Below are 72,089 nucleotides of genomic sequence, written 5' to 3'. Positions count from 1 at the left end.
TACACAGATCAAACAGGATTAGAACTGTGTCTGTGAGGCAATGGTGAGTAGCTGAAATTTTTTTTAACCATCCAACTTTCTTTAAGAGCAAAACTGGCATAGTAAAGTAAGCACATGGGAAAATCCCTGGTACAGCCCTCAGTCACACCCTGAGGGCGCTAGCAGGCTTTAAAGCCCCGGATCACACATCCTACCATTTATCATGTATTGCTGCATTACTTACTGACTCTTTTCCAAAGGTCTTTTTTTCTGGTTCAGGGCACGGAGGAAGGACCTTTTCTTTAAAACTCAGTTCAGAAATTAATGTAGAGAATGAAAGGGAAAACCCATTGATCTCGATTCAAATAAATTATTTCTTTAATTATTTGAATTAATTTACTGTGGTATTCATGCCTTTCTAAATAAAGCATTACTGAATACTAAGCTATGTGAATAGATGCTTATGTGATTTTAATCTCCAGGATATGGAGCAGCATATGCTGATAAAGAGACTACAGCAAACTGATCTTTCTCAGTTATTATCTCATTTAAGTGTGAAGAGGCTTTCCATGCACTATGGCTGCAGTACATACTGGTGTATGAGCTTTCAACCAGCTTGATCAGAGATAGCTATGTAGTCATGTAATGCCAGTTTGTTGTAGGCAACAACAATCAAGGCAAACTGGCTTTCTGGAGGAGAGCCTTGTGCTGCCACTGCTTGGTCCTCATCAGCTCTTCAGCCTTTTCTTTACATCCTGCTGCACCTGAAGTTCCATTGTGCACCTTGTGTTCATCTGGACCACAGCATCCTCCTTCTGGAGAACAGTGTTTTAGCAAAATATCCCTTGCCTCAGTACAGCTGTGATGCAGAACAACTGAAAGTGACTGCTTTCCTCTGGTCACAAAATCAGTTTGATGAGGTTATCACTTGAGAAAGATCAGCATCTTTCAGCTACTCTTCTCACTGTGCCTTTGTTCCCTTCTTTCACATATACTACTACCACTAAAAAAAAAAAAAAAGGCTTCTCTTTTTTTTTATTCTTTTCAGGGAGAAATTCTGATCTTGAAGATATGGATATAAATACATCCTTAGTGGTCCTACTTATTATGCTTTTTTGAGAAATATTTTTGGGTTTGGGCCAAAATGTCCCCTTGCCTATGAATTTTTCAGCTGTGTACCATTTCAATACTACACACTGAAATTGGCTTGTCTCATCAACCTGCTGTTTATATCAAGTGAATAAATCTATAGATAGAATTTGTGTGAATATGAATATTAGATTTCAATACCTTACTACTGCATTGTGGTTTTTTTATCTACTTTATAACTGTCTATCCTTTTTGACACTGTGAATATATACTCACTCCACTGAACAACTTTCACCATCCCTACCTTTTTAGAATATTTTTAAATTTTTACTCCATATGTAGAATTGTTCAGAGATGGGACAGATACAAAGACTCTGACACAATATCACACTGCTGTGACTATGCAGTTTAGAATAGACTGTTTCAGTTGGAAAGGATCTACAACAACCATTTAATTCTAACAGCTTCTAACAGCAGGGACTCGTGTGAATTTGGAATAGGGTAGGAATAACTTAAGCTTCTCTATGCCTCTTCAGGAAGACAGTCTTTATTACTAGTATTATTATTCATTCCTAAATTATCTAACTAAAACTAGGTAAAGAACACTTTCATTCTGAATTCATGCAATGCAGATGTGAATTTATGTAGTTTAAATTATCCTCTTAATATGTTGCTCTGCTTTTGTTTCTCTTGAGTTACTTGTTAGAATAAATAGTTACAAAAACAATTCCTTATTAGGACAAAAATATTCCTAATTGTAGATTGACAATGCATGATAGACCCCTTCCTGAAGGCACAGGTTCAGGCTGAACAGATATTAATTTTCTGCCAAGTACAGACTAGATCTTCTGTAATATTATGTATATGATACAAGCCACAAGGCTTGCAGAGATCTAAATTCATGTTGCAAGCATTGTGTTCAAAAGCATTGCTCACTATGGATAAAATGAAACATATAACTCACCTATAAAAAAGTAGAATAGTGAAATATTGAGCACTGGTTATGGGTGGGAGCAGGAAGAAAATAATAAAAACCTTGGGGAAAAATAGGAGGTGAAAGCAGGTAATGTAAATGGGGAAAACAAGCAAAAAAAAGCAAAAGTGAGAAGTATGTGACCAGCTTTCAAGGATTTGATCCCCAGTGATTCCAGTCTTTTTAGGAAAGATTTTTAAAGTACAGTTTTCTAAAGCTGATACAAAATAATTTCAAATGCCTAATTTCTTTCTTTTTCACCAAATGTGCCAGTATTATCAAACGGAAAAATACAGGAAAAAGTCTTAAAATTCCAGGTAAAATTTCTTGTTTTCTGAGTAAATAACGAATTCCAAAAGATGAACTCTGAGCACTCCATCTGTGACCTGTTCCCAAATATAAAGATAATTCAGACTACTCTTCTTTTTATTTCTGGAGAGTTACCTGACTGTTTTCAGAAATGTGACCCTGTTGCTCAGCTGTTTCTGTCATCCGAATCCTATTTTAATTGGTAAAATTAATTAAAATAAGTAATTCAAAATAGCAACTTCAGAAAAAAAATGTGAACTGTGTATAAGTAGGTATTTGGCTTTTGAATTGATTCTGAAATCTGAATGCAATTTATCAATGGAATTTAACTTTCAGATCCTTCAAAATGAAAAACCATATGGAATTTAGAGGTACTAAGTGGAAATATGATACATGTTCAGTCTCATCTTAGTCTTCTTTTTGTACCTTTTTATGGTTACTTTAAAAGAATTGATATATAGGTGTATTCTCATATTTACCTCTTTAGTTGCCTTTGATCTAACTTAAGACATGAACATGAGTATATATATATATAAGAAAAAAACCCTAAAAATGGAAAATTGACCTGCTTTAACAGACTGACTGTTCTTACACCATCCCAACTACAACAATGAAAACATAAATATTACATAGTCATCTCTTTCTATTTCAATGTATTAAAATGTACCTTTATATTGCATAAAGTCTTGTTTACTTGCTAGGAATTATTGATTTGAGGAAAATGAGGAAAAGGTCTGAATTAAAAGGTATGAATTAAAGTAATGAATTTAAAGTTGTGAACACTTTAAAACATGGGGGTTTTTTACTTCAAAGGCTTAGAGTAAAAATCTGAATACTTCATGTGAAGCATTTCCTCCTCTCAGACTTCAAAACACAAATTACCCAGCCAAGAAAGCACAGTAGAACCTGTGGAAGATGCAAGCTCTGACACAAAGCTAATTAACGTACATCTGTACAATTACCCAGCTAGGCAGGAGGGAATGATGGATCCTTTAATCCTATTAAGGGTACATGAGATAATACTTTGCATTTCAATTAAAAAGAAAAGGAAAAGATTTCTAAATGCCCCACTCATGAAGCATCAAATTAATGGAGTGAAAAGGTGAAAGCACAGTTGAGATCAGCTTCTTTAGTTATCCCATGCAGCAAAGTCTAAGTATTTTCTCTTAGATTTGTGAAAAGCAAAGAAAGAGATGGATTTTTTTTGGTAGGGTGCTGGTTTTTCCCTTAAAAAAGGTTTAGAAAAATATTTTCATGTCACCTGCTTATTAAATAGTAGTTTTGCACTTATTTGATGAATAAAATCTTTATAACAAATAAGAATTTTCTGTTTATTTTGTCTTCATAGAATGTCACTGTGACTTAGTGCATTAGGAATTACAAAACTATTTACTTGTATTGTGTCAGTTGTGACTGCCCCTAACATACCTAAATCAGAGTCAATTACTGTGGCAAAAATCAAATAAACCTTCATATCATTTGATATCACAGAATCACAGAATAAGCTGAGTTGGAAGGGACCCACAGGGATCATTGAGTCCAACTTCTGGCCCTGCACAGGACAGCCCAATAACCCAAATACTTCTTGAACTCTGTGAGGTTTGGTGCTGGGACTACAGTCCTGGGGAACCTATTCCAGTGCCCAACCACCCTCTGAGTGAAGAAGCTTTTCCCAATATCCAGCCCAAACCTCCCCTGACTCAGCTTTGTGCCATTCCCTTGAATCCAGTCACAGGTCACAAGAGTGAAGTCAAGAAGTTTCAAAACCTAATTAAAAGAAAATTTCTTACAGAAATCCACAACATTATTTCAGGGACAACCAGAAACTGTTTATTCACACCTTAAGCAAAGTAAGTGTTAAGTCCACTTCTGTGTCTGATCATCTGTCATCTTTCTATGAGGAACAATACTTAGTCCAATTTGTAAGAGAAGCCAGACCTACATTCCTTCAGCAAGCTAGAATTTTTAAACAATTGTTCTGAAGGACAATGTTGTATCTGTACATATTCAAAATTTTCAAAGAAAGATTTTAATATGGTCCAAAACAGTCTATTTTCTGTTTGGCAGCTATTAATCACAGGGAGAGAAAGAGATTTTTCCTTCTCAGAATTGCTATTGAGACTACTGATGTGTGGCTGGCTCTGATTTCCCAGGTGACTAGGATAAAAAATATTTATTGTAAACAGAATAAATAATTTGTGCTGACACAAAAGCAAGCCTCGTAGCTTTCATTCCTGTTTTGATAAATATTCTTTTACTGTTTGTCAGCCCACATCACATAATTGCTTCAGTGCTAAATAAATATAAATACTATTCACTTCTCATAAAAAATTGCATAAATATGTCAGAAATAAAAATGGTCCATCTTGCAAGCAGATAAATGCAATTTTAAAACCTAAACAGCTTCAGAAGCAAGAATTCTTCTGAATTTTAATAACCAATTCATGAAATGAGGTAAATCTCAGCTATTCTTGTCTCTTCTGAGGAAAGACATTTTATTTTTTAAGAATTATGGGTTCTAATACTGCCTTGTCTTTTTCCACTCCTTGTTGTTTCTCATCCTCTCTCTCTCCTCTTGCCTTTTAGATGTTCCTGCCTTCAACTTAGTCTTAATGAAGTTGAAATTGTAATGTTTCCTCAAAGCAAACAAGCAAACAAAAAAGCCCAACCTATAAAGCCAATTCTCATCCTCTCTCTGTTTATTAGTTTGAGGAAGAGGGAATGCTGTCAGGAGTTATCTTCTGCTGTTTCAAATCTTGCAGACCAGCTGAATTTCTCAAAATATTGGTATAAATTTCATGTGCAAATGAGACTTTGCTATGTTTCCCTTAATATTTCTCTGTAAATCTCCTCACATGGGACTTCTATTTTCCACGTTTTTCTGTGATGTCCTGTGATCATCAAATCAAAACTATCCTGAATAAAAGTATATTAGTAGTAATAAGAATTTTAAAAAAGGTCATCTGTGGGGATATTCAGTTCCAGTGTAATGATGGGAAGTTTTCTGGAAAGTTGAATACAAACAAAAAGTAATCTCTTCTAGCACATTTCTCTGTTTATTGAAACAATACTAAAAGCCCCAAAAGCACCACCCCACAACTCCACCCTCATCTATATATTTGCTATTCAGTTATTCTCTTTATTGCTCTGTATCTTTTCAGCCCTGTTTGATAAACTCAGTATGTGCTATATATTCTTTATACCACCTTCCTCATATTTCTATACAATATATATTTTTCTTAGTTGAATAATACAGCACTGTTTTTTTTTTTATATATTATTTTTTGTATCTTCAGAACAGCCTACTTCCATTGTTTAACTAATTGATACAATAAACTGAAACTGAAAACAAATATTGTCCAGTTCCAGAGACATTACCAAGTGAGTTTTTAAAAACAGAAAGCAAGAGGTATGTAAGGAAAAGCTACACACTTGCCTTTCAAGGTTGAGCATTCTAACTTCTTGCTAAAAAGTGAGAACAAAACTTGTTCTTTTCAGTGTGACTACTCTTCAAGTCATCTTATTGATCACTGTATGTAACTGATGCTAAGCATCATGACTATACTGCAATAGTATTTTAACCCTTCAAGTTTTTAATAGAAAGTTCTTATTTAAGTTCTTCACCACAAATGTCAACAAAATTCTTAATCCTTAACTGCTTAAATATGGATATATTTACAAATTAAGAAAATTGATGGGATTTTTCCAAATGACTTGCATAAAATGGCTTACTCAAATTTATATGGATGGGAAAAAAAGGAAAGCAAAAGCTGTTTTGATCTGATGTCCTCGTGGCAGAATCTAGATTAACAATATGAAAGAGATTATAAGTACATCAGATTAATTTGAAACTTTAATTCCTTAAGTTTTCAAACACCTTTTTTGGGGGGAGGGAGGAGGGGGATGAGTAAAATATCTGTAAATATTTATGGGGGAATCCTGCAAATTTAATTTTGCAAATCTTCCTTGAACACTTCTAGACCTAAGAGAGATTTTGGTCATCTCATCCACTTGAGACACTGGTACTTCTTGCTTTGTCTCAAAACATGCATTTTAGACCTCTCCCATAGTACAAGCCCCATCAGGGTATTGAGGGGAGTTCACTCATCCCTTACTCACTAAAAGCATTTCTCTTATTTCAATTGCTTACATTTTCCCTTTAATTTATTGATGTGTTATCAATTACTTCTGGGTAATATTGTTTTCTGGTTTTAAGGACAATTAAAACATCACTTAACTACATACCCTATAGTTTGAAAATATGTTGTTACATTTTTACTGCTAATATTAATCCAAACAAAAAAGTCAAGGAAAAATATGTTCTGAGATTACTGATATTTCTGGCTAATTATAAAGTAGATACTGCTCAATGATAAATTTATCATCTTGTTTTAGTTACCAAAATTTATCAGTGTCTCAAATGGCTTATTTCCATTCAGGCTTCTAAGAAGTTGATCAATTCAAATTTTCTTTACTTTTGATAAAATTACTGTTTTTTTCCACAATCATATCCTCTATTCCCTGGAGTTTTATCTCTCAAACTTTCTTTAGTTCTCTTTTTTATCTTTATATCAATTCCTTACTGTCCCATTTAATTCTAGACACCTATTGCTTATGTGAATTTCAACTCCACTTCTAAATATACTAGTATTAAATTTATCTATCTTTCCTATTCCTCATGTCCAATCTCATATTTTATTGGTTTTCAGTATCTTTCTCTAAGTCCCAGAAAGCCAACAGAAGGAAAACATACCCAATTTTCTTCTGAAAACTTATTGAATTCCTTTGTTTTCTCCTGTGATGTTTAATTGTTCTTGTCTTTGGAACAAAAAACATCAATATATTGTCATCTTTTCCTTTCCTCACTGAATTAAGCAAAGCCTGGAGAATCCTAAAATTTCCTTCCTTTTCCCCCCTGCTAACAAATTGTAGATCTATGCTCTTTAGTTTTGATCCTTTGGATTCTTATCCCACTAATATTAATGGACTTATTGAATCCAATGTCAGTGATGCTAATGGCACTCTTGTCCACAATTTTAAATGTAGGGGTTTTGGTTTTGGTTTTTTTTTTTCCAGTGGTTTTTCCTGTTTTTTTTTATTACTCCCTTTTAATATTTGTGCATGCTCTTGAATGCAAGCACAGAGTATGATGACTTTCTAGACCACATTTTATTTTCCTCTTATATTTCTTCTCTTTGCTTCAAATATCACTACATTAGTCATACTTGCTTCTGTATGCTGCCAAAGAAAGTAATTTCTCATGTATTACTAAATATTTATATTGGTCTGTGAAGCTCAAAAGCCATTCCATGTGCTCCTGGACCTGCCTTTCAGATGTCCATATCTTCAGAAGCTTTCCTTTAATATTTAAAGTTTTCTGAATAACATGGACTCGCTTATGACTCAGTTATGAGGTAAAAATGAATATTAGTACAAGCAGACATGCATCACCAAGACTTGTCAGAAAAATTAGATGAGCTCATCTTTAAAACATGGTCTTTTTTAATGCATGACTGATTATATTGTTGCTACTTTCTGCTGCAGTTCTTGTGACATTCCAATGTATTGAAATTACATTACATTAGAATGTTCTCTGTGAATAGGCTGTGTTTTTGCTTAATTTATGAGCATCTTGTGGAAATCAAAGATGAAGCACTGTAATGTTTAACATCAACTGGAAATTAAACTGCAAAGAAGCCACTCCCCTTCCTCCCACTCTCTCCAGTCAGAGAGGGCCAAAGGCAAAGATTATGGTTTGGGATAATTTACTGAAAGCAAACAGCAATGGAATAAGAAATATGTAGTAATATTAGCAATGTTAATAACAAAAGTATACAGAAAGAAAAGGTACTTTGCACATGAAAAGTGTTCACCACCTTGACTTAATTCTGCGTGGCTGCCAAGGCTGGTTCAATTCTGTACCATGACACTGCATCAGACTTCTCTACTCTGCTGGGTCAAATTCCATGTGGCACCACCGTATGGACTGCTCCCCTCATTCTACTTCTTAGAAATGAACAAACTGTTAGACACAGTTAAATGGGGACAAAGTCCTCGGAGCAAAAGAAAACCATTTATTTGTAAGGATTCAGCTGAGCTGGGTGTGTCAAATTCCCCCCAGTGCCAAACACACACACCCCCTCTAACAAAATGGCTGCATTTTATACCCTTTCCCAGCCAGGGCTGGTCCCTGGCCCCTTTCCCATTGGATGGGTACTCAAGAACCTACATTCTCTTCCCACTGCCTACTTTTCTGTCGCGTCCCCTCTCATTTCCTTTTTGGTCCCCACGCTCCTCTACCAGTTCACAACACCACTCAACAGATAAACTAGAACAAATCCAGACCATGGATAGCTATCGCTGGCCGGGGGCTATGTACGAACCACAAACGGGATGGGACTGATGTGGAACGTGCCTTGAGCTGTTTTATTTGTCAGCATCAGTCTCATTACATGGTTATGACAATGGGAAGATGCCATCAGCTCACATCCCAGGCAGCAGACCAAGAACTTAATGTTACAACTCACTTTATAACTTTTTTGACCAATCACACAAAGCAAAAGCATACTGACAGTTCCGTCCAACCGCTACAAGCACACGTACCTTGGGTTAAAACAATGCTTGCTTATTTCGAATACAATACCTGCTTGTAAGCCTTAAAACACAATGCACAGAGCTCCATTATTAAGCTTCAAGCTTCCTAATATCTTGCTAGATATACTTTTCTGCAGCTTAGGAAGTTATCCCAGACAAGCATTAATACACGGACCATTGCTCTAACTCGTCCTTGCTTTTCTACTTCTTACATAATTTTTCATGGCTACTAATCACAGTTCTGCTGTCTCTGAGACCTGCCTTTTGCAGCTTTCCCAAAACCCTCTGATTTTGTGGATTCCCACAGATAACAATACATAGAGAACAAAACCAACAACTTTTATTCTCTGCTTAATAACCTTTTGGCTGCAGCAAAATATTATTTCATCTCTCACATGCTGGACTGGATTCCATGTGGCTGCTTCCAGCACCAGCACTGCATTCCTCCACTCAACATGGGCTCGGCTTCCTCACTGCTGCTTCATTCCCAGCAGCTGCTCAGCTCTGTTTGTCATTTCCAGTTATTTTCTTCCTGAGGGGACAGGAAGGGATAAGAGGCAGTGGGGGAAGGACAGAGCCAGCACTGTTCCCCACAGTGATTAAAAAGATGACTTGCTGGTACTGGCAACTTCCCCTAAAGAAGACACAGACCAAAATTAAACACTTCCAGGGCTATGTTCCTTGTTTCTTTCTCCAAACCACACCCTAGAGAAATGATTTGAGTCATATAGAATAGCAATTTAGCCTTGCTTCCACAGCTCTAAGCTCCTTTTGAGCAAACTCAGGACAGCGATTATTTTATTTGCCTTTCATAATCTCTTTTACATCCATTATTCAAATAATTACTCCAGGGAAGCCCAGTTTTTTTCTGAATACAGCAGACACATTTTTTGGATATCTGGTGTGTTTATCAGGAATGCACTGAGAAACATTGGCAGTGAAAAAGGACATGGTGGAAAAGAATTAATCCAGGGTAGTTCAGAGTAGCTGTGAGATGGAGCATAGGGGAAACCTCATCCTCCTAATCCTTATGCATGAAAACACTGCATGGATGGATCCTCCGGGCTAAGAAATGAAATCTTCAACTTCTTCAACCTGTAGTTGTAAATACACAAACATTGGCTATCAATTTGCATTATAACCATCTGCTTAGATGGCATTATTCCTAGTCACAAGGTGATGTGACAGCTAACTAGGCAACAAATGCCACTTCAGTTACTTGGCAGCCTTCAACTCCACAGGAGGTTTTTTCCTATTGGAAAGAATATCCTTTTAACCTCCAAACTTCTTCACATCAGTCCCACCTGTTCATACCAGCATGCCAAAAATTCAGCATGAAAAACTTGCTAGTTAACACTTTTGCAACCCAAAGGGGGGTGCATGCAGGATGTCAAAATGTGTAATAGATCACATTAAGTAAATACTTGCACAAACAAAAACCTAGTCAAAAAGGGATGCCAGAAGGGTATGTTAAACAAAATGGAGACAGACTCATAAACTGTAAAATGGGATTTGATTTATGCTTACCTTCTCACGGAGGGGCAATAGTGGAAAGTTAGGAGTAGTGAGTGTTTATCCTTGTCTTTGGGAATAAAATAATCACAGTCATAAAATCACATTTGTCCTGAATAGACTTTGTTCTGAAGTGCTTTCTTATCTTCTGATATTATTGTAACATTGTCTTCAAAATATTTTAGATTTTTTTCTTAAGTATAATATGGAAAACCATTTTTAATCCTAACAATCACAGTAGAGTAGAAAGAACCACCTAGATTTAGATTAACATTTTACTGCAGCAGCTAAGTATCCAAATTTTAGAGAGAGTTTATGTTCTGATTTAGAGGAGCCAGATTATCTGAAGAAACAAACCCTCAACTGAATACTGAAGCAAGTAAGTATGATGTTATGTTGGAAAACTCAGTATTTTTAACATGAATTCTATGCAAAGCAAAGCATTGTCTTTGGAAACAGAATTCATTCATCACGATCGAAAGTGTAGTCAAAAATTAAACAGGGGTGAACTAATTTAAGAAGTGTTGGAGAATTTTTTAAAAGAAGATGAAGACTATGCAGGAGAGCAAGTAATTTAAAATTACTTAAAACAACTGATTATTTAGTAAATGATAATTAATACTCGTGTAAAACATAACTTTTTTTCGTTCTTGTCATTTGCCAGAAGGATTAGTCTCCAAATTTGATCAAACTGATTTTCCTGTAGAAAATTTTCTGTCATTTTTATATATTGCAGGAACTTGGGTACTGCAGATGATATAAAATGGTCACCTAACTTGAAAGAGATTTTCCGGTACAACAATTTGATGTTGTGGAGAAAACTACTAGTATAAGATCCTTCAGAAGATCCTTAGTATTTCTTCATCTGCTAGCATTATTCCTTGCTATAAATCTCTAAATTAAAAGACTGGCATATTGGAAATTCAAAAAATGTGTATTAATAGAAAACATATATTGTTTTAGAGTGCATGTTTACACCATGTTATGAACACTCAGATACCTAGCATCTGCTAAGCTCCTCTCTTTGGATTTCAGCATTAATATTTTTAATTTACAGATTTTGTTGAAAATAGATGATTGACTGTGCTTTGAAACACATTGCACTGCTTGCACAGGTTAATCTCTTCATTTTTTTTCTTCTCACAGGTGCTTTTGCACATTTGACATGAAAGTAGTTCTTCTCATGCTAGAGGAAAACCCTGCACTGTTGTGATAGGAGCTCTGAAATTCTGGAAGCAGACTGCATTTGATTGCAGCCTTGTGGCTTGTTAAAACCTGTGGGTGACCACCTGTGTTGAAGCAAGCACAGTGACCTGCTCCTACAAGGTATTGGCACTCACTTTTGTACTGAACTCCAATGACAATCGATTTCTCTGGCACAGAACATTGTGACCTTCACGGGTCCCACACTGGTGCTTGGCCTTGGTCATTCTTGTCTTAGTGGGATGATAATGGTGCTCAGGGAGCACTTACCCATATTTTTCCTTTAAAATAATGTATGGAGGAAAAAATTATCTTAGCAGTGGTCAGAAATTATCAACGAAAATTTGCAAATAAAAAAAGATTTAATTTTTAGACTGTTATACCAATGTCACATGTAGCTGTTTTTAGCAAGTAGTCTCACCAATCTTTCCTATTCATTATACACAATAAATTAAATGTTCAATTTCTCACCCTCTTTGAACTTGGTCTCCAGTTTATTGAGTTAGAAGTAAAATGCTGATGTTTTCCTGCCTATGAAAGCTCTCTGTCCCTTGCTTAGAAAATCAATACTAATTTAACCTAGACCTTTGGATTTTACCAAGCTCCACCTAGCAAAGGCGATACAAGTATCGGGGAAAATCAGCACACATTTTCCTTTTTCCTGCTTTTTGCCAGTTGCCTAAAACATCAGAAAGTTTGGAGTTAGATCAGTCTAACACTCTCATTTTCTTTAATTTTTTGCAGTTGAACTCAAGGAAGATGAAGTTAATGATTTTGCTCTGGTGAATATGGGAATGTGAAAATATTTCCTCACGTTTTTTGTTGCCAGAATCTGCTATGCATGTTACAGACAAACAGTTCACTTTCTAATGTTTAGTAGTTATTATATAGCTTTATCTTCCTGATTTGTTTTTAGGGGTTGGTTTTTTTTAAAATATATTTTTAATAAAATAAGTGTGATTATCTAATTATGGTAGTGCAGTTCTAGCCTTTATCTTGGAAATAAAAGAGCTACTAAGCACCACTGATATACTTTTCACTGGGTTTATAATAAGAAAAAGAAATGCACAAAACCCTAAATGCAGCAGCCCTGCATCAAGCTTATTGGATCTCAATGTACAACATCCATTTGAGCCAGAACTGTGTCTTTTTGTTGTAATTTTTAATCCCTTTTACAATATTGGAATTGCCAATATCAAGAGCCTTATGAGCCTAATGAGCCTTACGAGGAATCTATGTCAGAAGTAAAACCCTCTCACTCTTGTAAAAAATTTAATGGTTTTACAAAAGAAAGCAGAAGTATGTTTTAGGTGATGGTGATGTTCATTAAGTTTTAATAATACTTTAATAGGCTCAACAGCTCTCAGAAATCTATGAATTGTTTTCTTGCTCTTACTTCCTTTACCCCTCCCTTCTCCACATCTCTGAGGATTCTGAAGCAGGAATTTCAACCATTCGTGTCACAGGTGAGCACAAGCAAACAAACTGTGCTGCTGATTCTGGCAGCTGCCCATAAATTACCTACAGATGGTTGAAAATTAAGGTGTAAAATTGGGTTCACCAGGACCTAAATGTAGGAATGCCTCAATTACACTCAGAAGCTATGAAAACAACTCAATGTCCTTTGAAAAGAAAGCCAAAGATTTTGCCTGGAGTGTTTGCAGTTAATACTTTTTTTTTATTTAAAATGTTTACATTGTTTTATACTTGTAAAACATTGGTTCATGTGAAGGAGAAAGACTGCAAACTGAAACAAACACCACAGCAGTTTCTTTTAAACTTCTAAAATCAAATAGAGTTCTAGAGAATAATTTCTTGAGAAAAAATGATCTACATCTATTAAAGAGACCTGACTTTAGGGACCTATCTTTGCCATAGGATTATTTTTCAGTCTTGAATGGAACCTTCATTATGGAACATATTGGGTTTTAAGTAAGGAAATCCTCTGTCATAAGAAGAAAAATGAATTATAAAACAGCTATGAATGGATAAGCTCTTCTTTAAAAAATGTCTCAAATTATCCTAGGTACCTCAGTGTCTCAGAAATTATGCAGATCTATTTTGTTATAGAGTGCCACAGAATATTTATAAACTGCCCCTTGTGGCAAGACAGTTGAGGTCAAAGCAAAATGAACATTAGATATGACACAATGTATTAAATCAGAATCATTAGTCAGTGTCCAAAAATGAAACTTAGTAATGCACTGTTAAAATCCTAAATAAAATATCTATTGCTGAATTCAATAAATATATGCCAAAATATTCTCCTTGGTGAGACTGCTGCAGAAACTCCTTAGTGGATTTTTCCTTGACTCAAGCTGCAAAAACAAGATTCATGTAGTAGAGGCTTCCTGCTCATACACTATCTTTAAAATTCATTTCAGGAGTTTATGCATATATTCTCTGCTGACCTCACTGTGATGCTGGGGGAAATCTGTTTTGCAGAAATTAGGCTGAGACCCTCCACAAGCCCAAGCTCCCAGATATATGCTGCTCACAATTGCAGCTGAAGCAAACATCAGAATATCAAGCTGTACAGGGAATCACTCATCAGCCTGTGGTTGCCAAAAAATGATCCCTGGAAACTTCCTAGGAAGCACCTTTTGTAAGGTGCCAAAATAACATTCAGTAGGTCTAAATATCCAGACCTGTTAATGTAATCTCTTGTATAAATTTGCCCACCATACAGCGAACAAGTCTATGGACGTGTTCTTTTTTTCAACTACAAATGAAACAAAAAATTGTTGTATGTATGAAAGCAATAATTTTAAACTGTAATCTATCAGTCATTACCTATTTCCCAAAATTTTGTATTCCTATTTATAACTTCCAAAGAATATAATTTGATAATTAATTACTATTGCACACATATATTTAAGTAATGAAATTATTTTTTGTTGAATTTTTTTTTAAATAGGCCAATTCTTATACATTTAGTTATTTTCCCCTAATTGAATTAATTGAAATTAGGGGAAGATTGAAAAGATTGAAATCTATCTTTTTATTGTTGTTCTTGTTGGCAAGTAAAAAAAATCTCAGTGAAAGGAAGTCATAGAGAAGGAAAGGACTTTATAACACATGATAATTTCTAGAAATAGTATGATAATATCTGATATTATAGTGGAGTGATGAAAGGAATCAAAGAAGCTGAGACTAGAAAATTCCAGTCCTCTGCTAAGGTGAAAATAATCATATAATGAATGACTGGATAAACCCCTTGACCCAGGGCAAAGTTGGCAGGTGACTGGGAGAGTTGTTAGAATAGTGATGGCAAATCATGCAGTATATTCTTGGGCTGATCTGCCCTTGCACTGCCCTCTTGTAATCCATTCACCCTCTTTTCTAATCTATTCAACCTCTTTTGTAGCCAGCCATTCCTGATAAATCTTCTATATCCTTCACAAATACACAATACATTAAATACAAATACATTAAGTACTTGCCTAGGAACTGTTTCAATATAGAAATCTCCTTGAGTTTGGGTAACTAAAAATTATTCTCTGCACTAAGATATTCCCATGTACTTTTTGCTTATTTTGCCAAGAACATCTCTATGAAAATGTATTTAAACACACCAATATTTCAAAAGGGTTTAGTTGAATAGGATCCCTAGAAAAAAATACAAGCAGTAATACTTAAGTATTATTAAAGCTTATACAATTGCTTTAACTCAGTGCCAGAATTACTTATAGTTACCCTCAGAAAAAGAATTAAGTAGAAATTATACATTTCATGTGGAATTTCAATCAGGAAACTTAGAAAGAGGGTTAGAAGTAAATTACCTCTATATATGAATTCTCAAATAGACACTTTTATCACCAAGCATTCTCATAGTTCCTTATGACACCCAAATAAAACTTTACATTTATATTAATTTTTTACTTTTCTTCTCTGATTTTTATTATTCACCAGACTTTTTAAAACCTTTCCTGGTATAGGGTAAATCTGGGAGAAAACCTCTAGAAAGCAGATTCAAGCAGGCCCTCTCTCAACTGTTTTGAAAAAAACATTTCCTTAGAGAAAAGTGGAAAAACTGTTTATTGAACAGGCAAAGCATTCACCAGCACCAAAAAAGAACAATATTAAACAATAAAACCTCTTGCCACTCCAAAAGAGATGACAGACTCAGGAAGTCCCTCTGTGGGCTGTAGCTCAGCTCACTCAGTCTCTTATCAGTCCCTCTGGTGCTGGAAATGCCACAGCCCAGGCCTGGCCTGGTGGCCACAGGTGTGAGCTGCTGGTGCTCTGCTGGGTGTTCAGTGCAGAGCAGGTTTGAACAGGTCAAAGAAAAAGAAAAACCATAGTCCAGGGAACTTCTCTGCCTCAGCTACCAAAAAAACTAACTAAGAGCAAAGGAAGCTCTGTCCTGCCGTCTGTCCATCCGCAGACAGCACAGGAGCAGGAACGTGTAGGAGTGGAGTGAGTGCAATTTCTGAAAACAAGCTGTGTGCTCTTCTTCCCCCTTCCCCCTTCACTCTTAGAACCAATCTTAAAGGTGCAAAACTTATTTCTGGGCCAAAGAGGCGAATGGGGATACGAGCATCATAAGGGTCCCATCAAAACTCCAGGACAAAAGCTGAGATTAGGCTTTCACTAAAAGTCCAGTGGTAATGGCAAGAGAAATAACATAAGTTAAATACCAAAAGTTTTGAGACAGCTTGGAGCAACTTCCAAGTTTTGTCTGAAATAAAAACAAGCACAAATAAGCATAAGAAAAAAAAATTGCCTGGTTGATTTATAAATAATTTACTTATTTTATTACCTTAAAAAAAGCAATCTGTTTCCTTTTGTATTTTTCTTTAAAAATTAAGAAATTCCTTTTTATTTTTTAAAATTGCAATGCCTACTCAAATAAATTGTTCAGGCTTCAGTTCACTGTATTCTGACCCCACAAAACACACTCCTGTGTTCAGTAGCTCCCTGATGCAGCTCCTCTAACAGCACTGAGAGTGGTACAGATGAGAAATAAACTGCCATGGAGAAAGTTGAAACATGCATTTCATGTCTCCAGTGCTGGATCAATCCTTTGGATTGTCATCAAGTTTATTCATGTGATTTAGGATAATAACTTCAGTGTGATTAAAAAAACTATGTGTAAAATACATTATTTGTGAAATTATTCTGTGTTACCTCTGTTATCCCAGGTATGTTGGTTGCTCCCAGAGAAAACTACTAATGGAATGAACAGAAACACTCACCTAAGTGATTCAATTTTCCAGATTTTTATAGTCTCTTTTCACAGGCCGAGAAGCTCAGGACGGCTGCAGCAGATGCAACAATTGAGCCAAAAATTCAATTAGAAAAAGTGTTGACTGAAGCTGCCCAAGGTTTTTTTTTGTATATTTATTTAATTACTAGAGTCACAGTGGAGAGGACAAGCTGTTATTGTTAGAAGAATAAACAAAACCTTTTCTTGCTTTTTTCCATGGTATTATTTTCCATGTATGAGGAAACTGAAAAGGAAAAAAAAAAACCCAACACATCACCACCGCCAAAACCCAAGTCTCCCTTACCCCTCTTTCTTTCCCAGAAGAAAGATACTTCTATGAAAATATGTTCAGCAGGAACTAAAAACCCTTTGAGCAAAATAAAAGCAAAGAGGCAAATAAAATGTTCCAGAATAATTTGGGAAAAAAATCTCAAGAGAAAATTCTCCTTGTGGCAAGGATATCTGGTCTTTGGAGCTACCTCTAATATGAAACATTATTCAAGTTTTATGTGTCAAGAATGATCTGGTAGAAATAAATGGGCTGGAAGATCTCGTGCATAATTTCAACTTTACATAGAAAAATATAGATACTGCAATTTTAAGTACATGTATCAATAATGCTTAAAAAATGTAAAATGAGAAATACTCTCTAAAATAATTTATAATTTATTAGAAAATTATATCAGATTGAGGGAAATGCAGAAAATCATCAAGATTTTTATATATTAGTTATATTTTTAAACAAAAGGTCCTGGTTTAACACTTGTGTCATAACAAGTCTTCCAAACATCCTTCTTTGCAATAGCTGAACAAAATGTTAAAGTTAAATGGAAAGTCATAGGTAGGCTTAATAAGCAGAATTTATTTTTTTATTATTGTATTTAGGCATTTCCCAGTTCCCAGCAGTGCCACATCCAGCCCTGAAGTTCTGAACACAGGAAGGACATCAACCTGTCAGAGTCCAGAACTGGGTCATACAGGTGATGGGAGGCCTGGAGCACCACTCCTAAAAGGAGAGGCTGAGACTGTTGGGATTGTTCAGCCTGGAGAAGAGAAGGCTTCAGGGACATCTTTTTGTTGCCTTCTGGTGCCTTAAGTGAGCCTATAAGAAAGATGGGGACAAATTTTTATCAGGGCCTGTTTTTGATAACACAAGAGGTGGTGGCTTTAAACTGAAGGATGGTTAATATGGACTGGCTGTAAGGAAAACATTTTCTACAAAGAGGGTGGTGAAACACTTGGGGCCAGTTGCCCAGAGAGGTGGTAGTTGCCCCATTCCTGGGAACACTGAAGGCCAGGTTGGAGAGGGACCCTGGGGAACCTGCTTGAGTTGAAGGTGTCCTCACACATTGCAGAGGAATTGGCTTAGGTGACCTTTCAAAGGTCCATTTCAATTCAAACTATGCTGTGTCTATGTGACATGTGCTTAAAACCAATATGCAAATAAATTGATAAGAGATGACTAAATTTTACTTATTTGTTTGCTTGTTTATCTTTTTTAGATTTTCTTTTTAAGGGGTAAGTGATGTGGTGGGTGAACATGCTGTTTGCCTCAGAATGTCTGTGTTTGTTTGGATTCTTTTGTCTATTGTAAAAAAAGTTTTATTTTATAATTGCCTAATGTTTTAAGAGGTCCTTTTTCTTTTATTCTTAGATCTGAGTTGTATTTCCTTGGCATTTCAATCCTTTCAATAAAGGATTATATCTTAAAATTAGGGCAAGGTAAAAGCTTCTACAGTGCAGTGTAACATCAGATATCACATCAGGATTTCATAAACAAGTACATTTCTGTATGTATATGAATAATCCAGACTTCTGGCTGAGTCGTAAGAAGGTAGTCAGTACATGAATTCAAGGTCATCCTGCATTATTTCCTTCACAATGGAGGACAAATGGTTTTATTTTATATTAATGGATGCAAAAGTTTTAATGTTCACTGATAAGACTAAGAGGTTAATGCAATGGCAAAGCAAAGAAAGGCATAATGTCAAGTGTGAAAAATATTTCTGCAATGTGAACTGAATCCCTTCATAAAGCCATATATCAGAAAGTTGATGTTTGTTTAGCAGGGATCCATATTCCACATAAACTAATTGATAAATTACAGTTTAATTGGCATGCAGACAGCTGAGATAAAGAGTCTCTTTCTGGAAATGGTTGGTAGTCTCCTATCAAATGACCTTCAGTCTCAGACAGAGGTTCTGCAAATACGATGTGAATTTATTATTGTCTTCAGCATTTATTCAAAGACACAGTGAACAGCAAAGTCAAAAGAAATAAGGCTATCCATCATCCCCACACAGGTAAACAATAAAACCCCAAGCTACTTCTGTAACTTGTACTTCATTACTTCTTTGATTTGAAAATTCATTAATATTAAACCTATTTTAAATAATGACAATATTTTGAAATAATTATCAGAATCCATCGAAGTTATATCCCACTGTCAGTTTTTAAAGTCTTATTAGAATTAGAAAAATGCCATAAAAATCAGTAAAAAAAGACCTTCCCTTCAAAAACAATCCCTTTCCAAAAACCCCATATTAACTCCTTACTAATGAAACTAATTTCCATATTTGGGAAACTAATTCCACGTTTGTGGGTTTTTTCCCCAGTAATTTTGCAAATTATTTTTGTCCCTCAATCCTGCAAATATTTGTACTCAGCTTCACACAAGTTGGACCACGAAGTTGAAATTCCTGAGTGGCTGTGTGCCATCCAAGAAACCAGCATGAAAGCTACAGGAATAAATAAAGTTTGTTTCTTCCTAACCATGAAAATTGATTCATGTTTAACGTTTGCTTTTCTCATTATAAGCCTTGTCATGGAAACAAGTAATGGAATTGGAATGTAGTTTTTACTGATGTAGCTTTCGGTGTGGAACCTTCTTATATTTTCTTTAGAGCTCATTCTCAGTTTTTTTCTCAGCTGCTTACCTCTAAGCTTTTGAATTTGTCTGACTGTTACCCACATTTTTTTATTAGCTAAGTGTCTACTTGCTCACTTGCTGATTGTTGCTTCATTACCAACCATGGAAACAGAAGGAGAGGAAAAAAAAAAGAAAAAAGAAAAAAGAAAAAAGAAAAAAGAAAAAAGAAAAAAGAAAAAAGAAAAAAGAAAAAGAAAAAAGAAAAAAGAAAAAAGAAAAAAGAAAAAAGAAAAAAGAAAAAAGAAAAGAAAAAAGAAAAAAGAAAAAAGAAAAAAGGAAAAGGAAAAAGGGAAGGGGGAAGGGGAAAAGGGAAGGGGAAATGGGGAAGGGGAGGGAAAGGGGAAGGGGGAAGGGGGAAGGGGAAAAGGAAGGGGAAAAGGAAGGGGAAGGGGAAGGGGAGGGGAGGGGAGGGGAGGGGAGGGGAGGGGAGGGGAGGGGAGGGGAGGGGAGGGAAGGGAAGGGAAGGGAAGGGAAGGGAAGGGAAGGGAAGGGAAGGGAAGGGAAGGGAAGGGAAGGGAAGGGAAGGGAAGGGAAGGGAAGGGAAGGGAAGGGAAGGGAAGGGAAGGGAAGGGAAGGGAAGGGAAGGGAAGGGAAGGGAAGGGAAGGGAAGGGAAGGGAAGGGAAGGGAAGGGAAGGGAAGGGAAGGGAAGGGAAGGGAAGGGAAGGGAAGGGAAGGGAAGGGAAAGGACTAATTGCCTCTCTATGTGTTCCCAATATGGTGGACTATTGAAGGAAGCCTAAGAAAAAGTCCACCACAGCATCATTTCTTGTCTGAAATAAAACTGTGAAATATGGTCAGACTGGAATCTAGGACTTGACATCTCATGCATCATCAGCAGAGAGCAAACTGATATTTTTGTAGCATGCACTTTTGCATAAAACAGATCTTGAAAGTGCCAATAATTTTTCTTATGCTCTTTAGAGCCCAGTACAGTAGACAAAGCTAGCACTAGTGGGAAAATTACGGCTGTTGCAAAGTTTCTGAACAACCACCCAACTTTATGTTCTCAAGGCACTCACAAAGATACTGCATCAAATTACATCCTCAAAGAAGAAGAAACATTTATACACATGAAGGCCTCAAGGATTTCAGTATCCATTTTTTTATTCTGAAAGCCATTTAATTTTAAAGAAATGATGCTATTTTTTTTATCTTGCGTGTGTGTTTAAATAAATTGTAATGTATGTGAGATAAAAAAATCTCAATTTTGGCATGTTGTGTATTAGTGTTTTGGGTGATGTAATGCATCCTGGATGCAAAACATAGCCTGGTGTCTCTAACAAAAACAAATATCTTTGGGTCTGAAATGCTTGATTGCAGGTTTACCCAGCACCAAGAGACATGGAATAGTTTGGGTTTGAAGGAACCATGAAACCATTGTGTTTCAACATCCTGCCTTGGTCAGGAACACCTTCCCCTAGACCAGGTTGCTCCAAGCCCCATCCAATCTGGCCTTGAACATCTCCAGGGAGGGACACCCACAATTTCTCTGGGCAACCTGTGCCAGGGCGTCACTATTCCTACAGTAAAGAATTTCTTCCTAATATCTAATCTAAACCTATTCTCTGACAGTTTGAAGCCATTCCCTCTTGTTCTGTCACTCCAGGCCCTTGTAAAAAGTTTTTTCACCTGAGAAAGAATATTAAAAAGTGAGGGGTTTTAATATAATTCTGTGACAGGTTTTGTCTTTGTTCCATTCTCATAGAATATAAAAGCAGCGAGTTCATATTTAGAATTTTTATAGCTGCAAGTCATACTTTTTAAATGGTTTCTTGGTGAGATTTTTATGAACGTGGCATACTGGAGTCTAATGTTTCAAAATAAATTCTTTGTAGGTTTAAGATAATGAAATTACATCATAACTCAGTAAGAAAGAAACATTTTCAAAGGCAAAGGCAGTAGTCTGGAAAGCTTTAGTATCTTCTCCTAAATAAATCATTACTGAATCATATTTAAGCTGACATGTTTGTTTTACCTGTCTTTATCCCATTCCATGAGTTTTATAATTTCTGCCCTCATGATCCTCTCCCCAGTCTTATTGGTAGGGAAGTGAGTGAGTGGCTGGATGGGGAGGGGTGTCTGTCTTCCCCCTGCTTTCCTGTTCTGAAAATGGGCTGTTCTTCACAAGGGTGCCCCTTCACAGCCCATTTCTGCTGCCTTTAACCTTCCTACCTGAAAGTCACCACTGTACCTTTTCATTGGGTCCCTGTTGTGTTGTTGTGAGGGTCCCCAGGACGAGGTGAGAGATGAGAATCTGACTCCAAATTCTCAGAAGGCTGATTTATTATTATATTATTATATTATATTATATTATATTATATTATATTATATTATATTATATTATATATCATATATTAAAAGTATACTAAAGAAAGAGAGAGGATACATCAGAAGGCTAAAAGAAGAATGATAATTAAACCTGTGACAGACTAGAGAGTCTGACACAGCTGGACAGGGATTGGTCATTAAGTTAAAACAATTCACATGCTGGCTTAAACAATTCTCCAAATCACATTCCAAAGCAGCAAAACATGGAGAAGCTGAAGCTTCCCAGCTTCCCAGGAGTAGAAGTCCTGGTGAGGGATTTTTCAGAAATTATCATATTGGCAGGTCACAAAGTGACACCTGTTTTAAACAAAAAGAGTATGAACTAACTAAATATATGGCTAATTTTGCCTTGATGAGATTTACTCTCTTATGACCAAGATTACATACTCATATCATCATTGGAAAAGGTGGAGCCAGCACCATTTCTATTATTCATGTCTTTGGCTGTGAAAGATACATTTTGTCATGATTTTTTTAAATTCTCCTTATACTATTAATTTTATTATGCATTATCTGAGCAGGAAAGGTAATCAGTCATATTGTCATGTGTTTGGTACTCTGTGGTATTCAGTGAAAGAATAGAAGCTTATGATAATGTTTCAGTCTAAGGCACTTTGGAGATCAGTGCCTATAGTGAAAGGAGTTTTTGGGAGGGTTTCTTTGCAAAGACTTTTTTTTTTTTACTCTTTTGTAACCTAGTTTGTGCTTTTCTATCCCTAAATTGACACAGGACTTTATATAAAATGGAACAAATTTTAAAAATCCATATTAGGTACCTGTTAATAATGCACACTTGGAAATAGATGCTGATATGGAGCCCTAGTTTGCAAAAGATCCCAAAATGCCTTATGTAATGGCACTAAGGGATGATTTCACAAATGTGCTAGCAAAAGAAAATTTAACAATTGTGACAAGGTAACTAAAAAGGAGGAGATGGAGAATACTTCATGTTTTCTGACTTATTTAATTATTCTTTTTACTGTCACAGTGTGTGGAACAGGAACTGCTACACAATGAAGAAAGTAACTATAGTACATCACAAAATACCTGATATTTCATGGAAGATGTACCCTTATTAATGGTGAGGCCTCTATATCCCTTTGATAATTAAAAGAGGCTTTATTCAATAAAAACAATGTGCAAATGATCTTTAGAAGAAAAGAAGAAGAAAGATTATGGCATTGTTTGTGAGTTGGAAAGGTAACATTTCATTTGGAAATGTTACCTTTACTTAGGACAATGATATTTGTGGGGTGCCTAAGCAAATTATATAATAATTATTTGGTTTGAGAAAATCACAATACCTTAGTAATGTCTTTTTAATATTTTCAAGCATGCAAATTCTCTAAAAATCACCCACCTTGATGTTAGTAATTTATAATAAGAAGGTTTCAGGGGCATGAGAAAAAAAAATTTGTAAATATCATGATGGAAAGGGCTAGTAGAAACTAACAGTATATATTTTGGGATTATTGCCTTGTCATGTAGAACATTAGCATTAAATATTTGATGTTTGTTTAGGAGAAATGTTCTCCACATAGAAAATTCAATATATTATGTATGAAGTTTTGAGAGAACAGTGAAGGACTTACTGAGAAAACTTATGAAGTACAAAATTGCTGTAACTTTTCTACAATTTGAATTTTTGCTTGGAATTTTTTTTCCAGTAATTAAAAGGTTAATGCTATTTTTGCTAATTATACTTATATTACATCTAGTGGCCTGGCTTTCCATACTTTCTTTAGCTGGGATGTTTGGGGCATGGTCAGAGATGGTGTACAAAGACAATAACAACGTCAAAATGATCATCACAGAAGCAATGAGTATATTTAGTGAATGACACTATCAGGAGTCTCCTCTTAGTTTTCTACTCCTCTGGTGGTCATGTGTAGTTCTTTCAGAGATATTCTGTTTTTACTGACAAATAATTTAGACAAACACACGAAACATTTGGTCAACTAGATACTGATGTATATTGGGAAAATGCAGATAACTTTTATGTTTCCTTGTAGTTGTCATCCAGTTTAAACACCTAAGCTGAAGGGAAATGTTACACAGCATTGGCATTTGTGTCAAGAATGGAAAATTTTGGGTTGATAATTGTTAGGTGTATATATAGAGCTAAAGTTCCTCTCCTCAGCTGCTTCCCATGGTACTGATCATTTATAAAGTTTTAAAGAGTTAATTCCTGAAAATTTTTTCTGTATAAAAAATTATGGCAGCAGCACCTTTTTCTGCTAGGAAATATTTGTGTCGAGTTTTACGTGATAGTGGAGAAAGAATATGTGACATACCCTATCAAGTTGCTCTTTAGGCTGAGGGACAATTTAGGAAACTGAGAGCAAAGAGAAACTGGTAGCAAATGCTTGAAAGAAAAGCCCTAAAATAAAATGAGAGTGCCATGGGGATGGAATGCACAGGTTCAAGAGGTTATTTCTCTGTCTTTTTGGTGGAAATGGCCACCATGAAGTCTATCTTTCTAACTTTCAAAGGAAAATGTAAAGCACAAAGTCTACAGTAAGCATAAATGCTAAGTACTAACTGATTTGTGTCCAGTTGTATTTTTAAGTAGGCTGTGGGATGGTACTTTGTATGTACTGTAACCAAGAGAATCATGGTAAACATGTAGTGACAGGTTTACCAGGTAAACCTCATGACAGTCTCTTAGAAGAGGAGCTTCAGCAAAGCATTTGTAAGTGATGGAGGTAATTCACTGAAAAGATAAAAATAGTGTTTCATTCACATACTTCACTCACATGTCATTTATCTGATGCTACCTGGTTATAAACTAGGAGCCACATGGTAAATGTTTTTTATCAATTAGTTTCTTTGACAAAATGGACATGAAAGTGTTTATCCAAACAGCAGATTCTTTCAATTACTGGGCCTCATCCACTATGGTCTTTACTGTGAGTTATAACTGATAGTTCAAGTCAAGCTTTGCTCTTCTGCTGGGACCTAAATAGTTAACTGTAATTTCAGATGCTTTTTTCAAGGCTGTTGTAGTTGTATCTCTATGCCTCTACAGACCACACTTCTATTTCCTTCCTTCCTTCCTTCCCTACTCATTGACCTTCACATAATGTAGTTCAGTAGAGATTAGAGTTTGCCTGGAGACTTTATTTTGCTATTACTGCTTCCTTTATAAAAGAACTCTGTTTTCTTGGGGATATTAAATCCCTTACCACTGATTTCTATCTCAGTTAAAGTCTTGTACCTGATAATAAGATCCTACTCATCTTGCAGACTGTTTTTGTGACCTGTCAGATTCAAATGACCTCTGGGATTATTATTTACAGATATGCCCTTGTTCAGGTTCTGGGCGATGACTGTAATGTAGTTCAAACCTTCACTATACAAATTAAGTGAGTTGATAATTGTGCATGTCTTCAATGCCACAGGAATTTTATTCATAAACATAAATGTAAACATAAATCTTTCATGATTCTCATTGAAGGCAATATGATTCATGTTTGCCCATCTTACTTTTGATCTTTCAGACAGTTAACTAGATGGTAAATGCTTGTCTTGGTCATTCTTCTGTCTTCTTGAGTGTGTTGGTGTTTTTCTGAGATACAGTATCTTTTCCTTGGAGGTTTTCACTTGTGGCTTGTATGTCTGCCATTGTCTCTCTGCATTTCACTGTGCTTGTGATAGTTCTGTCACAGTAAGAATATTTCTGTTTCATCTTGCTCATTACAACTTGCTGCATTGCTGGTCTTCATCTTTAGTTTGATTGTTCTACTGATAAGGAAATGACATTCTTAGGTGAGGGAATGATGCTATGCAGATATTGATTATGGGTCATTTTGATTTTCTGTTTCACTGCTTTCATATATTGAGTATCGAGAAAATTAGCCTGATTTTTTTTTTTTTTTCCAGTACACACTGATAATCTGCACAGAATTAAAAGGCCATAATTGAAACACGTTTCCTCTGCAATGCTCGTTTGTGTATGCACAGCTGTGATGGAGTTAACTCACTCCACAGCAGACAGAACAGCATTATCTTTTGGATTTGTGACCCGAAGTGTAGATTGCACACTGATGTTCCTCACCCTGCCTCACTCCCTGGGACAAGGCTGTGAGGTTAGGAAAGGACATAACTTGGACAACACACTCAGGTGAACCAAACAGATATTCCATGCCAAACATCACACAATCACAGAATATTCTGAGTTGGAAGGGACCCACCAGGATCATTGAGTCCCATGGTGAGAGGCTGGTCTAGGAGGTAGCTGCTGTTCAGAGACTGCCTGGATATCATTCTGCTTGTGAGAAATGGTGAGAAATTGCCTTTGCATCACTTCTCCCCTCTTCACCTTTTCTCCACTCATTAAATAGTTCTTATCTCAGTCAACCAATTCTCTCGTGTTTGCACAGGAGAGGGAAGTGAGTGAGCAGCTCTGTGGTGCTTAGCAGCTGGCTGGGTCAGCCTGTCACACTACCCAAAGGTATTCTTTCCAGTTATCCAGACTAACTGAATGTAAACCATGAGAGGGAAAGAAAAGAAATAAAAATTTCTTTAAAAATAAATTTTTAAAATGTCAAAAATTCAAAAATTTGGAAAATTATTAAAAGAGTTATAAAATTATTTTAAAATGATTTAAAATATTTTTAAATTTTTTTTTCTTAAACTGGGGTTTTAGAAAAATTCAGTCCTCATGGAGTTCATTCTACTGCCTTGAATTTCAAAAGTAATATAGTCATTTGTCCATTGCTCATTTTTGAAGTTTGAAGTGGTCCAATATCAGTAAGCATTTACTGTTCAGATAATATTATCATACTGGTACAACTTGTTTCTGAAATATCATTGATAGATGAACAAAAAATTTGGTGTTGTAAATAACAGGAGTAAAAGTAAGAATGGGAGAACTACTGATTTTAAAAAGTATGATTCACTTTTTGCTGACCAATAGCCATATATTTCATTAATTATTTTTCCTTCTATTTCCAGAATAATGTTTGTTCTCTTTTATTTTTATGGTTCAATTTCAAACTATTTTAATACATAGAAACAACATTAACACGATGGAGATATAAGAAACAAAATAATTATATCTTCATTAAGACATATATATGCAGCAAATAATAAAATGGGCAATATTTATCTCCTAAGCCTATGTTCAAGCACATATAATTAACTTTTTCTAAAGCATTTGCATGGACTGTCTTAGCTACAAGTACGAAGTCATTCTTATTCATTCAGCATATGCCTGAAAATTAGTTTATATACAATTGAGGAAAAACACTTTCAGTCCTTTTCTACTGAATGTTTGATTATTTACAAAAGTTTAATTGCCTTCCTCACACACAACTTATGACTATTTGAGATGGACCTTATTCATACTTGTCTCTGAGAGAATTCTGAACATAGATTATCATGGATAAATTATTGAGTGAAACATGGCTAGAATGGAATAATTGAGAAAGGCTCTTTACAGCCGAAATAATTTCAAAATATGATAGAGTAGCAGAGAAGCTTAAAGGAAGCTTCATACTATGTCTGTAAACAGCTGATTGACTAATGCTGATGGCAGAAAGCAAGAGAATCATTGTTTTTGGGAAAAACTGATTTTAAACATTTATTTTTCATAATATCAGTAAGAAGATACAGAATGTAATGTTTATTGTATGTACTTTTCATTACAGAAAATGAATTCTACAATATTGAGATGTGAAAAAGGTTATTTTAAACATAAGAAAATATGAAAATTTAAAAAAAATGTTATGGTCTAGGGGTCTCACAATTATTGAAAACCTTCCTAGTAGGAGAATAGATGGTGATTGAAATCTAGAATGAGAGAATCTACAGGTTGTCTTCTAAAAAACCAAGAAAACCTATGCAAAGCAACTGAAATTAGAGAGGTCAAATAATTAAACTTGCCCTCCACTGTTCTTTAAGTTGCAATGTGATCTTGTTCTAGGAAGAATCAAGTAGCAGGGTTAAACAGCATGAAAAAACAGACACTGCAAGCTAAGACTGCAAAATTTGACTTGTGACAAACAAAAAAGGCAGAAAATACAAGCAAGTCTGACTGTGTAATGCCTTTGTGCCCAGTGCTGCCACGTGAGAGAAATCTCCTCTCTAAGACAATGTGCAGTTCAATGCCAGAAGCATTTTGTGTGGTGCTGCTGCCCTTCTTTCCCAGATGTTATGGATGATCATTAACAATTAATATTAGCTGAATAAAACCATGCATTAAGATCCTATGCCTTTTGTAGTTGCACACAGTGTTGCTCTGCTTGGATTAATGAGTATCACTAATGCAAAGATGGTAGGTTCTGCCTGTTTCTTCCTACTACTGGAGACAATACAATAGAAACTAAACATCTTTATGAAATTATTCTTCCATATAAGATCACTTTTTGTTCATCTTCCAATGTTTCATTTTATTTTTCTTCAGTCAGTGCAAATTAAATGCTTTAATTTCAGCAGTTTAAAAAATAAAGAAAGGGCTCATTTAAAGAGAATGCTTTTTCCTTGTACCTCCAGTGAGAAATACCACCTGCTTCCCACTTTTGGGAAGGAATTTTCTTTCCCTATATCAGTATTTGTTTTGACATATCCAATGAAATAGTACTTGAAGTGATGCTGAATCGACTTTTGCCTTTTTTCTTTTACATATTCTCTATATTCTTTGCATATTTTTTGTAGCCTATTAGTGTATTTGTAGCTAGTTTTCCTGGAACTTTTCCTTAGCTTTTCCCTAGGCAGAAAGACAAAACATATTCCAGAGCTCCAAGCACCAGGGGGGCGCAAGCCCCCTATCCTATCTTGATTCTCCCTGGTAATCAAGGTCAAAACCAGCTCTCTGAGACTCATTTTCATCAACAACATTTAGTCCCTAAAAAAGAGGACAGGATTTAGGAGGGGCTACATACACTTACAAACATAGGTTTTAGAGTAGCTCTAGGCCAATGGAAAACCATAGAAAAGGAATAATCATAGAATCATAAGATGGCTTATGTTGGAAGGGACCATAAAGCTCATCTACTTTTAACCCCCCTACTATGAGCAGGAACAACTTTTACAGCTTGCTCAGAGCCCCATCCAAACTGGCCTTGAACACTTCCAGGGATGGGTATCCACGACTTCTATGGACAACCTGTGTCATTGTCTTACCACCCTCACAGGGAAGAAGTTCTAAATAGCTGATATAGACCTCTCTCTCAGTTTGAAGCCATTCCCTCTTTTCCTGTAAATATGCTCTTGTAAATAGTTTCTCTCTTGATCTTTCTTTGAGGCTCCTTAGAAGAATCTGTGAATTAAGGTGTGTGTGCATATAGGTGTGTATTCACACACATACGCACCTATATGCACACATTATTCATAATTTGTCCTGGTTTAGGGAAAATTTGGGAGAAAAACTCCAAAAGGGCCCCCCTAGAAAGCAGACCCACATGGTCCCTCCCCCCAACCAGTTCGGGAAAAATTTCCTTGGGGAGAAGTGGAAAAAACCTGTTCATTTAACAGGCAAAGCACTCCCCAGCACAAAAAATGAACAACGCCAGATGACAAAACTCATTCACCTCTCTGAAGAGATGACAAATCCAGAAGCTCTCTCCTGTGGGTGGTCACTCTGTTATCAGTCCCTCCAGCCCTGGCAAAGGCTGCTGCCCAGAGCAGGTGTTGCAGCGTCCCTCACCCGGGGTCACCAATTGTTGGTGGTGTTGTGAGGGTCCCCAGGACGAGGTGAGAGATGAGAATCTGACTCCAAGTTCTCAGAAGGCTGATTTATTATTTTATGATATTATATAAAAAAGAAATGATATACTAAAACTATACTAAAGAAAGGATGCATCAGTAGGGTAGACAAGAGCGATAGTAAAAACCCATGGCAGACTCAGAGAGTATAACACAGCTGGCTGTGATTGACCATTAATAAAAACAATTCTCCAAATCACATTCCAAAGGAGCAAAACATGGAGAAGCTGAAGCTTCCCACCTTCTCAGGAGAAAAAATCCTGGTGAAGGGATTTTTCATAAATATTATGGTGTCAAGTAGGTGCAGCACGTGGAGGATTGTTGCTTTTAGAGGAGTGAGTGCAGTCTCTGATAACAAAATTCCTTGTTTCTTCTTCTCCCCACCTTTGCTCTCACAACCAGTCTGGAAGGCACAGAATATAATATCCAGCATAAACAGAACAGATGACTGGGGATACAACCATTATAAAATCACCCTAGGACATTATATATACTGCAAATTCCAGGGAGCATGCACTGCCCACGGCGTGCCCTTAAGTAAAAGGTTAGAAGAGAAACCTCAGTAAATGGGGTTCTGCTTGTACAACTGATACATTCCAAGAAAACAGGAAGATGAAGGCAGCAAATGGACAATATTATCTGCAATATTCAAGACAACAAACAGCAATTCTGTGACCACAAAAGCATGTAAAAGTAAATGAAATAAGATAGATGAAATGTGAGCATGAGTGTAGCAGTTCCAATTTTGTTAATTAGTCTGTATTCATGCTTCACTGCTGCTTCAATTATGCTGCCTCACCCTTGTGTAGGCCTATTGTGCAAATGCTGTCATTATGCTCCAAGCAGTTTATAAAGCAGTGCAAGATATGAACCACCTACAGAGATGTCATTACAATTGTGTCAATTCAACGGGATGTTTCCTAAAATTTATAATTATTTGTCTTCACTGAGAAGCAATTTTTGAAACTGTTACTAGTCTTTTTGAAGTCAACTTGGTAATTTCTTTTATGTGGCATCAAACACCTGCCACTAAAATTAAGATAATTGTGTACACCTAGTAACAACATTTTAAAAGAGGAATCAACATCTATACCTACTTTTTAATAGTTGTGTAGATTTCAAGCTTTGGGTTTGTTTTTTTTTTCCTAATTTCCAATAAATTATACTAGATATTCAGAAATACTGGAAGGAAAAGGAATCAAACAGAGAATCATGGAATGTTTTGCATCGGAAAGGACTTTAAAGGTCATATAGTTCCAAACCCACTGACATTAAGTGTTCAGAATGAAAGGATTCTTCTTCGCTATAAGTCTTGTGTATTTCTGTGGTAAAAGGTCACATCCTAAAAGGTTGGGGGGAAAATGCCAAAACATCCTTTTTCCAATAAGTATTGTATATTTAAAAACTTCATTTCAAATACAGGGTTATTGGACTCTGAATGAAGCATTCAGCTGAGATACTCTCTGATGAGGACTGCATCCAAAGTCTCTAGATGAAAACTCATTTCTTCAGCTTGAGTTACAGAGGTAGGTGTGCCAGTTAGCAGGCAGTGGCAATTTCATAGCTGCTTTATTCACCAGTATATGCCCCTTTGTTTGCAAGTTGTTTGTACAAAATAGAAATTATCAGAATTATCATCATAGTCATAGTCTACATCTATCAGTTTATCAAGGGACATACTTTATTTCAAATCACTTTCAAATATCAGTGCTCTTCTTGATTGGAATAATCCATATTTCTTTCAGTTTAAAAAGAAGAATAACAACCTTTTTTTCTGGGAATAGATGGGATGGGAAGTCCATTTGTGATGGACAATGTCAAGAAATCGACAGTTTATATTATAGATAGAGTAGATCACATTTCAGAAGCAGCTTTCTGCAGATATTCACTGTACAGTTTTGCACGTCCATAACAAATAGGGTCTCGCAATCTTTAAATTTAATGTAACATCTTTCTTCAACCTTTGCTGTATAAAACTTTGATGAAATTTCCAATTTATAATGTCTGGTTAATTATCTAGTTGAGCAAAGTAATATCTGCATATTTATTCAAGTAACCACTTTAATGATCCCCAGACACAGCAATTTTAGTCTACTTGCATCTAACTTAGGTCCAAATATTTTGAAAACGGATTCTGTTTATATTCCTTTTTCAGACTATTACATTCAAAACATATTTTGTGTTGTTTCATTTGCTCTGTTTGAAACAGAAGCATAACCACAAACAGTCAATAATTTTAAGCTAGTTACATAAAGAAAAGGCAGAACAAGATTATCTATTACAGCCTTAGAGAGAGGGTCAACCCACTGCAAGAATCATAATCAATGCTTGCCAAATTGTAGTCTATAAATCAGATGTGTAATCCCTCAGCAGCACCTAGATTTTATATGCAGCATTACAATAGGGTTTTTCCTGCTTCTGGAGTTCCAACTGCACTTAAAGGCCATAAGTTCCACAAACACATATACATGCACACATAGATATACAGTTCATTTATTAGTGTGAGCTCTCAACACATAAACAACTGGTATCAAGGAAGGAGCTTCCTTGGTGGTCAGACTTTTTACAGTCTCAAAGAAGTCTGAGGAAAATTTTTGCCCATATATGAATAAACTACAGTAAATACCTTAGCATATTTTGGAGATTCTATTTTGTTATTTTATTGGCTTGTGAAGCTATTGATTTACATACCAAGATTTCTAAATAGAAAGAATAATTGCCTATTAAAAAGAAGTTGCCATGGGTAAGTGACTTCACAGAAATCGTCACAAGTTTCCCAAATGTGTCATTCCTGATCCTGTTTAAAACACTGATGAATCATACTACAAGGAAATTCTCTGATCTATACAAAACCACAAAATAATAACACAGAGCTAGAATGTGAGGATGCAAACCAACCAACCAAAAAAAAAAAAAAAACACCAAAAAACCAAACCAAAACAAAAAACCCCAACAAAACTAGGAACACCCAAAAATAAATTAACCCCAAGGGAAAAAGGGGGAATCTAAGGTGATAGCTTTCATACAAAATAGTTCTTTTCAGTGGGATTTTAAAGTGTGTCTTGAAGTTCATAGAGAAGTGCAGTTCAGCAGAAAATTGTTTCTTTGCTGTACCATCACATTGGACATTTTTTGTCTTAATTTAATTTTTTTGTAATGGATAGAAAAAGAAGAAGATATGATGCCCTCATATTTAAATGAAGAGTACAAGAATGGGAGAGAGAAAAACCTATGAAATGTGATATGAAAATATTCCAAGGATCTCTTTCCTTTTTGAAATTTGAGAAAGGTCAAGTACCAATAAGGGTCACATGAGGTTTGAATATGTATCTGTTCACACATCTATGTGTGAACAAAAGCAACCGTGCTTTGCCATTGAAAGAAACCATGGGTGGAATGGGTGTGCATGTACCTTTGTTTAAGAGTGTACATATATTCTTAAATGTGCTTTAAATTATGTTTTCAAGTAGTAATGGATTTATCCAGCAAGATTCCTTTGGTCTGATTTAGTCTTGTGCAAGATCTCTCCTATGTTCCCCAGATTCTCTGGGTACACCCTGTTCTCAGTCATTCTTTACATTTGGCATCTGGATTTCTTCCAGCACCCTGTACAGTCACAGAGCTAAAACACATAGCATGTTTACATGATTACATGCTATTGATTTGAAAAAAGAGTTTATTTTCTCACTCCCCGCATTAAGAAGTAAATTAGTTTGTTTTAACCAAGGTACTAATTCGTGCCAGTTTTTTGAATGCTGCTCTTTCATCAGTTCATGAAGAAAGAAGGCAATGAGTCACTTGGGAAAGAATAGCCACTCTAATCTTGGACAAAAGTAAGGCACACCAAATTTTTGCATTCCCAAATAGGTTTCTTGCCAAAACAGTGAAAAAAACTCAGAGAAAACCCCACTCATTTCACAAATTTATTGGTTATTCTTTTTCAATAGTGATCAATTCATCATAGATAAATATTGACCAATCTTTAAATTCTCAACTCCACTGCCGTGTGCAGCAAGACTTTCCTCTGACTTTGTCCCTGTAGCTGTCTCTACCACTGACAAGTACCATTCAACAAGTTGTGACTAGAGTGCTGATAGTGCCAGTCAATAGAATTCCACACCCAGAGGCCCCCACTAAGACAGTAGTTCAGATATGGTTCCAGAGATAAAGGTTTACAACGGATATGAAGGAATTACCCAATGAAGAGAAATAATTTTTACTTGATTCTCTTTCTTGAAGGTGAAGATGTTAAAAATATCCATAAATTCTAATAATTTTTTAAAATAATGATATTATTTTGTGTATTCATAGCACAAAATTACCCAATGAAGAGAAATAATTTTTACTTGATTCTCTTTCTTGAAGGTGAAGATGTTAAAAATATCCATAAATTCTAATAATTTTTTAATATAATGATATTATTTTGTGTATTCACAAGGATATTTTAATGTTATTAAAGAATTTTACAGTCAAATAACAGATAATCGCCATTAATTATTAAATAGTAAAATATAGTCAAGAGCAAAAATGGAAGTTCTAATAAAATAAATTTTAGAGAGTTGAAGGATATTGCGGTGATCCAAGTATTGATTGGTTGTTACAAGATGTTTTATTAATGTTAATATTAACCTAACCGTTATGCAAAGCCCTAGAAAGGTGGAATAAATGACAATCAATATTGATATTAATAATTATTTTTTCTTTGTAAAGACAAAATAATGTTATTTTCTGCTATCATGGATTTCCTACTTTGAGGCAACTTTGGTGAGAGAGATAAAAAAAATGTAGCTAGTTTTTTGAAAATGGATTCTGGAGGTAAAAATCTTACATTTGAGATGTCTTTGACATAAACTGAAAAATGTAGATAAGAAACTGTTAAAAATATTCAACTTGAGCATTGGTAGTTGCATGCAAGCTAACCTTTTACCACCAGGTCATTTTCTTAAAATGTATATTTGCCATATGACAACCAAAGAAAGAGGAACTCAGTATTTGAAATTATATTTAAGGAAGATTTGTTAAAGCTGCTTTTACAATCTTTTTGAATAAGGGCTTTTGTAGAACATATAAGAGAGACATCAGTACCTGAGAGAATATCTAAAGTATGTGTTTATGTACAGCAATCTGTACACAATTGGATCTTGAGGCAAACAAGGATGTGATATAGTTTTAACAGAACTGATTTAAAGACAGCTTCTAGTGTGGAGTACTCTCACTACACACATTTATATATATAAATTTGAAACTTGCTCTTCAGTTCTTTCAGTCAATCGAAATTGGAAGCTTTTGTAGTTTCTTTATTACTCTAGTTCTTCTGGGAAAAGGGAATGCTGGTTGTGAATTAATTTACCAGATATTTGCCACCTTCTTCCAGTACGTCCCTTGATATGTTATTTCTATGAAGATGATAAAGTCTCAGATTTATCTTCAGCAAAAAGATATTAAAAATAAATTCTAAACAGCAGTTCTATATATCATTCAAATATCTGCCTTCCACACTTCCTAAAATTCTCCCATTCTAATGTTTATTACCCCTTAACAACCTCAGCCTGAATTCTCTTTTGACTGTAAAGTTTTAATTGAACTTCCTTAATTGAAAAATGATAGGAAGGACACTATTTCCTAGAGTTCAAATTCCTGTTAGTACATTAAGGGCATTATTTAAATCTCAGGCTTGAGCAAAATTCATATCAATAGACTTGAATCAGTTCATGTGAACTTGGATTCCCTATGAATAAAAAATGTGGAACTGAGCACTGTTGCTGTAAAGTTTCATGTTGATCAACTTTGTAAGAGCTGATGACGTCTCTATGACCAAAAAAAGATGGTAAAATATTTTTGATAAATTTTGAAAACTTTGAGTATTTTGATAAATACTAAAGTCCTTTAGGATAAAAAGTATATCATTCAGAAATTATAAATATGTAGAATTCTGGAAAAGGAAGAAAGTATTCAATAGTATTTCATATTTCATGAGAAGGAAGTATTTCATACTGCCATAATAGCTCCAGGTGGTTCACATGTCATCAGTTCTTCCTAAAGTCTAATGAAGGAAGCTTTGCACTTTGTTCTTCAAATAATCTTAATTTATTGTTATTAAATAATTAATTGTTATATTGTAATGTACTAGTAACAAGTACAGTCAATGCAGTATTAGTAGATTTTATTAAATTACATAGATTTACCACTAGGGCTACTATTGTAATGAAAATTTTCCAGGGTTAGATCTATCATTCTACATTTCTTAAATAAAACATTTCATCTTAAGTTAACACATTTTAGCATATTTCTCTTCCTGTTTTAAGCTCTATTGTCATATTCTTATAAGAAATAGTCTATGACATCTTTTTCAAATGCTAGAAGATACTTCTCAATGCCCTACTCACTCATAATGTTTTTATTTTTTTTTCTATAATTTTGCAAAAATCTGAAATAGTTTTTCTTAGGTTGAGACATAGTTTGATAAACACTAACTTCATACATGACAAATAATGCAACTTGTCATCATTTATCTGTATTGCAATTGTATCTTTTTAAAATTTCATCAAGGATTGCTTCATAAATATTCTCTACTGAATGAAGTTTGTTTTCCTGGAAAATAAAGTCCTACTAGCCTGTATTTTCTCACATTAACAGTATCTAATCATCTAATGCATATCAGTGCTGCTCCCCACATGTTTTGAAAATAATCTGCAAGTTAAAATGGAAAATTTACACCCAGGGTAAGTACTCCTTGAATGACAATAGAGATGTCTCCAAAGGGAATTTTTTTTTTAGTTTCTACTAGTAGTAGTGGAAATACATGGTAATTCTTTGATAAAGAGTAAATCCATCCAAAGGAACCTCTAAACTACAGAAACCACTTGCAAAACGGATAGAGTACTCAACTGTACAATAAATGGGAGAACAGAAATTCATCCACTATATAGCATAAGACTGTTGCCATAATTTTGTATATTCATAAATCCAAGAGAGATAAAGTACCGTGAATGCACCTGTAATTCAATGCATTTTCCAAAATTATATTCTTTATTTCTCAGTGACTGCCATTTTTTACTGTTTTTAATATTTTTCTGAACTGATATCTCTACCATAAACTATAGGCAGAAAAACTTCCTACAAATCTTATAAGGGGGCATACCGCTATAAATTACATAAAATATTATTCAGAGCACCCAAGAATCATATTTAAAAAATTCTTACAACTACATTTATCCATGGAGAGAATGATAAATGCTTCTATAAGGGTTACTTCAAACATGTGACACAAATATGTACATCAGTCAATAACAGACTGTGAAGGCACCAGCAGTCCTGAATTGCCCTGGGACAAATCTGAGACCACCTTCATGCCCCAGTCCTAGGACAACAAGAGCTCTGTTTTGGGTTTGACCTCACAGGAAGACCTGACTCACTCCCTCACTTGTCCAGCTGGACCAGCTCACCCTGTGTAGTGGCCACCACATGGCTGTGGGGAGATCCTACTCTCTGTCACCAACCCTCGCTCAGGGCAGGTGGTGGCAGAATGGCCCATGCCAGTACTGCAGCCACACTCATCTCCTGGCTCATTGCAGTCCGTGGTTCTTTGATCATTGTGTTGGGTGTTGTGGTGGTTTGACCCTGGCTGTACACCAGGCATCCACCAAAGCCACTCTGCCCTCCACATCTGCACAGGGGAGACAAAATATAACAAAAAGTTCATGAGTTAGGGACAGGGAGAGTTCACTCACCAGTCACTGTCAGGGGTGAAACAGACTCTAATTGAGGAATATTAACTGAATTTATTATTAACAAATTCAGAACAGGGTAATGAGAAGTAAACCAAATCTTTAAAACACATTCCCACCACTTCTCCCTCTTTCTGAGCTTTACCTCCTCCCTCCAGAGGCTCAGGAAGACAGGGAATGGGTGTTACAGTCAGGTTGTTACACACTGTTCTTGCCACTGCTCAAAGAGATGAGTTCTTTGCTTGCTCCAGCTTGGGGTCCCCTGGTCCCAACTTAAAGCTACTGCAACCATTTGTGGGTATAACTCAGACAATCAGGGAGTAGAGTATCATCATAAAATCACCCCAAGAGAAATAATTAACAGCTGATCTCTCTGTTTATTTTCTCTCTATATTCCATTTTAAACTAGAAAATAATTCCTTGTATGAACAATATCACAGTACACGTACAAGTAAATGTTGCGAAAAAAATATAATCATCAAAGCATCATAGAATTCTTTGGGTTGGTAGTGACCTTAAAGACTATCTAATTCCAAACCCCTGCCATGGGCAGGGATACCTTCCACTAGACCAGGTTGCTCAGGCCTTCATCTAATCAGGTCTTGAACACTTCCAGGGATGGGGCAGACAAAACTTCTCTTGAGAGCTGTTCCAGTGCCTCAGCACCCTCACAGGGAAGAGTTTCTTCCTAATATTCAATCTAAACCTACTCTCAGTTTGAAGCCATTCCCCCTTGTCCTGTCACTCCAGGCCCTTATAAATAGGTTCTCTCCATCTTTCTTGTTGGCTCCCTTCAGGCACTGGAAAGCCACAATTTAGTCCCCCCAAAGCCTTCTCTTTTCCGGGCTGAACAGTCCCCATTCTCACAGCAGAGCTGCTCCACCCCTCTGATCACCTTGGTGCCTCCTCTGGCCTGGCTCCAGCAGGTCCCTGTCCTTGCTGTGCTGGGAGCCCAGAGCTGGATGCAGCCCTGCAGGTGGGGTCTCAGCAGAGGGGGTCAGAATCCCCACTCTCCCTGCCGTGGGGCTTTGGGCGCAGCCCAGCACACTGGTGGTTTCTGGGCTCCCAGCACAGATGTTATATAACACAAAACAGATACCACATAATACATTTCATGAGGAGACATCCTCCAAAAACAAGGCATTTCAGTGAGATTTTTCTAATTTAGTTTTAGTTTGATGTATATAAGACAATTTATTTTGTTTTAATAGGAAAACGTGATTGAAAATATTTTAGAGTAAATATTGAATTGTAGTTAGCGAAATTTGCGGGAGAGTAATGAAATAACAGAGTATTATTGACTAAAAGTCTCGATGGATCTCTAGTCACAGAGAATGTATTTCAGGGTCAATATTAATTCTTTATTATTTTTATTTTAAGGACTGGTAATGAGGTGAATAGTATCCAAAAATGAGATCGTTATGTTAATAACCTTGTCCACAGAACTCCACGCTATGTTGCACAAGTTAGAACTAAAAAGGCTACATTTTTGAAGCATAATTTCTATGAATTCATGACAAGCATTGCTATACAGAGGAAGATATTGTAGCCCCATGGTAGAATGATGACACACTGAAAGATAAACACTGGAAGTTCAACTAATTGATTGTTTTACTTATTGCCCATTCAGACTCAGTAGTGAACAAATAATTGCAGTGCTTATTAATATTCTTTCTTTATTTTGTCAGAAGACAATCACTAAGTTTAGAAAGCAGTCTACAAAGAATATATTTTCTTTTTTTTTCTTTTTTTTTTATGAATAAACATTCAGCATATTTTTCTTTAAGTATATATTCTCCTTACCACTTTTCAAATAATTACCATCTGTATGTTAGAATGTTGTTCAACACAATAATGTGTTTGGGAGGCTGTCAATGTTTACTTCTTTTGTCAACACATCTGATTTGTATTATAATTGTTTTTTTGTATGAAAAACATGCCTATTATGATAATATTTGCTTATCTGGTATTTTCCATCTGAATATCTCAGTGGTTTACCAAGGCGATGAATATCATTATCCATATTCTACATAAGGATATGTTTCTGTAAGAGTAATTTAGCTCTAGAATAATGGCAATTTTAGATTTTCTATTAGGATAGAGATGAAGAAGAGCAGAAGAATGAATTACAAATGTATTGTACCTCCAGAATGAAAAGGATTTTGTTTTATCAAGACTTGTCTCACAGGACTAGTAGAGATCAGAGGAGTTGGAAGTTAAAAGGTTTCTAATTTACACGGTGGGACAGCAACTTAGAACACTTCATAAGGAAACAAACATAACTAAAAGAGGCTACATATATGGATATGGGCTCATTCACTGGAATTGTTACCAACCAAAAAAAATGGGTTTTGAAATTGATCTTCGTGAATTTAGACCATAATAAATTTACTGAAAATAGGTATGAACATACCATGCAAATAAACCATTTTGAGAAATTATCCATTCTTTCAGATTCTTCTCCTCTTCCAGACCAGTTTGTTGAGTGGACTGTAAGGCGCTGGGAGTATTTCCCTTAGTTTGCAAAACAGAGCAATGATTAAAAATATTGGATCTTGTCACTTAACTCTCATTAAATGCTAACAAGATCCTAATTGACATAAAGCACAAGTCTGTAAGAAAATAAGACTAGTCTGACAGAGCACTAAATTTTGCTGTTCAGCGCTCCTGCAGTCTCTCATGACCATGTCTAATTTACTGGTAAGAACTGGGACAAGAAATATTTCTCCTGCTACATCTCTTCTGATGCTGCTGCAACAATAGAGAGAACTTGTATGAGGAAAACACAGCCTGGTATAACTCTTGGCAGACAGTTCCTCGGCTTTTGAGTGCTTTGACAGTCCAAGATGACCTTTATTGCCATCCAAGTGAACCTGGATACCATACCAGTAGAATTGCTCTGCAGTGCATGAGTCCAAAGGGAATCCAAATGGCCATGGTGTTTACTTGAGGTATATGAGAGCTGAATTAAGAGGTTTTGCTTCTGCATATAGAATATCTGCTCAAAATCAGGAAAGAGTAAGCCAAGAGGTAGTCACAGTGTTCCCCTAAAAGAATTTTCTTCTTTCTAACAACTGTACTCCCCAGAAATAGTTGTTAAAACTATTCTCTCACAGACTTTTGCAAAACCACAGAGATTCAGAACTCTAATATAGGGTTAAAATGTGCATGATCAGCATTAGCATGATTAGCCTCAGAATTGACAAGCTGTGCTATAACTTATTATACAAATTAATTAGTAGTTACTAATCTTCTGCAGTTAGTTCTGTGCCATTCTGTATTGGCTTCTCAGTACCTTAGAAATTCAACTTTTTACATGACAGATCCTGCATGTTTGGAAGCTAAATTGAAAATAAATTTGTGAGCCTGCTTTGTGTGAGGAACTAAATCATGGAATCACAGATTCATTTAGGTTGGAAAAAATCTTTAAAAACTTAGCTACTTGTGCAGTTGCAGAGATATTTCTTTTTTAAAAAAAATCATGGAAATAATACATGTTCTCTTTCTGATCTTGAAAACTTAAAATTGTTTAGGAGATGAGAAAATGAATTCTGAACAAAGTTAAAAATGGACTTGTCTACTGTGCAGCTAAACTTTACTTATCTATCAATGTGCATTTCTGTGCTCTCTGTATTTCACGTTCAAGAGAGCTTTCATGGTCAAGAGAGAAATTAATTCTAGTTCAAGGTGTGCCAAATACCGGGCTAATTGTTTTTGTTCCATTAAATTTCTTACTAGAATGAAAGCCATAATAAATTCTGCAATGCGAAAGATTCTCTCCTTACAGCAGAAATTTCAGCTCTAGTTAGGTCTTTACAGTTTTCTCTTGGAGCTGGCGTCTCAGTCCAGGTATTTACTCACAAACTGCATTTGAAAGAAAAACATAAAATCACACTATGATAAAAGCCATAACTTTTTTGTGTTAAATAAGTGGTAAATATCAGAGAAATACTTATGAAACAAGTGAAGTAAACAACTGTTAGTGATGTCTTCTGAAATTATGCTTAGGAGCTTTTTAAGATCATGACAAGGACTTTAAGAATTAATCTCTAAAGCCACATAATACTTAGATGTGGACAAAAGTGGACAAGACATTTACTAGTTTAAATTAGTAAATTGTAGTAATAAGACAATAGTAATTGTCTTATTGTGCATAAGACAAAATTTTATGGCATTGTGTGGCATTTTCTCAATGCCTCTTTTTTAGTTTCTGTTTAATTTTCAAGAGGCTTTATTTTAAGAACAACTAATTACAAAGTGAGTTCTGAAAGCTCACAAACATATGTACTGTTCTGACACAAAAAATCATGCTCTTGTAAACTGTTTAAATTCTGAGACAAGAGTTTCATAGCATTGCATAGTGTAAAATTTTTGTTTACTCCTTTTAGCTACAAATGAATTTATAGCAAGTTGATTGCTGTTTTTTATTTCCAATGAAATTGTTTAAGAGTCTTGCCAGCAAAAAAAGAAAAATTCTGAAAAGGAGAAGGAAGTGTAAACACATAAGTGTGTTTGCAGAAAAAACTGCTTCAGAAAATTATGTTTCACCACAGTGAGAAAAGTTGGATCATCTTAAAGGCAAATATTTTCTTTCTTGTCTGTAATAAGCTGGAGAAGAGTTACAGTTTTCCAAAAAAATTTTTGTAATTTTTAAATTTTAATTAACAGATATATATGTGTTTATTTTCTTCCCTGACATTTAGAAAGTATTAACAAGATAAACATTTTTCCTGTGGGGTACTCTATCACATTTCACTGTAGTCAAGACACAATAAAATGTGAATTCATTTATCAAATTCAAAGCAGACAACACAGACAGAGACTTGAGTTCTGTGGTTGAAGAAACTGAAGAAATCACATCACCTTATATAAGATTAGATATGGGAAGTGTCTTTACTTCATGCAACGCTGCTGCTATTTCTCTCCAGATGATCATATAGATTTCAGAGATTTCTCTTACTTTCTCTACTCTTCCATGATTTTGTTAGCCAAGTCCTCTTGCAGGATGGGAAGGAGAGAATACACCTTGTTCTTACATTCAGAACTCTCTCTGTTTCCCCTTCCACCCATTTTCTGGGGTTAGTTGTTAGACTTTTCATTAATATTAAAGTTCTGTACATATGTAAGCTTTATTTTGCTACAATAGAAGCCATCTCTTGCTTTTGACTGTTTTTTAAACAATTCCTTGTCTAATGCAATCCAATAGTCTCTTCCTTTTCTTTTTTGGATAACAAGCATTTTGAGGAATGCACCTTTCACAGCCCTTGCACTGTGTCAATTTATATCAAAAACACAAGACAAAATATCTAACCAGGTTTATTGTGTGTGTCCAATTATGGACTCTTAGACATGAAAATAATTAATCACTTCGAGGTGAAAGTGACTTATCTCACTGAGATTTCTTTTGGATTGCCCTCCAAGCTAATTAGTGTTTAGTATACATTTTTCTCCAATTAAATTCCTAGTTCAAAAAGACCTTGGGCAGTTTGGAAGCTGTGCTGAACACAAAGAGTGCTTAATCAGAAGCAGAGTAATTGGTTTGCAAAAATGAGCAAAAAGAGCAGGTAGAGCACAGCATGACTTAAATGGCAGGCACAACATTATCTTGGTAAGTATATGAAACAATGTTGACTATAATCATAGCATGTGCTCACTGTAGTGCCACGACCTGTAATAACTGCACACGCAGGTTATGCCTACCACAGTGGGTAACAGATTGCCTTGATCCATTTAGGAACTGTCTCACAGCTAAAGAATTTGACCTCTTTAGAGATGAGTCTCTCTACATCTTTCAATGAAGCTCATTTTGTCTTCCTTACTGTTTGTGTCTTTTACTTCTGAGGAATACCTGTGATCTATGTTTGCTTGAATTTCCTAACTTCAGTTTGATCTGCCACATTGAAGACCCTTCCAGATGCTTGACAACTTTGCCTTCAAGAGAGATTCTTTTACCTCCTTTTCCAGGAAACGACCTGTGCCCTGACTGTCTTCTTCTGTGTCCTGAATGTGAACTCATTCTGCCTTCCTCAAAGCCTGCAACTATCCTAGAAAATTACAGGACCACAAACTAGGCTTGCACGCTGGCACCCAGCTAAGAGCACTGTTTAATAACAGCATGTTACCTGATTTTGGCTTGATGACTTTTGGTGTACTTACAAAAGATAAAAAGGTGGATGAGCCCTCTTTCTTTTTTACTTTTTGCATTCATCTTGCTCTTGAGTTTACAACAACAAAGGGCCAGCACAGCCCATGCTGGGCAGGGCTATTCTTTTTGTGTTCTGTTTTTAGGGGGATTATCCATCAGGTCAAATGTGTTTAAATATATCAACCGTTGCTATCTTGCTCAATAAAGAGTTTGTAAGATTGAACTGTGAAATCGAACCCTAATAGACATTTAGAAGGTAAAATCGTTGCAGATTTTCCTCTTTATGCATTTCTGTCTTTCAAACAGTCTTTTCTGTGTTGCTAGTGGCAATAGAATGTAAAATCAAGGTACTGAAATTTTAGGAGTAGATTTGCTAAAATATCTGTATTATAAAGAAAACTGCATTTTGAAGATATTTCAACTTATGCTGGCCTCTGAATTGCTGTAATTGTCTGAATTAGCTTATGATTTATAGAATAAAATACTGAAAGAAATTATCTGTCCATGTACAAGCACATTCATATATACAGTATTATAAGTGTGCATTTCATAAAATAAAGTGATAAATTTAGATAATTCAGGTTGACAATTTTTGTTGCCCAGAGATAGTGAAAGTAATTTTTGAAGTTTTGTAATAGATTTATCATACTTTAATGGGTTCATGTTCTAGATGGATTATATCTTATATCTTCAGGCTATTTGAAAGTCGTATTTGGGGGGATAGGTGAAGAAAACAGCTGCAAAAAACATGTAGGTGACATGATTGTTACTATAAAACCAAAAACTGGTCACAACAGACTTGAAACAAACTGAAAACTTTACCCAGGTGAAATCATGCTAAAGAAAACCTACAATTTTTCTTCTTGATTTTAATATCAATCTTACATAATGTTGAAGATGTAAAATTTTAAAATTTTATTTCTGCTGAAAAGTCAAATTTTGTGTTCTGGGGCTAGGCATACTATTTGGCACAGTACTTCTACTAGCATTTGTGTGGAGAAGCATTGCAGGTTTTCCATGTACATCCTATTTTCCTACTCATGACCCACATCTTTCCTTTAAGAATGCTGAGAAACCAATACACAGAACCACATTGTGCTGATTTGGAATCATTCAGAAGTATTTCTATGACAGAAGAAAGCAAGGTAGCTAGTCAAGCCATCCTTTAGTGTATGTGTTATTTCTGAGGCAAAGGATATGTTCAATCCATTTTCAGACATATCTCTCAATCAGTATATTATGGGAAAGGACTCTGGTTAATTCATGAGCAAAATAAACTCAGCTTAGAAAAAACAGAAATCGAAATTCCAAAGCGTGATGGGATGACCCTGGCTGAGTGCCAGGTGCCCACCAAAGCTGCTCTTTCCCTCCCCTCATCAACTGGAAAGATGAGAAAAAAATATAGCAAAGGGCTCATGGGTCAAGATAAGGGTGGGGAGAGATCTCTCACCAGTTACAGACGGCTTCTGGAATGTTTGTAACGTGTTAATAAAAATGTGATCTGTGGATGAAAACAGCTTTTGTTGAAGTGTGATACATTTAATAGTCTCTGCAGCTCTCAGTGTTTGGATCACCAATAGGACCCTGTGTGGCATGTCTTTGGTACAAATGCAAACCTCCAAACAATTACTACTGTTTGGAGTTCAGTATTTTGTGTGCATGTCTGAACCATGCCAATCTGAAAAATGGGTGATAGGAATAAAGAATTTCTATTAAATCCCATTATTTGTGAATACAATCTAGAGTAAGTCATGCTGTTAAGTTCAGATCCTATGATCAATTGCTTCAGAAATTTTGTGCTCTTAGCATCCAAAGCTTGCTGTAAGGGTATAGTATTGAATTTGTATTAGATCCATAGCAAGGAGAACAATGAATGTTAATATTTTTAATTAAATCTCCATAATACATTAGTCAGAACAAAAGAAACCCTAACTGCATATTTAATGTGCTGTCTTCTGATTAATTAAACTTTTGGCTTAACTAGCTAATATTGATTTAGTTTATAGTTGTATTTTGTGTCTTCCTATCAGGAAAATCAAAAAATGTCACTAGTTACGATCACTCTTTAATATAATATAGTATTTTGTAAATGTATACCTGAATTTCTTGGATTTATATTCCTCTTTTAAGAGAATATATTTAACTGTACTCTGATGTGTGTACAATTAAAAGCAGATACTAATTTTATTGCTGATGTAAATATGTTTTATAGTTTTTGTTATTGATATTTTAATATTGCTAAAATTGAACAGAATTATGCATGAACATATTTCCATAACTCAGAAGCTCTTTCTAGATCTTTTTTTTCCTCCCAGTTCTTTGCCACTACTTTCCTTTTGAATACTTTCAGTACTTAAGCAAATCTTATAAGAAGGATGGGGACAGACTTTTCCCTAGGACCTCTAGGGATGGAATAAAGGGTGGTGGTGTCAAACTGAAGGAAAGTTGATTTAGATTAGATATAAAGAAGAACTATATACAATGAGGGTGAAACACTGGAGTGGGTTACCCAGAGATGTTTGAGCTGCCCAGCCCCTGGAAATTCTGAAGGTCAGGTTGGACCACACTCTGAGCAACCTGATCTTGTTGTCCCATTGCAGGGGGGTTGGACTAGATGGCTTATGAAGGTCTCTTCCATCCCAAACCGTTCTATGATTCGCTGTTCAGAGTTTGTTCGCAAGGTCAACAAGGGCAGATTTAACAGGGGAACACAACACAAAGGAGCCATCAGAATATTGCCAACACTTTCAATCACATGAAATGCAAAAACAAGTAGAAGACTCACCTGAATCTGAAGCCCCTGGTGAATTTGTTTTCTTCATCATCTTCATCATCATCATTATCATCAGTAATAATAATAATAATAATAATAATTTGAACGCATTTCCATTAAGCAATTGGAATTGTAAGTATAAATTTAGCATTGTAATGGATAGTTTCTTATAATTTCCTCGAGTTAATTGTCATGAAACTAAAAGATTAATTACAGAACTATTCCTAGAGTGAATGCTGTGCTATCCACTGAAAAATATTGTGATATTGCGGTGCATCATGTGAATAAAAAATTACTTTTTCTGCAAAATTAAGCTTACATTTTAAAATTTCAGCAGGGAGCAACTGTTTTGTAAATAATATATAGCTGGTTTTAATGTTTAGTTCTCATGGCAATAACAACATGAACCTAACTGGCAGATTCCCTGCTGCCACTATGTATACTTCAGCTTTCCTGTCATTAGGGAAAATCTACTGATCTGAAGAGTTTCTAAATCCTAAGACTCTTAGAAAGATGCAAAAAAAATAAAATAAAAAAAAAACTCAAGAAAGACTGATGTAGTTTAATTTGTAATTTTAATATTCTCCCATCATGAGCATGTGCACAGTGGAGTATTCGAACCTCTATAAAAAGAATGCACACAACAATTAGCTAATTAAATGTGTGCTGGTTTTGGCTGGGGTAGAGTTAATTTTCTCCCTGGTGGCAAATGTGGGGCTGTGTTTCAGATTTGTGCTGAACATGGTGTTGATAATACAGAGATGCTTTTGTTGTTGCTGAGTGGGGCTTACAGAGAGCCAAGGCCTTTTCTGCTTTGCATACACTCGCACTGGGGAGGGTGCACGGGAGTCTGGGAGGAGACACAGCCAGGACAGGTGACCCAAACTGACCAAAGAGTTATTCCAGACCACGTGACATCATACTCAATATGGAAAGTGGGGAAGGAAAAGGAAGGAGAGGACATTGAGAGGGATAGCGTTTGTCTTCCCCTGTCATGGGTTATGTGTGATGGGCCCTGCTCTTCTGGAGATGGCTCAATGGAAACCTGGCTGCCCATGGAAAACAGTGAGCTAATTCCTTGCTTTGCTTTGGTTGTGTGCATGGTTTTTGCTTTCCCTATTAAACTCTCGTTGTCTCAATCCATGTATTTTCTGCTTCCATCCTTCTGGTTCTCTCCCCAGTCCCCCTGGTGGGAGACTGAGAAAGCAGCTGTGTGGGGCTTGGCTGGGGTTAAACCATGACAAAATGAAAGAAAATAATGGATAGGACTAGAAGTGGGTTTTCTCCTACTTACTGAAAAATTTGAGTAATTCTGTGTTCCAACAAAGGAGTTTCAGACAAAGTCCCTAAAGTTAATAGGAAATAACAAAAATCTAGTGGGAAGAGTCAAGTGGGAAGTGTCCCTGTCCAGGGCAGGGGGTTGTAACTTGATGATCTTTAAGGTCTCTTGCAACCCAAACCATTGCATGATTTTATGATGCAATACAAAATATGGCTTAGTCTTCCAGACTCTCATAATTCCGACTTGGCCTTCCAAGGATCACAGAATGAACATAACATCTTGTGGTAGTTTCTATGCATAAAGGAGGGTGGAGGCACACACTGCAGCATTTCATGAAGGAATAACCCTGCTTGTGTTTGCAGTGACCGTGGTGGCTCCTATTCCTGTAATCTATTCATCCCAAAAGCTGAATAAGACTCTTGGCTGGTCAACCCTAGCCCAGTGTGCTTCCCTGGACAGTTGATGTGCAGAACTCCACTGAAGGCAGCATTTTGTGGCCATATCCACAATTGTGATCCATTCTGGTCACAATTCCTTCCCCATTGCACAAGTGTCTCTCCAGGGACACTGGCACACACTGACTCCAGTAAGCAAAATCATGACAGGAAATCAGCTGGTTTTGTGTTTGCCACAATGCACTCCATGCAGCATGAAGGACTTGTAATTTTGTCTTCAATTTCTTTTTTTATAATTTAAAATTACTAATGAACAAGTTACCTCAGCTGAACTTGAATTACAAAGGCTTTATTAATTCAAGAGGAGCAAACTTTCTCTTCTACAATAGCTGTTCATTGTTACTCTGACATCAATGAATGAGTGACAGTTATTATAGATCTAATTTTTTTACACTGCATGGAATGATTCTGGCACTAAATACTTGGATTTCTGCCATTAAATAATTTCACAGAGGTATTTTAAATATCAAATGAAATCCTGGAAGATGATGGTGATGCGTTAGGGAGATGTTCTAACTGAGGGTTCTGCAGCTCAGAACTGAGTATGGTTTCAGCTGTTTTGTCTCAAAAACATCTACTCCTATTTGAACTGTGCAACAGTTATTTAAACAGCTGCCTGAGAAAAACCTTTTTTGAGTTTCAAGACTAACTGCAATAACAGTGAGTGAAAATTACTTCTATAAAAGTGAAATTTTGAAACCATCTGTTTCATTGCAAACAAGGTTGGTTTCTCTAACAAACTTCTGACTATTTTCTATTTATGTGGTCTGCACCACTGACCTTTTATTTCAATTGAGATAGCACTTGAAACTGCAATACAATCAGAAATCAGTTTATGAGGTAGAAAATCTCCTTAAATGGTAACTAAAAAGCAGGTGATAGTTCAACAGGGTTTATAGTACTTCTTAGAGTCTGGATATAGAGAGAAATTAAGTAGATAAAGTATATCATTGCAGGCTATAGCATCACTGCATAGCAGCAGGGGGAAAATGCTCAAATGAACCTCTCTGCAAAAGTGAAGACAGAAAAAAAGCAGTGGTGTAATTTTTAAATTTAAATGAACATTGAGACTGGCTTTAGCTCTAATTCAGATGTCTGAGAGTAAAATTTGTAAATCCTGGTGTTTTTAGTATGCTGAATTTCCTCCCTAAGTCCAACAATTTTAATGGACAACCAATAGATCTTTGCTACATAAAACAGAATGCAGGAACTAGAAAAAATCCTTGGCTGTAAAATCACAGATTGCTTTGAAAATATGGGGATTTCAACAACTTCTGTCTCAGAAAATGAAAAAGAAAAAAAAGAAGGAGGAAATTTTTCAATTTTTATCAATTCACAGTGCAACCAAAGATCTACATTGGTTTGTTTGGATGAAAGTATACAAGAACTGCTATCTTCAGTATGTATTTGAAAGAATATTTCTGAGTCTTCCTTATTAAGCAAACAAATACTTTCAGTGAGATGTTAACAAAAGTTGAAGTAGACATCTTCTGTTCAGTAAATAAGAAATACAGGTAAATGTATTTTTTTTTGCCCTCCGAAAACTGAAAACTCAGCTGGTGGTGAGTTGTAAAAAAAATAAATTATGTTTTGTGGAGTTGTATTCTTTCTCAATCCTTGTTTTTGTATCTCGAGCATGACTAGCTTCTTAAATTACTTCTTAAATTTCATATATTTTTACTGTATTTTTCTTATTTCTGAACTAATCTTTTGAAGGTATACTTTTAGTTTCCTGTGTAGATCAGGATGCAGAAAAAAAGAGGGATGGAAATAATTTATGACAACGAATTCTCCAGCCCAAACTGTGTGCCCTATAATCATTTGAAGAGGCATTTGGGGTTGCAGCAGTCTTCAATTTCATGTGTTAAGTGAGACCTTTAGGAGCTAGGCTGCTGCATGACATTCAGGGTTGATGGAGCCATCAGTTCTCATTGTGCCAGTGATCATAGCTCACCTGGCAGGAAAATTAAAGGTGCAGTCCCTGCAGTTCCCACTGCTAAATTTGCAGGATCCTCTGAGAGGAAGAAAGGATTGGTGAAGGATAATGACTTTGTGAATCTCTTTCTGTTATTTATTTGTTTTATCTCAGTAACTGGAAGACCTTGTGATCTGCTGGTAAATGGCAAAATTAAATGCTAATGACTAGAATGATAATATAGCTATACTATATCTTATTTTTGCATTCAAAATACTATGTGACTTCAATTATTAAAAGAAACACAGGTATTATTTTTCTCAGTTGTTTTTCCGTATACATTTTCCCCTTAAATTCTCTATTCTTTCTAGTTTCAAACAGATGATAGTCTTGTGAAAAACATTTTTCATTCATTTGTAGAAACATTTACATTCTGGCCTTTTTCTCTGTAAGACAAAAGTGTGTCTGCCAAAATATTTTATGTCTCATCGGTAAACTATTTAATGAGGCTCCAGGAATACAGTGTAGTTATCATGTAACACTGGGAAATATTATACTGACTCTAGGAGCAACAGCCAGAGAAGATTTTTAATGTGCCATTAAGTAGTAAACTCATAGCTGTGTGATAGTGTCTAAGTAACTGGTGAGTATAATCATTTAAAAGTATGTCCAGAATTAAAGAAAGTACAGACAAAAACAAAGTCAGGGGCTTACGTTTTCTGATTTTATTTTATTAATATTAAAGTGTTATTTAAAGGGATAAATATACTATTTACACAAAGGGAAAATTGTTAGAAAGTGTTTGAAGGACAGAAGAAGGATTTTGTGGGTACATCAGTTTCTAATGCTGACTGGAGTGTTATGGTAGAGCTAATCATTTCATACCATCAAAAATACATTACAAATTAAAGAGAACAAAGTAAAAAAGCAGAGCATTCTGTACAGAATGTAATAATACTAATACCCAATTTCTGTTTGCAATCACCTTAGAATCTTCTAGGAGAATAAACCACAATGAATGACCAAGTGATGTTTTCTATTCCTAGGAAAAAACAAAGAGGGAGGGGGGTATCTATGGAAACATTATTGCATAAGTCTAAAATTGCTTAACTGGATATTGCTTTTTTTTTGCCATCTTGGAAAATGTGTGTCTGTTCTGGGTTTAGATAATCATTCAGAGATTTTTTTAACACCATACACTAATAAAATATTGTTATCAAAAAGTATTAGGAAAGGGAGTCTTGTAACTATGAAGTAAAGTTTCCCAGTCCTTGAGACTCAATTTCCAAACATCTGGAGAAAGACATTATGAGATAGAAATGTGTGAGAGATGTAAAATTACAAACCTTTTTACACAATTATAATCTCCTGGAGGTAACACTTAATAGATAGATCCTTTTTTTCATGGGAACACATTCTTATAGGCTGTGCACAGCTTTAGATGAGACATTAGAATTAGAGAAGGAACAGGGAAAATGCTTTGACCTGTTTTATAACATATATGTATATTTTATGGTTTGTAGTTCATATTTGCTTTACAAAGAGCAGATAATGTCACCAGTCAGCCAAGTATTTCTTAAAAATATGAATAATTGGACCACAAGAGAACCACTAGTTGACTCTTGGACTGTTCCCAGGTAGTTAAATGCTGGCACATACACAAGTACTTGACCATATAATAGAGAAGTCAGAACTATACAAAATTAGTCAACAAACTGTTGACCAAAGTAGTGGGGAGATTCAGACTTAAGAATATATTTTTAAATAGAAAATAGTCACTTTTCAATTACACAGTAGACTGAGATATTTGCTTGAATGATCTGCTTATTTCTCAAGAGCCTTTTTTTTGCCTGTTTTTAAAATCTATTATATTTTTACTGTAATAAAGATTATAGTAGTTCCCACTGCTGCAAGAAGAATTTCAGTTATCTTAAAAGATATTCACACATTTTTTATTAAATGTTTAATCCCCATATTTCTATTCTTGTACATTTTTATGCAACTATTTATTATTATTATCTTCATTTGAAGAAATTGAAGTATAGGTGGTGTATTACTCCTTTAGTGTATTTCGAGGACACAATTTTTTTGTATTATATTCAAAAGTGTCTGTCACTGGCTTTTTTTGGTTTTACCACTCTGTGTTCTAGTTATGCACAGTTAAAATTCTGTTTGATCAGATAATCCCTTCCAATCCCAATATTTCTTTTGTTTTCATGTCCATAGGAACCAAGTTTTTTAAATTTGGTTTTGTTACTTTTGGTATATGCTTTGAAAATTAATAATAAGCATATAATTTTTTTTTAAAGCACAGAAATTATTATTTACTTAAAAATTTAGAGCCAAAATTTAAATACTTGCTTTCTTCTCCTTTCTGGGTTCCTTTACATGAAATGAGAAAAAGTAATGCACAATAGTGCATTGTTTTTCCTTTATTTTTATATAAGAGTAAAACATCCTCTTAGATTCTTGATAGCTTTTGCAATATGAATTATAACATAATTTTTTAATGAAAAATAGCTCTTGTCCAGGAAACAAGAGAGTACAACAGGAAATTACCACAAATTTAACCAGGGAATGTTTGGAATGTTTGGATTGGAAAAAAAGTCCTCACTGAAAAGGTTATCAGGCCTTGAAACAGGCTATGCTGGAAAGTGGTGGAATCAAGTGTTAAAAAGATATTTGAATGTGGGACTTGGGGACGTGGTTTAGTGGTGAACACACAGTGATGCTGGGTTAATGCTTGGACTCGGTGATCTTAGAGGTCTTTTCCAGCCTTGATCTGTGATTCTACATGGTGCATTGCATCACCAGGAAGGGTAGAAATGGCAATATATGAACAGCTGGAATGCCAGAGTGCCTGGAGGGACCCCTTCTAGGGCAAAAGCTACTAAAGCCTTGAAAGCTATAGGGCAGCCTGAGAACAGCTGGGCAGGGTGATGACAGATGGCACTGACTGGTTTCAGGGAAGGAATGGAAAGAAATCCAAAACTAGTGGAGTTGTATCTTCAGATTGAAACTAGGACATGGACTACCTCACATTGTCACATACAAGAGGAATAACTACTCTTGAGAAGGGAAGAAAGTTGGGAAAACATCTGTTTGTGGTGGTGTGTCTGGTGTGATTGTGGTTTTTTTTGTTTAAATGGCACTGAGGTAGCCACAGACAGTGAGACAAAAAGAGTGAGTGGTGAAATGAAGACATTATTTGTCTGAGTCAATATTTCTGCTAGCAGGATTTCAATCAAGTGTGATTATAAAAGAAAAATAAATAGAAGAGATAGGGTTGAAATTATCATTTGTGTTCTGCGTAGTGCAGTAGAGATTACAACCCCATTGTACCAGATCTCAAACATGAATAAATATGTCATTTGTCACAAAGAGATTATAACAGAAGCAGAAAATACAGGCCTAATGTGAAAGAAATGTGAAAAGATAAGAGAGATATGCAAGTGACAAAGTGATCTGAATAAACCTGTGGAAGTCTGTGTAATTTAGTGCTACATTTGGAATCCTAAACGAGCTTTTCACTGTGAAGTCTTAAGCACTTCTCTAAATTACATCTAAGAGCAAGAGTTAAAGTAAAATTGCATAGCAGGGATGCACTCTTAATTATTTCCTTATTTAATTATTATTGTTTATTTTCAACTATGAGTATGAGGTATGGAGAAACCTAATTTTAGCCAGATTTGTCTAGCTGGATTTTCTGTTATGTAACTGCATACTGTATTTGCATGCTCCTAGCATGTCCAAAGGTGCTTCTGCAACTTTCTTCCTTCCATAATTCACTGATAAAATACATCTCTCTTCCAAATCAGGGCATCGTAGAAGCACTGACATTACTAAATACTTTCCGATGAGATGTGGAGATTTATCTTTTTGACAGAGAGTGTGTCTAGCTTAGCTATTTTTAAAAAAAAAAACCCTACTTTGTAGCTGCTTGTTAGCAATGGCCACTTTTCCATCTATTTGACAGGTACTTTCCTTCAACAGCTGAGCTTACAGACCATGTTAACATTATCTTTCCTGAAACACACACCAGATTCCCTTTCCATTTCTTCAAACTATTTTTCAAAAAAGTCTTCCAGTCACTGCTCCTTCCCTTTTCTACCACAGCTGCCCTTTGTATAGAAGCAGATGCATTCAGATGTCCATTCACCCTGCTGCTGTCATGTGTTGTCCATATGCATCACTGTCAATGGTGAAAAATGTTTAAGCATCTGTTTCCCCAGTGTCATTTATTTGCCTGGATGCAGAAGTGACCTATTTAATTTCCAGATCAGAAATAACTTGTATTTAGCCAGATTAACTTATACCTATAGGAAAAAACATGTCTGTTCCTAATTGCCTTGGAAGACACCTTTGTTGTTGGGTGTTCATCAGGTGTAATTGAATCCTTGAGGATAAAAGGAGAGATTGCTGCTTGGTCAATTTTCTGTTCCAAACTGGTTCACCAAACTGCTCATTTTCATTTTCTCTTTTTCAGCTTTAATTTTAGAAACAGTTTATTGTCTTCTAGACATCTGCACTAATAACCAGATCACACTCATCATATCCTAATCATGCATATTTTTGGTAGAGAGAGTCTTGGAGGCACCAAAAGAGCTCAGACAGGCAGCAGGTTTTGAAAGCTTAGTATTAAGAAACATTGTGGTTTGCTGCAATTTGCCAGTTTCCAGAGGTGAGGCAGAGTTGATAAATTCACTTGTTTTTAAATGAGATTTAGAGACTGAAGGACCGACTCTGTAGAATGAAGGCTCCTTTTATTGCTTTCTACCCTTTGAAACATATGAAGGCAGAAGGAAACAGTGTCTGAGGGAGGGATTCAGAAAGAAGCAGAGTGATAGAAGAAGGTCTACTGTTCCAATTACAGGAACAGACTAAAGGGAGCCTTCAGATTAGATTAAATGCCATGACTCTTGGGCAAGATATTTGGATTTTCCTTCCATTTTTGCAGGAGGAATTGGGGCAATCAAATGAGATCTGAAACTTGCAGCAGAGTGATCAGGAGCCAGGAGCCTGCCCTTTTGCAGAGTGTGGATGGATGGAGGAATGGATGGATGGATGGATGGATGGATGGATGGATGGATGGATGGATGGAAGGATGGATGGATGGATGGATATATGGACACACTGTGTGCTCAAATCTTGGGCTGAACATTCTGCATATCCAATTTATGAGGTGGAGAGGACAGAAGTCTCTCCTAGTTATAAATATCTACAAAAGGTTTCTGAAGAATACGTGTGAGCATTTTCATTGTGGAGGAGAAGGGAGAACCAAAATCCTTAACACATGTCAGAGAGAAGGTGAAATTTTTTGGCCTTATGTGCTGTAGTAAGGAAGAAAGAGACACTTTTAAAATTGCTTCACATTGAGACATCCTAAAGCAGCACTGGAGTTACAGAGTAAAGACATTTTTCTATACAAGCCTTTCAAAATGGTACAATGGAGAGACAATGGGCACAGCTGCCACTGAGCCAGGAGAACTCATCCAGATTCAGTATGATTTTTGAGTCTAAAGGTTTTGTCACCGGGGATTTTGTTCACAGTCTCAATCTATTAGAAGACACTTTGCATTTGGCAGTGTTTCACTAAACCAGAGATGTCTAAATGAAACATTTCCATCTTGATAATTAGCATTTTCCCCTCAGGAGGAGCATTAGCCTTGAATGAGTTTCTGTGGGCTAGTTGTGACCTGGAATACCAACACGACTGAGTCCTTTGGAAGCCTGTGCCTTGGATTACAGTCAGGGATTCCAACAGGCATGTGTTGAAATGCCAAAGATGTTTAAACCTTCAGTGTGGTTTTGGTTTAGAAGGATGTGTCTGATGAGTAATGGTTAATTTTCCCAGTTTTTTCCAAGTGGAGTAATAATTTTGGTCCTTCTATAGGGTTTTCCATAGAAATTGAGAGGTAAGTATTGAATGTGGTCTAAGCCACAGCTACTTCAAATGTTTAATACAATTTTTTCTGTACTATTAAAGTGAACAAAAGTTCAATTAGCAAATGGAAGCACATCTCTTTATTGAATATCTTGTAAGAATTATTCTTTATTTTCACTTATTCTGTGTACTTTCAGTATTTATTCCTCTAAATCAGCCAAACTTGCCTCCTTTCTAAATAAGCAATCAATTAAAGTACTTATTAAAAACATGCACTCTGTTTTAATTTGTTCAAATTTTCACTGAAATTATGATAACCTATATCATGTATGCAATAATATTTGTCAGCTAAATGGGACAGCAATTTAGATATACAATTATATCTAATATATGAGGAAATTGAAATACTCTAAATAATTTCTGCTGTAGGACCAAAAAAAAAGTATATTCTAATATTAAAAAATGCTTCATATCACAGACAGCAGGTAAGACTTTTTATCAGTGGCCTGAAAACAAGGATGTCATTGTGAAACAAGCTGGCAGAGTAGGCTGGATTTCACCCAAGACAGAGGACTTAATAAGTGCTGTCAGCAGTTCTGTTGGTGTTAGTCCAATCCATTTTTGAAAGACTGCAGTCCATGAAAATATAACTTTTTTAGAACTATGCAGTTGACTGATGTGGCTGAAGTATTTTTTATGATTCTGTGTGCAAACAGTAGATTAATTTCTGCTGGGGGAATGAAGAAAGAAAAAAGCTTTCCAGACAATTTTTAAAAAATTCATTGGATTTCACACATCATGTTGGTCACACAGGCAGACACAGCTACATAATTTCCACATCTTGACCAGATGTATCCAACAGAATTACTACTGCAGAATCTTTGAGATATGGACTATCTTGTTTCAGATGCATGTCCAGTTAATATTTATAACTTGTATATTAGTCTCTTTGGGGTCTGTCTAAGCATCAATGGTAGTTTAACTAATGTAATGTTTCTAGTATGTTCCAAAATATGTTAAGTTTTCTGTGTTCATATTTGTGTAGTTTTTATATTTTTCTATTTTAGCATTACTAAAAACCTATAGTGGAAAAACCTTTTATTAATAGTCATTTATTTTAGAAATTTTTTTTCAGAAAGGACTCAGTCCCATAGTGTGCATAGGATTCTGAATCAAATTATATAGGAAGATCTTTTTAATGCAAGACTGGGACCTGAATTTTTCCCTAAATAGGCAACATGTGAGTCAAGAGTTTTAATTCCAATTCTTAAACACACATCTGTTTATATCTGTCCTGAATTGTGTTTTTCCTGCCAGTGTATGAAACAAAATCTGTGGATTTTTATGAAGAATTAAAATTGACTTTGCAACTTTGGCTGTTGTCTCTCAGCCAAAGCTGTGTCATCTGCTGCAAGCAGCACTCTGTCACAACCTTCCATTTCCCTGAGTCTTTTCTTACTTTTCCAGAATTTAAACTCAATCTGGCATTTCCTTAAAGGCAGCTTCTCTCCTCTTTCACATTTCTTTTCAAAATAAGAAAGTTAAGTGGTGTTAGACCCAAACTAGAGTAAATACTTGGATCCAAATGTTTTGTTTTCTTTGAATTGGTGTTGGTTGGTCTTAGTCAAAGCTGCTTATAAACAAATAGGTTTAGAGCTAAAAAAAAAAAAAAACAAAAAAACCATGGATTTGAGTGTAATGTGCTGTTTGATATGCAGGGTTTAGTCCTTATTTTTCATTAAACTTTTCCTGCCTATATAAGGTTTGAAATTCATATAAAAAAGTATCTTCAAAAAACTGGAATGTGGTGCTTCAAGGACTTCTGGGGTTCAGGTTTGGAGTTTTTAGTCTGTAAGCATATATAGTAAATTTGCCAATATCCTAGTTCTCTGACAATTAAAATATATATATATATATATATATATATATATATATATATATATATATATATATATATATATATCTGTTCTGACTACATTTTTGCTGAAAAATGCTTCTTTGGGTTTAAAGAGCAGTTGGTAATACAGTCATTTCTGATTTTTCGTGGTTATGTACAGCTGGTCATTAATTTTGCTGCATTATTTCTTAGCTTGCAAATAAATATTGCAAATAAATATTAATATATTCTACATATTATCTGTCTGGGTGTATTTTTTCTCCAGTGTTACTGATGCTACATATTCAGATTAATACATTTCTGAAGTCGTGGTACTCAGGGTTTTGCACTCAGAATCTAGTTGCCTTCTCTGGTTAAACCCTGAGAAATACAATCCTTATTTTTGGGTTGCAGTGTAAATAATGTTTCCACTTGTACAGAAAACTAGAAGAAAGAATTTCAGTAGAATTTTTTCTTCTCCTCTTTGTAATTCTGTTTTAAAATTTTTCAGACAATTTGGATTCCACAAAAGGGAAATTTTAATTAGCCTCTATGCCTTTTCATTAATTCCAAGTGATCCAGCAGCACTCTGGAAACACATTAAAAAAAGGGACAAATCATCAAAAATAGCCAGACAGCGGAAGAGCAAAAGACTTTATATTTGACATCTGATGTAAAATATATGCAGCAAAGACAAGCCAGGGATCTCGCCTTGTGTCAGGGACATGAGCCAACACAGAGTAACAGCTGCAAGAGCTCAGTCACAGGAGGAATGAGTGTCCTGAACCCTTTCAGCACCACTGAGAAACCTCTGGAAGCACAACATGAACAAAAATCCTGTCCAGGTGCGGCCTCCTCCCACCTCCAGGATACACCATCAGCCCAACAGCGTTCTAGAGCCTATAGCAGGAGGTACTATGGGCTGGAAACACTGTTAAAAGCACTCTCACTGCTTTAATCTATTCCATCCTTGTCTATTTATTTTATTTATGTTTTGTTTGTCTTGTTTGTGGCAATAAAGCATGGAGTATATTATTCCTAAATTTGTTTTGTGGCTAACAGGTTGTAAACATGTTCAGAACTATAGATTAGGGTTTTTCCCATACTTTCAAATAGTTCTCTTTACAGTGCCTGTATTAAAACTGAGAGAAATATAGTTTCATTATTATAAGCACTCAGTAGTGCCTCTGTGTTCATACTGCCTGGGAATATTCCAGCAAACAGAAATGAAAGCTATATTTAAAGTTTCATTGAGTTGCTCCCATAATTCAGTTGTTTTAGACTTCACAAACTTGGCCCCATTTTACTAATTTTTTTTTGCTTTATTTTCTTAAGCCTCTTAAGACAGTGGAGCATAATTTGAATAAATGTGCTGATAATATTTCCACTGCTGGTTGAACTGATAAAAGGAATGATTTCTATTTAATTGCAATAAGAGTTAAATAATATTTATTTTTTAAATGAAGCTTTGCTGTGTCTCTCAAAGAAAACACTCCTCAATTCAGTATCTAAACTGTAAAATAATCCTAGTTAGTTATTGGAATAGTTAAACTGAAAAATTATTATGGTCGGCAGAAATAACACAATAATTTAATATTCCTCGGCAAATATTAGTTAATCCCACTGACATGAAATTACTGTCTTATTTTTTTCCCCAAAGGAATTACTGAGCAGTGTTTCAGAAACATTTATGGGCTGGCACTGGTCTTAAACTAAGTTACCAAAGCAAACAGCTGACATCTTCAGAAACTTGGGCCGTGGTGCTGATAGCAGGGATAGTAATAATGAAATACTTTGGTTGCTACAGTTTCAAATTGTGATTTCTGATGTAAAAAAAAAACCCAACAAAATACGTGACCATCTTGTTACTTTAAATGTTTAAAAGTCTGACTCTTGGGCAGCTCTCTAGATCTATAGGTGTTTGCCTGATAGAGAAAATTTTAACTTTGGAAGTTCCTCAATTTCCCAAGGAAATATGCATGAAGTCAGTGATAGAACAGGAATTAGGATTTTATTGGAAGTGAGGAGACTGAAGAAGACATGCTTATTGATTCTTCTGGTGAATTGGCTTGGCCTCTTTTCTGGACTTCAGTTCAGGTCTAGAACTGAGAGATCAGTAAGAAAATAGTCTGGATCTTCTAAATCACATGGAGAAATGTCACTGATGTGAGAAATAAGGAGAGGAAGGATCATGACTAAAAAGCAGTGAAGGAGTCAAATGTGGTGAGGTTTGCACAAATAAATGACTTATTATCTTGACAAATTATTCTGTTTGTAAAAGAAAGCAATTTCTCATATATTCCTTGTATTTCGGAAAGTTCCCAAAATGTGCTTGTATATATACACTGTTTGCCATACAAATTATAGGAAGTATTTGGTTTTCTAATTATTGATTTTTAAATATTTTAAATAGCAGGTATTTGTTTTTCCATGGCAGAGCTACTACCAGACTTCTTGGGTTGTTACTGTAGCCTCCTCTGAGGCAGACTGGTAATGAATACCACTGCTCTGAAGTAGCAAAATCATTAAAATCAAGGATATTTTGGCCATTTCCTCTGGAAATCATCCATGGTTTTGTGTGTGTATCTATGTAAGTGTGTACACAAGATTTGTGAATATAATTTTCAATACACAAATCTCTATCCTGATAGTTTAAGACAGATGATGAAGTACATAATGTTACTGGGAAAACTCAGTGTTTAAAGCATGGAGGAGTTTCCCAAATGCTCTCTCCATTGGGCAAGTTCATATCTACCTCTCCCCAGATAAAAAAAGGAATCTTTATTTACAAAACAATTTATTACAGTATTCTTTTGATATATAACAATTATTGAAATATCTGTGTTAAATAAAATAATGGAAATCCATTGGGAATACTCATAGTATTCATTAGATCTACAATTTCCTGTTTCTCTCTTGATCAGTTTAAAATACATGGAAAGTGACACATAAAAAATAAAAACAAAACCCTCAAGCTCATAAAAATTTACATCTGTAAGCATGAAGTTCAAGATATTTCAATTTTCTGACTAAATACTATACGCTGATTAAAATAATTGTTCTTACCTTGTGTTTTTAAGGAATGTATTATAACAGTTGCTTTACAGAAGTCTCCTTAATATGCTGTCTTTCTACAGTTATATCTGTTTCAATGGCAAGTTTCTAGCAATGAGAAGACAATGATCATATGTGAAAATAAAAGAACTTTAAAACAATCACTCACTGAAAAGATAGGCATTCCAAAAAATAATTTGATTTTCTGAACTTTTTTTTTTTGTGTGTGTTACTGAGCATTCTTTCAATATGGCTTATGAAGAAACAAGTTTACTAACACCACCAATTATTTCTTGAGAGTCCTTCCAGGATCTGCTAAACTGCCTTTGAGGCCTCTTGAAAGGAAGTGATACAGGGAACTTTGGTCTCAAACTCTGCCTCAGGACACCCCTGAATTACATGGTAGGTGTAGATGATGTGAATAAGTTCAGGAAGGAAGAAGAAAGAAATTAACAGATCTCTGGGCTGGATTAACTATTGTATACTGGAACAGAGTCCTATTCCAGCAATTTACTTCATATCTATTGGTTTTGGGAAGGTCATATAAGAGGGAGACTTAACAAGAACATTGCTAAGGATTCTGTCTGGAATTGCAATGCCAAGATTGCCAGCATCATCTGGAAGTGACGACTACTGGATTTGTTGTCTTCTGTGTGTCAATGTGGAATCTTATTTTGTGAGTAAAATAAGACTGTCTGTTTTTGAAACTGCTGAAGATAAACTTGATCTGTGCTCTCAAAGTTAATGCCTAAATCTATATCCATAAGGGTTTCTTTCAAAAATGTGTTTTAAAACACATTTCTTCTAAAAAACAGCATACCAAATTCTTATGCAAATGACCTAATTGCTAGGCATAAACCTGTGTGAAATGTGTATGTCCTTCCTTAAGGATCCAAAACAATGGATAATTTGTTCTAGGTGCTTATTTTCTAGGAAAACAATAGCCCATATCTTAGTTCACTGATTTTTGCTGGGACTTTTTACATAGGATAAAATTCTGAAATATTGTCTAGGTTTTTTTAATGTATGAAACATTATTCAAAATTCCAGAATTTTCTAAGGATGGAAAGTCTTATTTTCAGTATCTCTGCTTGCAGAGGGATGTTAGGGGAGAGATACAGTCAGAATTTTATTTTTATTTTTATTTTTATGATAACTGAAAGGACTATTTGCTGCAGGGTTTCTTTCAAAGAGGACCTTGATTAGAGGACAGTTTTATAGGTTATTTTATGTCATATTAACATAAACCAATCTTTTTGAGGAATCTTGCTCTTTCTGATGTAAGTTGGGGTTTTTGAATGTACAGAGAACAGACCTTCAGAAAGCAAGAAGATCTCGTGTTCCTATCACCAAATCTGTCTTTCAGAAAGTCAAGGTTTGGGTATGATAAAAAGGAAAAAAATATGTTAAGTATAAAGATGGGTTATAAAATGCCATTGCTGCAGAAGATATCAATAAATGTGTACCCAGTACTCTGTGTCCTAAATGTTTAGGTTTAATGTATATGTTTCTATGCTTTAATAGGATGGATGAAGTTTTACAGGATGCAGCTCACATTTAATTTTTTGACAGGAGGAGCATTAACACAGTCCTGTATTTGGGACTTGGATTTTATTCCTGGATCTGTGACGCTGTGAGTATTTGCTCACTTTTCCCCCACTATTATCTCTCTGTTCCATTTCTCTTCCTCTCCTTTATAGTCTGTAAGTCTCTTGGTGCAGAAACTCTGTATTTCTTTGTGTGTTCTCAGTACCTATAACCAGATCTTTGCCTGCACCCTCAAACACACTTGTAACATGAAAATGGAACCCTAATTACCTGATAACCTCAGTGAACCATTGGGTGATCTGTGTAACATCTGAAAATAAAAGACATCATGCAAATTACAATTACTGCAGTTAATGGAAGAAATATTCTCTTCACACCAGCACATTTGGTTTCATTGACAATAATTCTAATAATGCTGCACACAATTTACACAGAGTAATTTTGAATTGTCTTTGGATGGTACCAGAACATATTCCTTAGTGATGCTGTCAGTGTCAAGGAGTTATACAGACTGCAGTTCAAATGTCTGTAAAGAGAAGCTACTGCTAAAAACCTTTTTATAGGCAATTGCCCTAAAGCAAAGGACATATTTCAACTTCTAGGCTTTCTATGTAATGCATAGTGTAATGCAATAACTATATTTAATGAATAAGGTATAAAACCCCACAAACATATGTGTCTAAAGCAACTCAGTTGGGCAATTACAATTCTTTCATTTTAGATTGCCTAAATGGCTTTGAATTCTATAGCTATAACTCAGCTTTTCACAGAGCTATTTTAGCTTTTCCTTTCAGTGATGATTTCTCCAACTGAAATCAGAATTCCTCTCACTTCTGCAGAGAAACAGGGGTAAAACTCTGGGCCTGATCCCTCCCTCCCCTCTCCAAATCCCCCTTTCATGGATTCTCTATTAAAACCTCTTTAAAAAATGTAAGATCTGGCTTCTGGCTGCCTTACCTTACTAGGTCATAGGAATAAGAGCCTTCAGTCATAATCACTTCATTTTGGGCAGTACAAAGAGGCGTTGGCTTTACTCTTCTGCAAGCCTCCCTATTGAATTTAACCTTTGCCATGTTGTCTATTTTTCAGCCAGGAAAAAACCTACATGTGTAGATTTCATAGGAGAAAATATGTGTCTCATCTAGTCAAGAAAGACAGAAGCCCTCTCTGTGCCACTTGCCTTTTTAATAAATCCATATTCTAGTGCTTGTTATTCTGGCTTGAAGCCAGAGATACAGGTCTAGGTAATCTTCATGCCAGTTGGGTATATACTGCCCCAGCTCAAATGTATCACCTATTTTCAGAGTAAAATCAGTCTGAATTGAATTTATTAAAAGTCAGGTTAAACCACAAGAGAGATATTTATTGGAGATTTAATTTTACCAAACCAAATGCTTGGCTCAGTGATTTAACTTTAGAGTAATCTCTCCTTTCTAGGGGGGATTAAAATTAATGACTTTATAATAGCTAGATCTTACTGCTCACAGATGTAGCTCCCATTGCTATTCAGGAAGACTTACAAAATCAAGATGATATTAATGATCAGGTAAAAGGAACTTTAGCTAATCTTTCAAGTATTTTGTGGAAACAATTTTCACTGTTAAATCCTTCCAACTTTAAATTCAATAGCAAAGTGCTCACAACACCATTAGTCATAAGTAACAAAAAAGGCATGTTTGCTAGAATAGACTTGCATTTGTGTAAAGGTAATTTGTTGAATTTAAGCTCTTAGAGTAACCTGTAATATATATTCCATTTCACTAATGAAATTCATATGTGCATCTAGTGATGAATATTATATAAGACATAAACATTGACTGAGCATAGTCATATTTGGAGAAAACTGATGCTTTTGCTCTAAATATAACTATGCATTATTTCTGTAAATATTTAGCTTTGTAGTGAGATGCAAGGGCATGTAAATGTATCTATTTCTCTATATGAGGAATCGATTACAATTAAATGCACATGATATATTTTCTTTACTACAGCTTTAATATTAAGGGCTGCCAGGAATATCTTGGCATAAGCTCCACTGGTGATCATTTCCCCAGCATGACACAGTGATTGTCCAGTCATAATTCACTGCAAAACAACTCATTCTATTGTGGCAAATCCATTATATAAACAAACAAGTTACTGTAACCCTTATCCATATATTTTTCTTTTTAATACTGTAGAAATTATGTTTTTTTTTAAAAAAGAATTTATTAATCAAATTTAATGTTTAATTACTCTGATAATGTGCTGTTTAAACCTTTTTGCATTAAAAACACTAATAAGGGACATGAGTAAATATGAGTCAGAGGTGAAAGTTGTTTGCATTTTTGCTGTTATGTGTGTGGCATATTCAGTGAGGAAAACTGGTTAACGCTCACATGAAAGAATTTCAAATTATTCTGAGGGAAATTATAGATTAGTTCCCTTTAAAAACTAATTAAGGCACATATAGATGAATAAACTAGGTTGTTTCACTGGAGGGAAAAAATCCACAAACATTATGTGTGTTTTTTAAAGGAAATTTAAAAATTAAAAGGAAGTAGAAAGTTATATGTAACAGGGAACAAATCTAGAAGATAAATAAACCACTTCAGTACAGTGATCTTTAATGTTTTGTCCACTACAAGGAAATCAATTTAAGATAAACAGCTAAGCACTTCAAAAATGTGTACTTTTTAAAACAGAATATGGCAGCTTGTAAGGAATTGAGGTAAAATTTGGGGCAAACTACTTTGGATAAAATAAAACCCCTTTTTTTTTTCCAAATCAAGAATTAAGAGTTTCTTTGAATTTTTGCTACCGGCAATTAAATTGGAATGTACTTCCATATCTAAAAGAAGGGCAAAGACAGGTCGGTTCAGGTTGACCTAGATGGGCTTGCTTTTCTCACCCCAATTAGTTGACCCCAAAGTCTTCTCTTTTGCAGGCTGAACAGTTCCATATCGCTCAGCTGGTCTTTGTTGGAGAGGTGCTTCAGCCCCCTCAACCTTTTGGCTTTTTCCAGTCTCATTCCAACAGGTCAATGTCCTTCCTGTGCTGAGACCCCAGAGCTGGATGCAATAAAACTTCATTATCTTAACATCAACCACTGTATTTTGTTTCTTTGGGTTTCTTGCTTTAGTTTTGCTTCAATAGTGGCTACACAGCAAGAATGCACGCCTTCCATCAGAGAAAAATCAACACAGAAATAAGCACTAATATTTCAGAGCTCAGAAAAATCACTCTGATCTGAATTTAAAAGTTGATGGGAACTTCCTTGATTGTAGGGTCAAGCTGTTGTCCACAAATGAGAATGACTCCTACTACTTACACATCACTTTAGAGGGAGTGGTAAATTTAAACTTCCCTTTAAGAGTGGCCTGTTTTCTCTGTTAAAAATTAGAAAGAGAATTCTTTATCAGCTACATTCACTGGAAAGATTTCCATTTTGCTCTTTACCCTGGAGAGCTGAAGCCACGAGGAAACAAACATGTTCCAGGTTTTGAAGATGAACTATTTAATTTATGAAAAAAAAATCAAAAACCAGTTGAAACCTTATATACAGGAGGTTATCATTCTGTGAATTACACCAAAATTCAGTGGCAGCACTGCTTTGAAAACTCTAAAATTTATTATAATAGTTTTTAATTGGATTCCAATAAAACACATAGTGAAAGCTCTTGACCTTGCTTGATAAAGGACTAAGATAAAACTAGAGAGGTAAAAGAGAAAGTACTGAAGATGTTAAAAATAAGAGCTCAATTAAATATAAAACTTAATAACCTGCTTGAACTGGGAATACTGGTCTTAGTGAATAAACATCCTTGTGATCCTCCTTCTGCTCTACCTCTCTGTGCAGGCGAATGAATTTCAATTTCTCTGTCCCGACAGCCACAGGTTTCAGGTCAAAGCTGACAGTAAAAGACTGACAGTAGTGAAAGAGAGTGGGAGAGAAAATAAAGAAGCAAGTAAGTGCTGTGAGATTGCACAGTGCTCAGAAAGGGAAAACAAGAAGTTTGAAAATTGTTTGTTTGGAAGGCAGCTATTTGTAGCAGCAAGGTGTTTAGCCTAAGGACATGTACATTAGAACTACAGCAGTGAGTGAGATAAAGAAATAACTCAAAGAAAATGAAGTTTATGACAGTGTCTAGATATCTAATGGCAAAGTAAACAAGGCACATGTAAAGTGGTTAGAAAACTTTAAATGGAAAAGTTGGAACATGGGTGCAGCTCCTTTTTGACTTTTTCTGGAATCAGTTTGGATTGACTCAGTTTGGAGAAGATGGAATGAATTAATCTAGTAAAGTGACTGGATTTTAGTGATTAAGATACTGAATTAGGTACTTCAAAAGGCATTTACAGGAAAGAGAAAGTATTTTCTAAAAGGGATCAAGTGCAAGAACGATCTGTAGGCCACAAGAGGTACAAGATCAGGTGGATGTTAGTGAGAGGGTTAATAAAAGGCATAAGTAAAGCAAGAGTAGAAACGTAGACTTCCTTCATGTTTGCCATTCCTGTTACCTATGCAGTGTTTCCTGCCTTTTGCATATCATCCCAGAACTTCATGAAATTAAAACTTTACAAGCCAAAAAGTAGTTTACTGTGAAAAGAAGGAAAATAAATAAATAAAAAAAAAAAAAAACCAAAAAAAACCAACTAAAGATTACTGCCTTTACCCTGCATTGAGTACCATGTACAAATGTGTCACTGAGATAGGGGAATATTTCTTGAGAAAAATTCCATGTTTGTTTTGTGCACTTACATGCATCAACACACTCCATGACAGACCAGAGGACATGGGAAAACTTTCAGAGCAAAATTTCTGTGAGATGATGGACTTGACAGGTGAATGTGAAGCAAATGTTTCCTAAAGATCTCTGGGGAATCAGGAAAATCAGTGATCAGAATTACTTGATGTTTGAGAGTCCTACGTGCTTCACCTAGCCGCAGCCTCAGGTGGGTACATAGAAACAGAACAGGTATCAGGAGGTGGTGGTTGCAGGGCTGCCTGTGTGGATGCCAGTCCAGTGCGACTGCTCCTACTGCTGCCAGCCAGAGCCACAACTACAGAGCCGAGTGCTCAGGACAATTTACTGAGCCACAGAGGGGAGCATCTAAGGGCCATATGTACTCTCTGCTCCGGTTTAGTAGGAAGCAAACACAAGAGTATGGCCTGCTCTACACAGGAGACTGTTTGGGCACTCAGAACCTATGCTTGGGAGTAGACACAAATGGATCATTTTACACACTGGTTTTCCACACTTTTCATGGATTTATTGTAAAGGACACAAAAGAAGACAATACAAAATCTGGATGAAACCTGATAACAAATTATAATTTCCTAATCCATCATAACAATCATTTCTGTGTTTTAAATTCTTAATTTATTCCAGCTAAGAAGAGGAGAAAACCATAGGTACAGCCTATTAGATCTCTGCTGCAGAGATCTGAGTAACATGGTGCTTCAGAGAGGAAATGACTAAGAACAGCTCCACAAGGGAGAGGTTGGATGCTTATCAAGATGGTTTCACTCTGGTTCTCTAAAAGTGTGTTTTTAAAGAGCATTGGGATTGTTGGAATGGAAGTCTCTCCAGGCAGAGTCCAATCTAGCATGAGGCTTCCTTTTTTATTGGCTTTATAGCTGAACGTCTGTACATAGTCTGTGCTTGTAAGGATACAAATTATGATTAGGGCAAACAGTGGAGACATGAATTTCAGAGAGATAAATGCGCCATTATGAGGCTAGTAATAGAAATAAATCTATATGTTGGTGAAGACTCCTGAAAAAACAGTAACAAGGAGTGCAAAAATCGGAATTGTTTCAACAAATAGAGCTGATAATCATACACAGTCTCCAAGTGTGTGAGTTTGGGGTTTTTTGATTTTGTTTTTTTTTCTTAGATTGGTGCTGTGCTTGGTTTTGTTTTCAATGAAACAGAGAAGGTTAAATTAGAGCTTCAGTATAGCTAAAGATATGAGAAGCAAGGTAGGCTGCATTGTCTCAGCTGTCAAGACACCCTTGTACATGACTGAAAGATACTGTGATATCTCCTTATAAGCCTTGGATCAAAAATCTATTTATGAAACTCTTTCATTTTCACTTTTCTTGATAGTATGTGAGTTATCTCTCTTGAATGACATGTTATATAGTTGAGAAGCTTTTCTCTGTAGCAAGTATAGATTTCTCTATTTTCATAAATGAGGCTTAGATGTATGTAGCCATATAATATGCTGCTGCTGGCAGTGGAAATCAAGCTACAGTATTCCTCTTTTCCTTATTTAATAATGTAATTTCCTTTCTATACTTCAAAGAAAGACATAAAGGCATACAGGCACAAGAACCAGGCAGAAGTGGGAAATCAATCAAACAATTTAATGAACTACTTTTTGGAGCTGGAAAACTAAAATCCATAGATGTTTACAAAATTTGCCTTAATAACGGGCAGCAGGGAGATATATCCCACATTTACAGAACATTTACAAGGCACTTGAAGCCCACTGTAGCACAGAATGTACACAGCTCCAACAGTCTGGTAAAGTATGTTCTTCAAACCCTGTGTTGTGAATGGTTTTGTACTGCCAGAGCTGATCAATTCATGCCAAAAAAGATGATATAATAAATGGGCCACAGCCCTACTTTGGAAAAGAGACGTGAGCTGGGCTATTGTCCTGTTCCAGCCAGGACAGGGTTAATTCTTGCAGTAGCTGGGAGGGGGCCTGGCTGTGACCCAAAGGTTTTTCTCCACCACCTCATACCATTGCTGGGTGAGGGGTGCAGGGAAAGGCTGCCTTCCAGGACCCTTCAAGCAGAGGGAGTGGTCAGGTATTGTCAGGGGTTTTCTGTTGTCAGGGGGAGCAATCACATTGAAATAATTCACCTTTTTCTGGTACACTCTGTCAGTATTTTTTCTGTTTCAGTATTGTTTCATTGCCTTATTCAATTGCTCTTTCCAGGAAACTGATATTATCTCATCCCATCATCCTTTACCTTTTGTGCCTCCAGTTCTCCTCTCCATCCAGCTGCAGGGGAGGGATGGGAGGACGGGGGAGTGGGGGAGAGGTGCGTGGTTTGGGGTGGTCTCAGTGAGAACACTAAATTGAGGAATTACCCTTTCCATGAAGAAATTCTTCCTGTTGTCTAACTTGAACCCTCCTGGTGCAGCTTGAGTATTTGACCCCTTGTTCTGTACATATATGACCATGTGTTCAGGTATGTGTCTGCAAGCACCCGCACATATTTCCACCTCTATCCCCCATCCCAGCTTATCTTCATGAAAAATACATCTGCAGTCTAATTTATTTATTTGTTTTACATGTTGACAAGCCTTTTGGTAAAGTGTTCTTACCCTTTCTCCCCTTTTTGTCTTCTCTGCCCCGGATTTATTTTCTATGAATTAAATGAATTTTGTCCTGAAGATTTTGTGTAGGAAGGTCACACATCAGCATAATTACATACATGACTTTCAATATTAATTCAACCCTCCATAACTGATTTTAAAACAAACCATCAGCAAGATCCTTCATCTGGAATAGCTAGGAACAGTGCTAAACTGGAGTTATATCATACATGATATGAACCACTGTGGGTTGGGAAAAATGTGACATAAATTGAAAATAATTAAACAAATGTTTTCTGTTGTAAATGGATCAGACTGGTTTTACAATCTGGAAGTTTTTAGATGGTGTGTGAGTTGCTGCCCATCAGTATGCTGTGACTAACCATGCAGAATAAAGTATGTAAGCCATAAAATTTAATTTACTTAAAACCAAAAATCTTTACATCTTTTAGCCTCTGTTCCAATTAGAGTGCAAAAAATATTTTTTTTCAGGGATTCTTGGATAAAGTTTTGTAAAGTGCTGTTCTACAGCACAAGAAACAGAGAAGCTCAGCAATTTGGAATAGTCAGGTGAAGCAAACTCTTTGTTTTATATTCTACATTATGCAAAGCTCTCCCTGAAAACTTAATTGCAAATATTCAGACAGATTTTCTTCAACAGCTTTCGGGTAATTTCAGTCACTGACTACAAAGGCTTCTGGATCAAATCCTTCATTTTCATTACTCAGATTCAGATGCAAACTGCATGACCTGAAACTTTATCAGAACACTTTCATGTGATGTCTTGAAGTATTTAATTAAGTTTTCAATTAATCATTATTTGAATGTTGGCCCTCCTGCTGCTGAAATATATTTGATTAATAATTAGGCCACATTAAAACCTACATTAGTGAACGTACATTAAGCTTTTCATAAAAGAAAACTCCACAAGCGTTGCGTTCAGACCCGGCATATGAGATGAAAAGGACTCCTCAGATTAGGTGACTCTACTCAGGAAAATGCCATTTCAATTCAGTTAAATTCAATTATAGTTATGGTGAAACTGGGTACATAACACTCCATGCAAAAGAAGCTGAATTTGAGAAAGATTCTTTCTTCTTCACACACGTTTTGTATTCCTTCACATACATTCTAAATTATATAAAAGGATTTATAGAAAGACATTGTTTCCAACAGGGAGTGATCCGCATGATTTATTTTTGAAGTTATGATCTTTACAGCTACAATGTCTCTCCTTTGTTATTGACACGCTTTTCAATCCAAGACAAGATGGAAATGTCTCAAAATTAGAGGACTTGCATATTTTAGTGTGTGCCAATTTCCTCCTTTTGGAACATTCTTAAAGAAGAGATGCAGGAAATAACAAAAATTATGCTCATTTTCAGATAGCCCTTACAATAATGGGAAAATAATTGCCTAAACCTATTGTACCAAAAGCCCTTGCAATTATGCTGGTCAAATATGAGGGAAAAAGGATGAAATTGAAAAAAGCCTATTTATTGGTAGGGAAATTTCCAGTACTAATCTTGAAGGTTAGTAAGTCACCTGAAGACAAAAAATCCAGACATTTCTCTGGGTTTCATATAACGTCTGTGTTTTGGGGGTGTTTTTACTTGCACTTTACTTTTTGCAAAATTCCATATAATTAAAATTTAAATAAGAAAAACTGATTGAAATGTTGCCAAATATCTAGTCAAGTGGGATTATGAAAAAGCTATTGTAGCCCTAGAAGAGCATAAAGAGCATAACCTCATGGATCCTCATCTGCTTTATATAGAAGGATGTGCCCAAAGTTATTAATGCAATCATTTGCAACATTTTGCAAATTTTGCAACAGTTTTGCATTTGAAACATTTAGCAACACTTTTTGCAACAGTTTTCCTTATTAGCACCCATTAGGTATTTGAAGGCAAAGTTGTATCTAATTCATCTCACTCTAAGATATTTGGCAATTAATTCACTGAAATCACCAAAGTTCGGAGCATTGAAAAGGGTCCAAATTACTTAGTAAAATTTCCAGTCTTATTGTTAACCTTTAAAGATACATTTAGAAAAAGGAAAAAGAAAAAAAACACAAGAAAAAAATTCAATCCATTGACATGGTCACACTGCAAAAACAAACTCTCTGATTATATTTGCCTAACTAATTTTTTTTTTCATTCCCAGAACCTTTTTTCTCATTGGTATAACATAGCTAATCAATTCAGGATACTAGCTAGAAAAATTGTGGGTATGACTGTGACACAATTTGAAAGACAATGAAAAGTATGGTAAATATGTA

Source organism: Haemorhous mexicanus, chromosome 2 (genome assembly GCF_027477595.1).
Source record: "Haemorhous mexicanus isolate bHaeMex1 chromosome 2, bHaeMex1.pri, whole genome shotgun sequence".
NCBI classification, from domain to species: domain Eukaryota; kingdom Metazoa; phylum Chordata; class Aves; order Passeriformes; family Fringillidae; genus Haemorhous; species Haemorhous mexicanus.
The sequence above is the reverse complement of the archived record's forward strand: the minus strand, read 5'-3'. Positions refer to the sequence as shown.